This window comes from Helianthus annuus, chromosome 5 (assembly GCF_002127325.2).
Source record: "Helianthus annuus cultivar XRQ/B chromosome 5, HanXRQr2.0-SUNRISE, whole genome shotgun sequence".
NCBI classification, from domain to species: Eukaryota; Viridiplantae; Streptophyta; class Magnoliopsida; order Asterales; family Asteraceae; genus Helianthus; species Helianthus annuus.
Window position 1 is genome coordinate 56,508,463 of NC_035437.2, and position 72,089 is coordinate 56,580,551.

At 37.8% G+C, this 72,089-nt stretch overlaps 1 protein-coding gene and 2 long non-coding RNA genes across 3 annotated transcripts; all 3 read right to left on the reverse strand.

Moving 5' to 3' along the window:
- Positions 1 to 9,573: 9,573 nt before the first annotated feature.
- LOC110938884 lies at positions 9,574 to 10,866 on the reverse strand. The gene is made up of 3 exons (XM_022180891.1): positions 10,771 to 10,866; positions 10,533 to 10,590; positions 9,574 to 10,073 (listed from the first exon to the last, which is right to left on the reverse strand). The coding sequence occupies exons 1-3, from the start codon at positions 10,803 to 10,805 to the stop codon at positions 9,789 to 9,791; spliced, it is 378 nt and encodes a 125-aa protein (XP_022036583.1). The 5' UTR covers positions 10,806 to 10,866; the 3' UTR covers positions 9,574 to 9,788.
- Positions 10,867 to 30,151: 19,285 nt separating this feature from the next.
- LOC110938885 lies at positions 30,152 to 33,043 on the reverse strand. Its single transcript, XR_002591780.2, has 3 exons — positions 32,760 to 33,043; positions 30,815 to 30,872; positions 30,152 to 30,335 (listed from the first exon to the last, which is right to left on the reverse strand). It is a non-coding gene; the product is annotated as an uncharacterized LOC110938885 (long non-coding RNA).
- A 7,591-nt stretch (positions 33,044 to 40,634) lies between these two features.
- On the reverse strand, positions 40,635 to 43,526 carry LOC118492274. The gene is made up of 3 exons (XR_004892930.1): positions 43,243 to 43,526; positions 41,298 to 41,355; positions 40,635 to 40,818 (listed from the first exon to the last, which is right to left on the reverse strand). It is a non-coding gene; the product is annotated as an uncharacterized LOC118492274 (long non-coding RNA).
- Positions 43,527 to 72,089: the final 28,563 nt, after the last annotated feature.

Genomic DNA, 72,089 nt, shown 5'->3' on the forward strand with positions numbered 1-72,089 from the left:
AATCTTCACGCGTCGTAAGCAGAAAGTGTATCAACAAACTCCCCTTTTCATTTAGGAAGTGTGTTAACAAAATCCCCCTTAGAATGAACTCTCCTTTGAGTCATGCTCGTGAATCTTTTGATCGTTAATTCTTGAGATCCTTGTGGTGTTGATGAGTGGTCAACTGCAATCCGATCATCTTTATCTTTTGAGTGCCTTCACGTCGTGTCTTCATTCCGAAGCTTGTCATCGAACATCTTCTCCTCGCCTTTAGCATCTGCACATGCAAGAAATCTAAACGCATAATGAGAACAACCGCTTGGAATATAGTTTCCATAAACAAACGACACATGTGAGATCAAATCTCAATCAAACACCGACCGACAACAGTTTGAAAGTTTAAAAAATTGATCAATTTTAATCCTTTAACTTTCAAAACTTGTTAACTTCGACTATTTATGAAGGTGTAATTGTTTTCCGGCTTACAATCAGGATTTTGGGTAGGATAGACTCGAGTTCCAACATCGGTCTATCAAAAATAAACTAGAAGAAAAATCTTTTTGGATTTATGAAGTTTATATTAAAACACACCTAAAATCTTTTTGGTATTTTTTCATTTTTCAAATGTAAAGACGGAAAACAATAAATAAATATATACAGAGATGCAGAAACGAAAGCAGTAAATAAATATTTACAGACATTCTTTTTGCGAGTTTCGAGGGTAAGAGAATTATATCAGTGTACGGTCATACCAAAACACTCTTGTTGTTCAGTTAGTTAACATTTAGATAAGCATCCTATAACAATTATCGGTATTGTTGTCCACTTAAGCTCAACTTATCAGATGTAATCATGGCGAGGGGATACGTTAAGGTATGATTTATACTTACCTACCGGTGTTCATCCACACATGACACATTCTCGTATCAAGGTATGCACGAGAGTTCATCTTATCGGTGAGTATACCGTTTATCATCTGTTTGACCGTATAAAAGAATGTGAGAAACTCACTTATTTTGATTTGAAAAACAAGCCCTATGTGATAGAATCACTTATTGATGAGGAACTTGATTTTCATTTGCATGAGGGCACAAGAGCAAGTCCGTGAACAGGTCGGTACTTTCGTACAGCAAAGAGACGAACTTGACTCCCGGAGAAATGTGATATTTTATCACTTATTTGTTTGGACATGTGATTGTTGATCACTTATTGAGGTCGAATGCTATATGTACACGTATGTATAGTATCATGGAAGATCTAGACTTGCGTCCCCGTTATTTTTCGGTAAAAGAAACAACCATGATACCGAGATGATACGCAGCATAAAGACCGAATATCTCAGAACCTCGGCAATCTCTCAAACGAAATTTCGGTACCAAGACCATATGCCAATGTGCGGTTCCCACCTTGTCTTCAGTCGATTTAAGTTTATATCACCCTGCACACTTTAAAATGATTGTGAGCCTACCGATACATCTTATATAGAGCTGCTTAACATTTTTCATTTTAAGTTCAGTTCGAAGAGGATTCGACAGACCACTGATTGACTATCATTTCCTCTTTTTCTCGCCAGGAAACTCATTTTTGTTTTTCTATTGTTTTTGTGTTTTGAAATTTTTCGATGTTTTTGGATTTTCAAATTTTGGATTTACTCCCCCTAAAATCAACAAACTAAGATAAATTTAAAAGACACAAAGATATTTACAAAAATGATTTTCCGATGTCGGTTAACTCATGTTTTGCCTCAATGCCGTTTACCAAAATTAATTTTAATCAAAAATGATTTTATCGAATTTTGGAAAAATCAGTTGGCACCTCGGTAAGCGGAGCAGACCAAGACAACATTGACGAGTTTCATAGTGAAACAATCACGTGCGAGGTGATATTCGAGTTCAACGTGTCTGGCCAAAGAGTGCTATACGAGATAATAATAATTCATAATAATTCGTGCATTGCCAGGAATCTGAGCGCTCTCCCAAACTGGATATCCGCCCGGTGTGGATTTCAAAGTCGAATTTTTGTAGCTACTTCAATGAATCCGAGATAGCTCTAAACAACAACAAGATCAGAAGCCTCCAGGTCCGGCTGGTCTTCCACATTGCACCAGCGAAGGTATTTATCTTTCTTTTTGATAAGTAGTGTACGGTTGTTCAATCCACGCCAAGGCATCCGCACACCCGGTTGGTTTGTTCAACAAACACATTTTCTTTAATCACATCGCGAAGAAATGTACACTGCACGTTCATTTTGTTGATTGTGAACTTCAGACGTGCTGCAGGTGCGTACATTTTGATTGAGTCTATCTCGGGGACCCGATCGAAGCCATTAACAATCAAACTTTGAAATGATTTGCATTTTGTCGAAGCTTTTCAATTTCTTTCAGCAGACAACTCTGTTTCCCTTTTCATCTTCTCTCCATCAAAGGCAACAATTTCTTTTGTCGCCTATCTTGTGGAAGGACATTCCACTATCAATAATCCTATAAATATCGATAGTTCCTCCTGGAACTTCCTGCACACTCACTCAGAGATTAGTTGGAGAGGGGGACCCAAGCCTTCATGGACTTGGGTTGCCCCTGAGAATCAAGAAATGTAATTTCAATTTCCTGATGATTTTCAAACACAGCACCTCCCCCTGAACTTTCACCTATTTTAAATCCTTTTCAACAGCTTTGATGTTTTGACGTCGTTGTTTCTTTTCTTGTTCCTTAATAGTTCTTTTATCATGTTTTGGTGAAACAGGACGACGTTGTGGGTGAACCTTTTCAGGTGGTGCTTTCTCAACAAAATTTGGTTTGGGCGAATTTGTGCAGTCCTTAATGATGTGCCCAAACTTCCCGCATTTGAAGCAAGTTCTCATTTCAACAAACATAGGAGAATCTGATCGACGACCTGGCGTAGAAGTTGTAGACCCAGAGGTACTAGCTTCACACCCATTTGTGTGTTGGGTGTGATTGTTATCACTATTACGTTTCAAAATGTTGACTTTTTATACAAAATCGGTATTTGATTTATTTTCAAAAGTCTCCACTTTATCAGTACCTTTGGAGGCCACAAACTTAACGTCTTTTGCTTTCTTCTTGTAACAAGCTCCTTTTAAATCAACCTTAGCCTTTGGCTTTGGAGCTCGTTGTTGTTGTTTTCCCTTAAAAGCAATTGGTTGTTGCTTTATCGGTGATTTCTATTTTTCAAATTGTTTTCTGATTTCAGCCTTTGGAATTGGATCACATTGAGTTACAGTAACTCCCGGGATTCCCAAAAACTTGCTTGTGTTATCTTCAAAAACTTTATCAATCAAAGATCGATTGACATTTTTAATTGGAAAATCTTTATCTGAATAGATTTTAGAATCACGAACCAAAGTGTACAACACATTATTACTCTTAATGGTAGACACAAATTTCTTGTCATCTTTGACATCCTTGACAGGATCTATCACTTGCTTGGCAACAGGTTGCACGGCAGGAGTAGGAGGATCACAAAGAGTATGATTCTCTATTGGAATTTCTACTCCTTTCGTCTCATCAAGTGATTCATCTTGGTCATTCACATCTAATTCATCATCTGAAGAATCATAGTCCTCAATGGTTGGAGGACTTTGATTTGAAGCACATGATGATTTTTCTTTGTTATCAGATGAGCCCTCCGATGAATTGTCCGGTTTGAACCCTAGGCCAGTAGTAACTTCCTCATAATCAAGAGGCACACTTGGTTCATACCGAGGCATATCCTCTTCATCGGGCATTTTGGTATAGTTATGTCTCAAAAGGGGTGGACATGCCTTATACCCTACGCCTTACACGTTCCATTTCAGTTGTTGAACGTCAATTATGTGATCGAGCACAAATCAGGAGTTAGAATAACTCTCCAATTTTTGCTTGATAGCATCATGCTCACATTTGGCAATGGCTAGTTCCCTTTTGGTTTCCTCAACAATGTTAATGTAATCGTCAATACTAACTTGTTTATGATAAACAACTTTGTTCACTTCGGAAACACTTTTCTTTAAGGTTTCAATTACAGATTTAAATTCCTTTTCATTTCGAACTAAAGCCATATTTGCCTCTTTGCACTTTGACAGTTCAACAACCAAACTCTGATTGTGACTATGAATCGTTTCAGATTCACGTTTCAAATCAGCACATTTAAGTTTCATATCAGCACAATCACTATATATGCTAGGAGTTTCAGATTTTACCTGACTCGTAGAGGCTGAGACATTTGCCATAAAAGCAGTTTGACAAGAAAAAGATCCATCTTCAGAATTATAATCTCCAGCATTCGAGCCTTCTTCATCTGAACTCCCGCTATAACCCGAGCTATCATCGCTTTCAGCAAATTTTTCTTTGTGAACATGCTTGATGTGGTTGATGATTTTTGCATAGCAAGCAGTTCCACCTCCTTGATTACCATCTCCGAATTGTACAGACCAATCAAATCCTTCATCAGCTTGAACAACTAATGCTCTGTTGGTGTTTGAAGGTCCAGACTGTTTCTGGTTGTTGTTCACCGCTACTATCCCATTTCCACGGTTATCTTGATTGGCATTGGAAGTACTTGTCTGATTTCTGAATGGATTCTGGTTGCCTTGTCTGCTTGGCCGAGTGCACTCACGTTTGAAGTGTCCCCTTTCGCCACAATTGAAACAAGTAATCGCATTGTTATCAAACCCATACTTCGTATCATTCTTGCCTTCCAATGAAGTTCTTCCTGTTCGAGCCATGAAATCCTTTGCCCGTCTAACAGCACTTGCAACCGCCCACTTGATATCCATTAACTCCATTTCATCATGGTTTATCTGCTGATAATCTTCATTGGTCATATTGATGTTTCCAATGTGACCTGCCACCAATCCACAATATGAACTGAACATTGTGTTGAGAAGTTCCAAATGTTCCTTAGCAACTTCTACACCGACTTTTGAAAGATTGGAAGTATCAACTCTGACAGTGTTGGTGTTTTGGAGTGAAGGATTGTTGATATAATGTGCTTGTTGCTGTTGGGCTTGTGGTTGGGGTATGGATTGCGACATATAAGCACTTTGATTCCACTATGGTTGGGCTTGATTGAACTGTGGAAACGGAGATGAGCTTGTGTTGGACACAAACGCCGTTTGAAGCTTCGATTGCTGAATAGAACTAGCTGAAGGACCAAAACCAGGAAAATACATTTCTGTGTTTTGACGAGGTGCAATCATTTTAGCTTTCCGGATTTCCACTTCGTTCTAGTGCTCCAACTTCTGAATGAATTCATAGAGGGTGCCATTGGTTGTATCCATAGCGCCCGTATGCTTTAGAAGTTCAATGAATGGACTCCACTTAGGAGGTAGAGAATCAACAAACCTTGCAATCATTTCCTGATGAGTTGCAACAACATTATAAGAACACATTTCACTAATCAAATGATAAAAACGAGAAGTCATATCATTTAGAGTTTCATTATCCAAGAATCGAAATGATTCAAACTCTTTCTTCAATAAATCATGGCGTGTCTTTCTAGAAGATGCATTCCCTTCTCCTCTCGCTACCAATGCATCCCATAACTCATTCGTGGTCTTATAATAGGAGAATTGATGATAGATGTCTTTGTGAAGTGCTTGAGTGAGAATAGCATACGCTTTCTTCTCCAGATCATATGCCTTTTTCTCGTTTTCAGGCATATTAGTAAAACCGCTGAAGTTGATGCTGCTACTTTGAGGGCAGGGTTGCATGCATTAATGAAGCATGTCCAAAGTTCGCTGCTTTGCCCTCGAACGTATGTGTGAAGACGACCCTTCCATGATGGACAGTCGTTGACTTGCACTCTTACTAAGCAATAGACTTTGAATGTGTGATTTTGATTTAACTTTGGCGGCCGATTGTTGCTACCCGTCTCACTCTTACTAAGCAATAGACTTTGAATGCTCTGATTTTGATTCGACACCAATGCCCATTGACTTGCACTTATTGACTGTTGTTGTCGAGGTATGGTACTCGCTAAATATTCGGCCATCGAAGTCGATTTTTGAACTGGTTGTGAGTCCGTACTCCAATCCCATGGACTCGTGCAGCTCATATTTGATGTATGTAAGTGAAAACCCGGTCACACACAGCTTATAATTTTAATCAGCCGACAACCTTATAAATTTTGCGAACACCAACTTCTAACAAATTTTGTTGATCTAGACCAATTATCACCAAGCCCCAACTTCTAATTCTTTTGATGCACTCAGGTGGGCTTTAAAGAAAATAATAACCCACTCACTTAGAATTGTTAAATCTTACAAAGCCCAAAACTATGGCCCAATTAAAAATACCCAACTTTCTCAATCAATTTCAGCTTCAAAGAACCAGCCGAAACCTCTTCACTTTCTCTCTCGAAGAACAAATTCAAAGAATCAAAACCTTCAACCCTGTCCTCTTCATTTTGAGATACCCAGCATCAACATCTATAACCTTCAACCTCTACCTTCAATTCAGACTAACCGCTGCACTATTATCTCACTGATTCGCCCAATCCAAAACCCTAACTGAAGAGATGAAACCAGGCGACCAAACTCAGTGATGATGTTGGACTATTATGACGAAACTGAATTTGTATAAAATCAAATGGACGAAGAAACCGATCCTGATTGTGAACGACGAAACTCAATTGAATTACTGATCGACGAAACAGGGAATTGCGACGAAGGTGAATCATGATGTTGTGGTCGACGAACAGGGAATTAAAACTTGGCGACGAAACAGCTTGATGTTTGTTAATGTTCGACGAAACTATTTATGTGCGACGAAACCCAAAATTACATTTGATTCCGACGAAACTGATTGATGTTGAATTGAGTTTGACGAAACAACTCACAATATGACGAAACAGGTATAATGATGGTGTCTTGTGCGACGAAAATGAATTCAGATATATGATGACTTGATGTACGACGAAACAGGAAAACCCTTGATATTTGATGTGCTTCGACGAAACTGATGTGGATAAGGGTGGGAGTTGGTGGGTTGGTGAGTTATTTTCAGAGAAGCCTTATCTTGCTTCTGACATACGACACCAAATTCACACTTACACCATACTTTTTGAACATAAATTTCAAACAACATACAATTTTTAATTCACAAACAGATTGTACAGTGTCTTCTCAAAAGATCAAAAAGTTGATGTCATGAAGAACAGTTATGAACTCTTTGAAGATTCTTTGAAGATATGAAGGTCAATCCCAGAAATTTTGAACTTTCCTGTCACCGAACAATTTTCCGAATCAAGAAATTGCACAAACTTTTAATGAAAACCCAAATCCTATCATGCTAACATGCCATAAAAATAAGATTTTCAATAAAACATAAAGCAAAAACAACGATTTAAACTGAATTTGAAGAAATTTTCAGAAAAATAAGAACTTTTCCAGAATACAAATCTGAAAATCACAAACACTTGATAAACCACTAACAATGTTTGGTTTTAAACAAGGATTAGAGCCAAAGCTCTGATACCAATTGTAGGTCCCATTTTTCCGGTGGATCGATAATGAAAACCTGTCCTTGTTTATCACAAACACGGTAACGGGTGCGGAATCCCCGTGACGATGCAAACCAAACAAAGTTAACAAGAACACGCACGTAACCAAAAGATTCAATATCTATTGATTAGGGATGAGTACAACCACAAACATATACAAACAATGTTTTAACGACTCTCACTATGTCTCTCTGTGCTCATCAGTTTCACACAGAAACTATGAGAGGTATTTATACAAGACAAACACAGACCTTGACGAAACAGAAAAAGGACCCGGCGAAACAACAAAGTCGACGAAACACATTCTATTTCGTCGACATACAAGTGACGAAACAACTTAGTTTCGTCGATGAGGATCTAGCCCAAATTGAAGTCAAAGCCCAATGAGGAGAAACGGCCCATGTGAAGAATTAAGGCCCTGAATGCATGTTTCGTTGACTAATCTTTCAATTTCAATGGCTATGCATCATCATGACATCACAATGGTGATGTGTCATCGGGAAATGTCGCGGCTCTCCGTGCTTCACGTGTCGAACTCTAGGGCGCACGACAGAGGAATTTCGTGACGTCGGGCTTGAGCCGGACCTAACCGTGTCGAACCGCACTGTGTCGAACTGAGCCGAGTCGAACCAAGCCGAGTCGCATGCACACAATGTGTATCAACATTTTCTTCGTGTTTACACAACTTTACATCTTGAAAAAAAAACACCACAAAAATCACTGATCAAGAGCACATGTGACTTAGCAAATGGTTAGATTCACTAAGTCGGGTACCATGGCTCTCATACCAATTGTAAGTTCATAATTCGGACCGAAACCCGTGATTAGTGTGTGGTTATGTTCAAAGACGGAAAAATTAGAGACGGATAAAACAACTTTCATGTATAAATTCGGTAGCATAACATTACAAACCGGCTGGATTACAAGCTAGCCGAACTATACCAAAGAAGCATACATCCGGGGAGAGACCAACTGGTTAGATTCACTAAGTCGGGTACTATGGATCTGATACCAATTGTAAGTTCATAATTCGGACCGAAACCCGTGATTAGTGTGTGATTATGTTCAAAGACGAAAAGATTAGAGACGAATAAAACAACTTTCTTGTATAAATTCGGTAGCATAACATTACAAACCGGCCCGATTACAAGCTAGCCGAACTATACCAAAGGAGCATACATCCGGGGAGAGACCAAGTGGTGATCTCTCCCCCAAGTCTAAAACCTTCAAATGTTGCAAATGACCAAGGTTTGGTATTTATAGCCACACCCCCTTCACTTGCAAACACACACGGTCAAACGAATAACCCTTTCGTTTGACCACTTCAAACGAGGGGTCTATATACGTTCGTTTGACCTCTTCACTAACTATTACACAATCAGCATAAAATGTAGTCTAAACTATTCGAACAGCATCAGACACAAAAACTGCACCTACACACTTACTACTTGAAACCGCATCAGCAAACTTTGTTTACTTACCTTTAATTTCCGTTGCATATAAATTCTGTTAACAATCTGTCACGTGTACCGCAAATAGGGCCCACTGAAAACAAGGTCATAATAGGTTAAATCTTAAATGTTTTCTGAAACTTTATTAAAAAATGAACTACCGAAAATTACTTGAGGCAATAAACAGTGATAGATATAGCAATATATTAATTTAAGTTTGCAAATATATTTTGTTTTAAAGATACTTTTTTTGCTTCTTGATGTTAAATTAATTTAGTTTCAGTCTTTTATAATTATTTTCAGATTAAATTTTTATTTATTATAGGTTTTAAAAACTATTCATTTTTTTCTTTTCAGGTTTATCTAAAAAATAGTTTTCTTAAAGTAGATTAAATTTGATATTTTTAAAATTTAATGTGAACAAAAACTGAAAATGCCATTACAAACTAAACCAAAAGGTAAAAACTAGCATAAAAATAAATAGAATATCAGCACTTTTCTTCATCAATATAAAGATTCATGAATCACTAATAATAAGTTTGAAAGGATTAGATAAATACAATTTTTTCATCATTTATCACAAACATTTATTTATTGATGAAGGATTAGATAAATACAATTTTTCATCATTTATCATAAAAGGATTTAAGATAACTACAACATTTATTTATAATCTTGCAGATTCATTTATGTGTTTGTTAATCAACTAAAGCTTAGAAAAATCGTGGTAACAACAGTTGTGATCAGTTGTGCGTTTCTGCTTAGGAGACTCCTCCAAGAACTGTACAGCAAGGTAGGAGACTCTTGACACGTTTACCAATCACGGTTCCACTAGATATTGTGGCAAAAACTTCATCTGCTACAACAGGTGCAAATTAAACAGCGACTCCACCGTCAACAGCATAAACCACCGCTTTACATGCAGCGTTCCTGCAGATCGATTTAGTTGGGAGTCTAGAACCAGAACATGTCTCTGTGATTTGTGGCAAAAATGAACATGCAGGTTTTCCCCTTTTCTGTTGTTCCTTTTTGATGGCTGGCCTTTAGGACCCACAGGTACTTTCTTGGAATCCTGATTCTTCACAAATTTCTTATCCATCTGTCTTGATGCTTTGTCCGGTTTCAGGTTGGATGAAGTCGATTGCTTTATCAAGAAAAATACACAAGAGTTGAGATATTAATAAAATTAACCCTAACTCTGTATAAAAGTTAGGCATGAAAATAATTGTAAATACATGTAGATCTAAATTTAATTAAACAACGAAAACGGGAATAAAAATCTCGACTCGAATGCAATTGAAGACAGGATTTCATCCCTGTGCTCATCAGTTATCAGAATCTAGAGCCTAGGGAGTATAACAGACAACACGACAATCCAAATGCAGCAACAAATATTCTTATTCAGACAGATCCACAAATTAATTTAGCAATATATGAACTTAAGAACTTTGTCAAAACCTCAAATCAATCCCCGAAGAAATATATAAGAAACTATAGATCCACAAATCGGCTCAAAATTTAAATAAAAACGTTCTTAAATTTAAATATATAAGAAATTGAAGCTTGTTAAAACGAATACAGAATTTAACGGATTAAAAGCTACCTGAGACGACATTGTCTTCTGAAATCCTCTGAACAGCCAACGATCGTTCTTCAACACCCTGCATGATGATACCGATTCTTGGTCATGAAAAAAAAAACACAAAACACTGAAATAAAACTAGAACCAGTTTCTAATCAAACTAAAAACGATATTGATGAAAAGAATTTAAAATCAACCAGTTTCTGATCAAACTAAAAACGATATTGATGAAAAGAATTTAAAATCAAAAACCACTTACAGATGATTTTGCCATATTGAGAGGCCAGATTTCATCAATCAGAGGAGATAAAGCAGTAACCATCGATTATAATCTGACTGCTGCGGCCGCAGTCGATCTGTGGAACATTAAATATCTGACAAACAAATAACAAGTAATAGGGTTTTATAATCAGTTTAACCTAGAAATATTTACAATTCTAACCGAATTCTATTTCATTCCAGCCCCTCCATTTACGCCCATTTGTTTATTTCTTCTAATCTAATTGTTCATATCTTAAAGTAGTAATATTATGTCTTAATTTTTTCACCTAATTCTCTTTATCTAGGTGAATAAACAATTAATATGCGAAGAAGAAGGCCGTTAGCAGTAAAAGAAATGTGCAAAGTAAGAAAAAAAAATCAGATAGTGGTTTGGAATGGAAGTTTCCGCAATGAGTTCATTTTTTTAGAATCAGAAAGCCATGTGGGAAAATATGTAAGTTATTGTTGATACACAAGTTGTGCTCGGAAAATTAGTTATTGTTGATACACAAGTTGTGCTCGGAAAATTAAACAACTATGTCATTTTGTATTAGATCTAAAGACGGAGTGATGTTCGATATTGCATGTGACTTATAACTCAATACATATTGCTACAGGTTGTTGATGCATATTTGTGGATGCGGCTCGGTTCGGTTCGGTTCAAGACCGACGTCGCGACATTCCTCGGTAGCGAGCCCCGAACGACACACGAAGCACGAAGAGCTGCGAGTGATCCGTTTGAAGGATGATGACGTCACGATGACACATCATGATGTCACAAAGACGTCATGATGAAGATATGACTTCAGCATGTGCTTTGGTGATGTGCATGAAATAATGGAAGCCACATGCATTTACTAAACTTGGTGATGTTCATTAAATAATGGAAGCCACCTGCATTTTTGTAACAAAAGGCACACATCATGTAGAATTATTGCATGTCCTCACAAAGAATCATCATGAAGAATAACCAATCATATGAAAACTGACGAAGAACACTTCATATGCGAGTACTTCGTGAGTTGAGCTTGGACGAAAAACATGATATATTTTTCATGGGATCTGGTCTTTAATATACATCAGCTAAGAACCTAGATACTTCACTGAATATGATTCACGAAGAACCCATGTTCTTCGTGAGGTTCACTTCTTCGTAGGCTTCACTTTGGGCCTAATAGGTTCTTCGTTTGGCAGTGGATAAGGTTGTATAAAAAGGGTCTTGTTGCAGCACACAGTTAGAACACAGAGAACACAGTTTGAGTGAACTTGAGTGAGTTTGAGTGAGCATCTTTGTATTTTATTGTAACAACTCTTCTGAAGTAATATACGTTGAGTTTTAACAGTTGAATCTTTCTCTTGTGTGTGTGTTCTTTGCTCGGTTTAACTTACCCTCTTGGATTCCGCACTTGCGGGTTTGTCGCATAACAAGGATACGGTTAACAAGATCCTCCACTAGTTGACCTACAAGTGGTATCAGAGCCTTGGTTCTCATCCTTGTTAAAACCGAGCCGTGTGGCGAACTTTGGAACTTTTTCTTGAATATTTTTCAGAACGTTTGTTTGTATTTTAAAAGAAAAATGGTTTAAAACTTTGAAAAACCTGTTGTTTTGCTTAAAATTTTTACTAAAACCTTGTTCGAGTACATGGAGACATGTTAGTATAGGGTTTTTCTTGAAATTTTTGTGCAAAAATCTTGGTCGGAAAACTTTCCGGTGGGTTGGTTTAACCGGAATTTTCAAGTTTTGAAAAGTTTCTTCACCAACTTCTTTCTCTGATTGTGTGAAAAGGTATGGCCTAATTGGGTTAATGTTCACCAAGTTTTACCAACTTTCAAAGTGTCCGACTCCTACTCCTGCGAAAAAACCCTTTGTCTCATTCAGCTAAATATACTTGTTTTTGTCCTGGACTCACGAAATACTGTCATTATATGTGGGTATTGTTCTTTGGGCCTTACTTCACACAAGTGAAATATTATTAGCCAATTGGTGGGCTGGTTAATTGTTGGGCCTGCCTTTCATATCTCACGAAGAACATAATTTTTCTTCAATCACAATTTAAAAAAAAAATCCCAGTCATATATTTTTCGTTGGTATCGATATTATTCCTCTGATTCATCTTTTAAAGTGAATTGTTTTTGGTGGATGTGGGCTCAGGCAACCTAAATTAATTGCTGGACTTTGTAGAATTGGGCTCCAATATTTCGTGGATTTTTATTGGGCTGGGGTTGTTCGTCAAGAATCAGTTTTCACCAAAAAAAAAAGTATTATTCGTGGGACTTTTATTCAGTTTGGGCCTGGTAACTCAAGTGGGCCATTCATCTTTCATGGCATATTATTCGTTGTCTACCATTTTTTCATGGAAGTTAGTCGTTCACAGTTGTGTCACAGAAGGTTCACCATTGCCTCTTAAGTTGTTTATTTTCACTTCAACATGAATTCAGATTGGTGGGGTTGGAAACCTAATCCTAATGTGGATATGTATACGAGTAAAGGTTCAGGGCGAGTCCCTTCATGGGCTCAGTCTTCCACGTCTTCGTCATCAGCACAATCGAGTTCAATTACAGCAAATCAGTGGGCTTTTGTTACAAACCAAAATCAAAGTACTCAAAGTCTTCTTTTGAGCGTAAATGAAACCGGTAGTAACAACCGCCCAACAAAGCTCATGCATATGAACGAGTATCCCGGATGGCAAGAGAGATTTCATACGTATATTCTTGGGCAAAACATAGAGTTGTGGTTGTCTTTTACCACGGAATTCAATTAAGCACTTGAAGAAGCCGGTTCAAATGCTGGGACATTTGCGGATCTTTCTGTCGATGATAAGAAGATATATGATTTAGAAAAGAAAGCATTCTCAATTCTAACTCAAGCCTTAAACAAAGATACTTATCGTCAGTTTGTGGGATTCAAAATGACAAAAGGTCTATGGGATGCACTAAAGGCAAGAGGTCAAGGAAATGCGTCGTCACGCAAACTGAGACATGATCTGCTCAAAAAGGAGTTCGACTGCTTCATGTGTATGGAAAGGGAGTCGCTAGGAGACATGACAAGTCTATTTTATCATCTGCCGAGTGAGTGAGATGGGTAATTTTAAGGTCACGGTAACTCCGGAAGAGGTTGTCACAAAGTTTGCCGATGCATTGCCAGCTCAATGGAATGGTTTTTTGGAGATTCTGAAATATAATGGCACGTAGCTACTAACAACATCCATGATTTCATTCAACTCTTGGAGAACAAAACTCAAGAGGAAATCAGGAAGGCAAAAAGAGTGCCGGTACCACAAAATCCCGTGATGTACTATGGAAATTGTGGAGGTACCAGCACGGTTGCAAGACCTGCTCAACATGCTCAGCTACAAATGACTTTTGTCTCGAGCACCAATATGTATGGAACACCTCAACCGGCAGCATCTGAGCAAAGCTGTCAGTCTAAGTCTACTGGAGTACCATCATTTCTTGATCCAAACTACAAAGGCTGTTGGGATTGAACCTTGTCAAAGGAACAGATAATTAATGCCAAAACTGGATCAGAGCAATGGATCCAGAATAAGCAAAATTTATGTATTCAAGTCTCTCCCCTTGAAAGTGATTTCAACATCTGCTGACCTCCAATTCTCTGTTCATTAAAAACTGCTGACCTACAACTGCTGCCCAAGTCAAAGACTGATGGAAGACTAAAGCTCTGCTGTTCTATCTACTGATATGGGTCAAGCTCTGCTGAATATATCAAGTACTGCTGGGTTCACATCAGTGGAAGGATGCAGAAGTAGTTTAGTTTATATTGTGAAATGTAATGTATGACAGTAGTTAGCATAGCAGAGGTTGTATAGATCAGATATTAGAGTTTGTTAGGAGGTTAGATGTCACTTTCATGGTGACATCAGCTTAGATGTTTCAGTGGTTTGCTCGTGCCTATAAATAGAACAGTGCTCTGTACTGTTCTATTAGCTCTTCACCATATTTCTCCTGCACGAACAAATCACTGTGAGCTCAGGCCGAGGGGGAGTTTGTTACATACTTGCAATTGTAATTGAATCTGGGAATAAATTCAAGCATTCGGTTCAATGCTAAACTTGTGTGTTGAAAGCAATTCTCCTGTTTGATTGTGTGTAAAGTTTGTTATCATTTATATTCCGCTACATTTCTCATTCACCTTTCATCTTAATTCAAACGTAAAACACAATCAATTCAAACTCAGATCCTAACAATTGGTATCAGAGCTCAGAGCTCGGAGAGTCAAATTTGATTTAACAATCATTTTGACATAAATAGTTCAGCTCAAAATTGTTGATACTGATAGTTTGTTTGTTTTGTTGAAAAACGGTGTAAGGTTTAATCACCATTAAAGTTGATTAATCAGTGCCTGTAAAACAACCAGGATGACGTCACAATCACAAGATGAAAAGAATAACATTGGCTCTCTTTTCAAACCACCTATGCTTAAACGTGATAAATACAACATCTGGGAGAAGGATGGGTCACATCCTTGCTCAACAGAATATTGGATGTTGGAGATCTGTTGTTTTTGGACCACATGTTCCCATGGTGCCAAGTGCTGAGGATTCAAAGAAGTACGAACCTAAAGAACCTGAAAATTATACAGAAACTGATTTTCAAAAGTTCGAACTCGATGCCAAAGCATTTAGCATCATTACATCTGCATTACCCAATGAGATCTATGCTGGATTGTTACATTGCAACAGTGCCAAAGAGCTATGGGTTGCACTGAAGGAAAAGTTTGGGGGAACTGAAGAAGTTATTGAAAATAATAGGGAAATTCTGAATCAGCAGTATGAAACCTTTTGTCACATCAAGGGTGAATCATTGACCCAACAGTTTGAGCGATTTACCTGTCTCATTAGTGAGCTAAGACTTGTTAAAGTTATATTTCCAAACGCAACTCAAAATAGCAGGTTTCTTAGATCACTACCTGAAAAATGGGAAAAAGATGCGGATACTTCGCCTTCATTTGATCTTCGCGTTCCCAAGTAAACTCGGGTCCACGTTTAGATTCCCAGCAAACCTTGACCAAAGGAATGCGCTTGCGTTTAAGCGACTTGACTTCACGTTCCATGATTTCCACCAGTTTCTCAACAAATTTCAGTGTTTTATCAACACGAATTTCGTTAAGCGGTATGTGGAGGTTCTCGTCAGCTAAACACCTCTTGAGATTGGACACGTGAAAGGTTGGATGAACATTTCCATGTTCAGGAGGTAACTCAAGTCTGTAGGCTACCTTACCGATTCTTTCGACGATCTTGAATGGTCCAATGTATCTAGGTGCAAGTTTTCCTTTCTTTCCAAATCTGATCACACCTTTCCAAGGTGAGACCTTAAGTAATACTCGATCACCGACTTGAAAATCCAAGGGCTTGCGTTTTAGGTCCGCGTAACTCTTTTGACGACTTCTAGCTGTCTGAAGGTTATCATGAACTTTCTTAACCTTATCTGTTGTCTCTAAAATGAGGGCAGGTCCAGTAAGCTGATCCTCGCCGATCTCATTCCAGCAGACTGGTGAACGACATTTTCGACCATAGAGAGCCTCGAAATCAGCCATGTTGATGCTGGAGTGATAACTGTTGTTGTAGGAGAATTCAATCAATGGAAGATGTGAATCCCAACTACCACCAAAATCGATCACACAAGCTCTGAGCATATCCTCCAGAGTCTGGATTGTTCTTTCAGACTGACCATCCGATTCGGATGATAAGCTGTGCTCAGATTAAGTTGGGTCCCCATAGCAGATTGCATGATTCTCCAAAAATGAGAAGTGAAACGAGCATCTCTGTCAGAAATGATGTTCAAAGGAACACCATGTCGAGCTATTTTCATCCACACAGATTTGAGCAAGTTTGTTAGTAGAAAAATCCTCACGGATTGTCAAGAAATGCGATGACTTAGTAAGACAATCAACAACTACCCAGATGGCATCGTGACCTTTCTTTGTGCGCGGGAGTTTAGTAATGAGATCCATAGTAATGTTTTCCCATTTCCAAACTGGGATCTCTGGTTGCTCCAATAAACCAGAAGGACGCTGATGTTCAGCCTTAACCTTAAGACAAGTAAGGCATTTTGATACATATAAGGCGATGTCTTTCTTCATACCAGGCCACCAATACTAAATACGAAGATCTTATACATCTTATCCGAGCCAGGATGAATAGAATAACGAGACTTATGGGCTTCATCCATAAGCAAGGTACGATGATTATCTTGGCTTGGGACCCACAAACGGTCCATGAAGTAATACGATCCATTGTCCTTCAGTTCAAGAGCAGGTGTTTTGTGATAAGGAAATTCCTTATCCATCAAACCTTGTGAAACACAAGATTGTTGAGCCTGAGAAATACGGGCTTGGATATCGGTTTGAGCTTGAATATCAGATTGAACATGAACAAAATGAAGCTTAGTACGTTCCTTACGACTCAAAGCATCGGCTATAACATTTGCCTTGCCAGGATGATAGCGAATTTCGCAGTCATAGTCGTTTAGAAGTTCTACCCAACGTCGCTGCCTCATGTTGAGTTCTTTCTGATTGAAGATATGTTGAAGACTTTTGTGGTCAGTGAAAACCACACATTTTGTACCGTACAAATAGTGTCTCCAAATCTTAAGAGCGAAGACAACTGCACCCAACTCAAGATCATGAGTGGTGTAGTTCTTCTCATGTATCTTCAACTGCCTCGATGCGTAGGCTATGACTTTGTTTCTTTGCATCAGGACGCAGCCAAGGCCTTGTTTAGATGCATCGCAATAAACGACCAAATCATCATTGCCCTCGGGCAAAGTTAGAATAGGCGCGTCACAAAGTTTTTGTTTCAAAGTCAGAAACGCTTCCTCTTGCTTGAATCCCCATTCAAAGGGTTTGTTCTTCTGATTTAGAGCAGTTAGAGGAACTGCAATCTTTGAGAAGTTTTTAATGAAGCGGCGGTAATAACCCGCAAGACCAAGAAAAGAACGAATTTCAGTGGGAGTAGTAGGTGTATCCCAATCCTTAATTGCACTGATCTTGGAGGGATCTACATGAATACCTTGTTCGTTGACAATATGCCCTAAGAATTGAACCTCTTTAAGCCAGAATTCACACTTGGAGAATTTGGCGAAAAGTTGCTCTTTCTTTAGGAGTTCCAAAGTAAGACGAAGATGTTGCTCATGCTCAGCTTGCGTCTTAGAATATATCAAAATGTCATCAATGAAAACGATGATGAACTTATCCAAATATGGCTTGCAGACCCTATTCATCAAGTCCATGAAAACAGCAGGAGCATTAGTCAAACCGAATAGCATGACTGTGAACTCATAATGCCCGTAACGAGTGCGGAACGCTGTCTTGGGAATATCTTCTTCATGCACACGAAGTTGAAGATATCCAGATCATAGATCAATCTTTGAAAAATAAGAAGCGCCTTGCAATTGATCAAAGAGATCATCAATGCGAGGTAGGGGGTATCGATTCTTGATGGTAAGCTTGTTAAGCTCACGATAATCGATACACATCCTAAAAGATCCATCCTTCTTCTTGACAAAAAGAACGGGAGCAACCCAAGGTGAAAAGCTAGGACGGATAAAACCTTTGTGAGAGAGTTCCTGAAGCTGCTTAGACAACTCTTGCATCTCAGACGGTGCAAGACGATATGGAGTTTTGGCAATGGGATTTGCACCAGGTACGAGATCAATACGGAACTCGACTTGGCGTGCTGGGGGTTGACCAGGTAGATCTTCAGGGAGCAGGAATATCCTGAATAGACTTACCTTTGCCCTTATCTGCTACAACATGTGCCAAAAATGCCACATAGTTCTTTCGGAGATACTTCCGAGCTTTAAAACAAGACATGAGCTTTAGACCACCAGCAGGTTTCTCACCGCGAACCTGTAGGATCTCACCTGACGAAAGCGGTATACGAACGATCTTCTCAAAACAAACTACTTCTACGCGATGCTTGGCTAACCAATCCATACCCACAATAACGTCGAAGCTTCCAAGTTGCATAGGCGTGAGGTCAATAGGAAAAATATGGTTGTTAAGGTTCAATTGGCAGTTGCGGAGAACAGAATTAAGAACAACGGGTTCACCGCTCGCCACTTCTACTGTCAATGGTTTACCTAGTTTCGTTCTAGAGACGCGAAGCAAGGGTTCAAAAGATAACGACACAAAACTCCTATCGGCACCCAAATCAAAAAGAACAGGTGTCGGCTGATTATTAATAAAGAACGTACCGTTCACCACATTATCATCTGCTTGTGCCTCTTGTGCGTTCATGTTGAAGACTCGACCTCGAGCTTGAGCCTGATTCTGATTCTGGTTGGCTAGCCTTGGGCACCGGTTTCTGTAGTGGGAAATGAGGTCGTGCAGCTTGACCCTGTTGCTGAGTAGGAGGCTGAGCAACCTGTTGAACCGGGTTCTGAACTGCCTGATTCTGAGCAAAACGACAAACACCAACAAGATGACCTGGCTTCCCACAGTTAGTACAGATGCGGCACGGAAATTGGGGCTAATGGTGACCGTTGCATCTAATGCACAAAGGTGCATTCCCTGCATAAGGTTTCTTCGCTGGAGGCTGTGCGGGTTGGTTGGGAGCTGCCTTGTTAACCTGGGCAGTGACCGTAAAATTTGGGAAGCCTTACGCTTCCTTGACCCCCTTGAGGAACCAGAATCCTTTCCCTTTTTGTTTTGACCTTTCTTGCTATCTTCTTTGTCAGCTGCCTGCTTCTTACGCTTGTCACCCTTTTTGTGCAGCTTTCCCTTTCGAATCTGCGACTCAGTCAGTGTCGCTGCTAACTCAATCGCCTGACGTAGTGTGGTAGGGTTACTTCCAGTAATGATGTCTTGTACCGAGTCAGGCAGGCCGTCGGTGTACCTTTTGATGGCCTTGTCGAGTGGGGCAACCATTGTTGGGCAAACCAGACTCAACTCCTCAAACCTATCAGTATATGCCCAGTGCTCGCCACTGTATTGTTTTAAGTCATCAAACTCTTTCTCCAAAGCTCGCTGCTCATGAAGAGGACAGAACTCCCTCATCATTAGTGCCCTAAGTTCAGCCCATGTCTGTGCTAGAGCAACTTCTGTACCACGATCCCTCATAACCCCGTTCCACCACGTAAGAGCCCTCTTTTGAAACACACTCGAAGAAAACTCGACCTTGCGATTGTCAGGACACTGCACGTGACGGAATGTATTCTCAATGCTCTCGAACCATTGAAGAAGCCCAATTGCTCCTTCGGAACCACTAAACTTGAGTGGTTTAGCCGAGTTAAAATTCTTGAAATTGCACGGAGCATTGTAGTTGTTGTTGGCTTGGTTCCATTGAGCAAAGAGATTTGGGAATTGAGCAGCCATTTGCTGTGCAATAATTTCTGCCAGTTCGGCAGTCGCTATCTGGTTTTCACGTAGAGGAGGCATTCTAAAAGAGGAAAACATGAAACAAAACGAGTGAGATGATTGGATGAAGAGAATGAGATGAAACAATTTCAACAAAAGCAAGGATGGTGGTTACGCATCGCAAAGCAACCAAGCGACACACAATGTCTAGTCAAAGTAAATGGGTCAAAAATAATGTATCGCGAAGACATGTTCGCCTATAAGTGAACACTCACCCTAAGAGTTCCCAGGTAAGAGTGACTGGTCCGATTATGTGGATTTGTACGAACACTCTAGCCTTAGACAGAAAACTCAGGGTACAGGCATTCACTCTTCCAGTTCGCACGTGTTCGCACGTGTTCACACTATTAAAACCCGAAAACCTTGACGAGATTTTTGAAAATTCAAAGGGGTTCAAAACCATATAACAGAGGGTTCAAAACCTAGTAATCAATCATCCTAGAACAGATGATTAATTTTCAAAGCGGATTCGGGATCGATGTTCTCGTTGTGGTTATCACCTAAGGATAGGTGAAGTGCAGTTTTAAAATCTAAACACAAGATAACTTGTGTTAGGGTCCTAGAAAGTTATAGTCTAGGTCAAAGCATTACTAATAACCTAATTCCCTATAACCATTGGCTCTGATACCAACTCTTCTGTCACACCCCGACCGCGTATAACATGCAACCGCGACGGAAACGTCGGGGAGTGTTGAGACAGAATTATTTGTTTCACAACCATGGCATACAAAGTTATATCTTATTTATCAAACAAACGTGTTACATTGTCTTCAAACAGGAAATAAAGAGTTTATAACATAATTAAACTAAGTCTATCTTCGTTTTATGTCTCTAAGGCACAGGTCCGCCCTAGTATCAAAATCATCATCCTAAGCGACAGCTCCTGAAAACACATGTGAAAGTAGGTACGTCAGCATAAAAATGCCTATGAGATACATAGGTTTTGTGAAAATAGAATTCATGACTTATGTTTGTGAAAATGTTTAGTCATGAACCTTGTAATTTCCTTTGTCTTATAAATCATATGAAAAACGATAAGATCAGATGATATGTATAAATGAAATGTAAGGTTAAATGAAAGTAAAAATGAGTTTGTATAAGATAAGTTGTTTGTAAAACAATGTCTTGCGAAGAATGTGTTATTTGTGTAAAATGTAATACGTCTATACTGAAATGATTTAAATAATGCAACGATAGGTAATATTATACAAACATTTATATATAGGAAGTACCAGCGACGTATCCACCATGTTTGTATCATATTACATACGCCACGTTACTCAAACCATTTACCCAAACCAACCACCATGTAAATTGTTCGTGTATAAATCAATTGTCAAGTGTTACTGTGTAAACCATATCAAAATGTTCATGTCTAATGTAAACCACCAAATGTGTATATCAATGTCAATTTATTTATGTTTAATGTAAATCATATAATGTGTATCCAAAATATCATGTATGGCATGTGAAATATATCAACTAGGCCATAGGTAAAAATGCACAAAAACAGGGTATTGAATTAAACATAGTTTAAGTCAAAGTTATGTTTTGTGGAACAGTTGCATGCTATACTGATTCAAACATTTATGTGGTATTGTGAAAATGCATACATTCAAGCCTTTGTGACTGTGGTGATAGACCTTTAAACAAGTTAAAGGTTTATATGTGTTATTGTTTATCGAATTCGGTCATTCCTTTCAATCCAAACAAACCCGAGATTTCAGGAATGGGAGTTGTCAAGTCCTATGGTACCATTACCTACTAACGGGCGGCATGATCAGTGTTAATGAATGTACATTGTATAATTTAAACAAACCAAATGTCATACCAAAATGTGAGCATGTATGCACACAATGGGCATACATAGCATAAAATGCAATGTAAAACAATGTACTAAGTACGCATACAATGGGCATACATAGCATAAAATGTAATGTAAAACAATGTACTAAGTACGCACACAATGGGCATACATAGCATAAAATGTAATGTAAAACAATGTACTAAGTACGCACACAATGGGCATACATAGCATAGAATGTATTGAAATTATGTACTATAAATGTACTAATGAACATAGCAAGTATATGATGTGAAAACAGGAAAGCGTGAAAGTAACAAGTAGACGCATGTGTTTCACCCCAAAACAGTTTGGAAAGCAGTAAAAGAGGGGTCTATGTACTCACCTGAGATTGCTTTGAAGTCCTTGTATAACAACCAAATGATGCTAGAGATCACGGATATCAAAAGGCACCTAATATAGGTAACTATGTTAATATACCAGACCTAAATCGGAGGATTTGGATGGAATGAGGGTTTGTAAATCAAAGAGTATGGAGACTCGTGTAATATGGTTTAACAAAGCTTTCATACGAAAATGAAACCTAGCCTAAGTGCTTACGACCCATTACGACCTGTTTAGGTAGCTTATGCTACTTTAACGCATCGTTCGCGGGGAAACGCGTTTGGAACGCCTAACGTCGTGACCATAAGGTATAACCTCGGAAGGTTATTCCCTATACAACTATGGTCACCTAATGTGTTTGGTCGGATCCTAATGATCGACCAAATGGGTCGGGTTCGAAAGTATAAGCGATTGTTTAGATCGCTTACCTTACGACCCTATATAAGCATTATACTAAATGTGACGAGCTAAGCATGTTAGAACATGCTTAACTAAGTTTAGAAAACAGGTTTGGCATCAAAACAAACGGTTTTGATACCCACGAGTAGTTTGGTTACAAAATACGCAAGAATGCGCATTTTGGCCGAAACTACAACTCGTCACTGAGCCTAAATAACGTGGTAATCAGTAGGTATAGTCACCATGGACTATAACCATCGTGATCACGCTCACGTTATGAAGTTCCAATGAACTTCGTGTTGACCATAAGCTGGTCAACGCAGAAAGTCAAACAAAGTTTGACTTTTTCACTCAAAAAGCGATAAAAGAATGAAAGAACACTTACGAAGGGTCACCGAAAGCTAATCTTGATCCAGGAGCTCAGGTATGAAGCAATGGCATCAACTTAGAGCTCTTTGATCAGATTTGTGGGTTTAAACAAGAATGGGGGGGGGGTATTATAGGATATGCAACACCGTAAGGATCGTTTCTTGAATATCGTGCCTTGATCTCATTCGTACACTTGTCAAAATGTTGTGGTATCAAAAAGTGACCCCAACCCCAGAGATTGTGAAGAGGCATTGCCCCTTGGATGCTTGAAAGGCCATTTTCAGCAAGAAAAACGAGTTTCTGCATCTGCAGGGCTGACGCGGGCTGCGTAAAGGTTGCCCCTAGGCTTACGCGGGCCGCCTAGAGGTTCTGATCAGAAGCCAAGTTTCAAAAATGACAGTTTAGGTCCCTGTTATGGCTTAAGGCCATTTCCGACACGTTCAAGGCCCGTTAAGCCATCTTTAAGGCCCTAAAATGATGCCTAAACATTGAGGACATGAAACATGCTCAAAAATATGCCGAATGTTGGTTCGTTTGGCCGTACGATCGCGATGTTCGCTTAATTACGACGGAATGCGCATAAGCGCGAAAAACGATCCAAATTGCGCGACGAATGGATTTTTCTCATGCCTAACACTAAGGCATAATATTAAGATGCTTGCATAAATTTTTGGATGTCCGGATGTATTCAGAACGTAAGTTATGCGCGAAAGTACAAACTTGTGCACTTTTGACACTTTTAGTCCCTGAATGATCCAAAAGTTTATTTTAGCACACCGAACACCTCAAAGCCTATTTCTAAGCTTTGTAAAGGATATTTAAGGTATGTTTAACTTATGGTCATGTTCCGGAATGTTTGTTACAGTTCAAATTGGCATACTTTCGTAGTTTGTCAAGTTTAGTCCCTGTAAGCGAATTAACTTGTTTTTGCCATACCAAAGCCTTCAAAACTTATTTCTAAATTATGTAAAGGTTATTTAAGGTATGTTGAGTATATGTTGATGTTCCGGAGTATTTGTCGCATTAAACTGAGTATGTTTACGCACTAGTTTGCGTATAATTCTCCAGTAAGCGATGTAGAGTTTAAAATCGAACAAAAGTCAAAACATGAAAAATGTAAAACACAACCAAACAAACATTGGGATCAAATAACATTGTTTTATTGATAGTTGAACTGTTCACAATGATTGCGAGCACAAATGTTACACCCCTCTCCAACTAATCTCTGAGTGAGTGTGTGTAGGATGTTCCAGGAGGAACTATCGATAGTCATCGGATTGTTGATAGTGGAGTGTCCATGCACAAGATCGACGACAAAAGAAATTGTTGCCTTTGATGGAGAGAAAAAGAAAATAATACAGAATTGTCTGTCGAAAGAAATTGAAAACCTTCGACAAAATGAAAATCATACCAAAGTTTGATTGTTAAAGGCTTTGATCGGGTCCCCAGATTAGATTCAATCAAAATGTACGCACCTGCAGCACGTCTGATGTTCAAAATCAACAAGATGAACGTGCAGTGTACATTTCTTGGTGGTGTGATTGAAGAAAATGTGTTGGTTGAACATACCAACCGGGAGTGTGGATTCCTTGGCATGGATTGAACAACCGCACACTACTTCTTAAAGAGAAAGACAAAGACCTTCACTGGTGCAATGTGAAAGACCAGCCGGACCCAGAGGTTTCTGATCTTGTTGCTGTGAAGAGATTTCTCAGATTAATCGAAGTAGCTGGAAAATCGTCCTTGAAGTCCACACCGGGTGGATATCCAGTTTGAGAGAGCACTCTGATTCCTGGCAATGCACGAAGCAGTTGCAGGATACGGTTTTGAATTTATAATCTCTCCTTTACTTATCGATATCTAAGCTGCTTTATGAATTATTATCATCTCGTACAGCACTCTTTGGCCAGACACGTTGATCTCGAATATCACCTCACACGTGATTGTATCAAAATGAAACTAGTCAGTGTTGTCATGGTCAACACCGCTTACCGACGTGCCAACTGATTTTTCCAAAATTCGATAAATCATTTCTGATTAACTTATTTTTGGTAAACGGCATTGAGGTAAAACATGAGTTAACCGACATCGGGAAATCCTTTTTGTAAATATCTTTGTGTCTTCTCCGGGTAAACTACTAAAAAGATCAAATTCTTTCTTTAGTAATGCTTTCTTGCTCTTGATCATTTTTTCACTGCCTTCAAACTTAGTACGAAGAGCATCCCAAATAGACTTTGAAGTTTTATCATGCTGAAGCAGTATGAAGATGTCTTCTTTCATAGCTTGTTGAAGCAAACTAATCATCATCTTCTCAGCCCGATACATTTCTCTTTCTTGGGTAGTAAATTAAGATATTTCCTTTTCACCATGCATATCAGTACACGGTAACACATATTTCTTTATTATGCACTCCCACGATCTTAGATGGTTGGCTTGAACCCAGTTTTCAAACCGATCTTTCCATCCATGATATTCTTCGATACTCATCAATTTAGGGGGTTTTTGGGTAGTTCCGGTCTCGTTTTCAAGATTCATGTTCTGAGCAATGACAGCCGGAGTAGATGAAGACGTAGCGAATGCGTTGTAAAAATCGTTGTCCATAATTCTTTTCAAGAAATCACAAACTGTTCTTTAAACAAGTTGGTACACAAATCACCTTGAATCAACTGGATCACCTGAATTAACGGCAACAAACAAAAACACAATCAGTTTAAATCACTTATCAAAGCAACTGAATCAAACTGAAACTCCGTGCGAAACGAATCACTCGAACTGATGAATATTCTGTGCGAACTGAGGATTGACAAACTGTGTATTCCCGGATCAAAATCAAATGACTTTTTCAATGACCTTGTGCGAATGAGACTGACATGACTTGAATTTGGTGCAAATTGACCCAAAACTCACAATCACACTGTTTTGACCAACTCCAATGAGCCGAGATGGGCCTTATCTTTTAAATGAATTAATATGCCGAATAATTCTGATTGGGCCGAGAATGTGGCTGACAAACTCAATGATTCCTTTAAAAAACTTTGATAGGTCCGCATTATAATACTTCAACAATTAAAGTTCAATTGATGTAATTGGACCGCAAGACTCACGTGGGCTGAAATAAAACCTTCTGACAACTATGACTATTAAACACATTGACCAAGATGTATTAATATCAAACTCTTACACTACTTTTTCATTGGGCCGGTATATTTTGGTTGTTCTAAAATGATAGGCCGTACAATTTGAACATTCAACTAGGTCACATCGGCCGATTATAATATGAGAATGATATTGATTGGACCGTTTTTTTTAGTGGAGAGTGAATATGATTGATTGTGATTGGGCCGTTTGTTTATAATGTGGACAAACAACAACACTTACAAGTTCAATTATGGCCGACAACTTTTAGCATTTGATAAGTAATTGGACCTTTAAATGTGTGAATTCTATTTGACCGTTATTTGATTGTTGCAGACACCTTATAAACGAAACACTTGATTGGACCAATATATTGTTGGCGATCAACCGTAATGATATGTCACATGCAATATAACATGCAATATGACTTCCCACTTACTGACACCTCGAAAAATGTTATACACAACTCGATGCACTTTTCAAATTGGCATACTTTCGTAGTTTGTCAAGTTTAGTCCCTGTAAGCGAATTAACTTGTTTTTGCCATACCAAAGCCTTCAAAACTTATTTCTAAGTTATGTAAAGGTTATTTAAGGTATGTTGAGTATATGTTGATGTTCCGGAGTATTTGTCGCATTAAACTGAGTATGTTTACGCACCAGTTTGCGTATAATTCTCCAGTAAGCGATGTAGAGTTTAAAATCGAACAAAAGTCAAAACATGAAATGTAAAACACAACCAAACAAACATTGGGATCAAATAACATTGTTTTATTGATAGTTGAACTGTTCACAATGTTTGCGAGCACAAATGTTACACCCCTCTCCAACTAATCTCTGAGTGAGTATGTGCAGGATGTTCCAGGAGGAACTATCGATAGTCATCGGATTGTTGATAGTGGAGTGTCCATGCACAAGATCGACGACAAAAGAAATTGTTGCCTTTGATGGAGAGAAAAAGAAAATAATACAGAATTGTCTGTCGAAAGAAATTGAAAACCTTCGACAAAATGAAAATCATACCAAAGTTTGATTGTTAAAGGCTTTGATCGGGTCCCCAGATTAGATTCAATCAAAATGTACGCACCTGCAGCACGTCTGATGTTCAAAATCAACAAGATGAACGTGCAGTGTACATTTCTTGGTGGTGTGATTGAAGAAAATGTGTTTGTTGAACATACCAACCGGGAGTGTGGATGCCTTGGCATGGATTGAACAACCGCACACTACTTCTTAAAGAGAAAGACAAAGACCTTCGCTGGTGCAATGTGAAAGACCAGCCGGACCCAGAGGTTTCTGATCTTGTTGATGTGAAGAGATTTCTCGGATTAATCGAAGTAGCTGAAAAATCGTCCTTGAAGTCCACACCGGGTGGATATCCAGTTTGAGAGAGCACTCTGATTCCTGGCAATGCACGAAGCAGTTGCAGGATACGGTTTTGAATTTATAATCTCTCCTTTACTAATCGATATCTAAGCTGCTTTATGAATTATTATCATCTCGTACAGCACTCTTTGGCCAGACACGTTGATCTCGAATATCACCTCACACGTGATTGTATCAAAATGAAACTAGTCAGTGTTGTCATGGTCAACACCGCTTACCGACGTGCCAACTGATTTTTACAAAATTCGATAAATCATTTCTGATTATCTTATTTTTGGTAAACGGCATTGAGGTAAAACATGAGTTAACCGACATCGGGAAATCCTTTTTGTAAATATCTTTGTGTCTTCTCCGGGTAAACTACTAAAAAGATCAAATTCTTTCTTTAGTAATGCTTTCTTGCTCTTGATCATTTTTTCACTGCCTTCAAACTTAGTACGAAGAGCATCCCAAATAGACTTTGAAGTTTTATCATGCTGAAGCAGTATGAAGATGTCTTCTTTCATAGCTTGTTGAAGCAAACTAATCATCATCTTCTCAGCCCGATACATTTCTCTTTCTTGGGTAGTAAATTCAGATATTTCCTTTTCACCATGCATATCAGTACACGGTAACACATATTTCTTTATTATGCACTCCCACGATCTTAGATGGTTGGCTTGAACCCAGTTTTCAAACCGATCTTTCCATCCATGATATTCTTCGATACTCATCAATTTAGGGGGTTTTTGGGTAGTTCCGGTCTCGTTTTCAAGATTCATGTTCTGAGCAATGACAGCCGGAGTAGATGAAGACGTAGCGAATGCGTTGTAAAAATCGTTGTCCATAATTCTTTTCAAGAAATCACAAACTATTCTTTAAACAAGTTGGTACACAAATCACCTTGAATCAACTGGATCACCTGAATTAACGGCAACAAACAAAAACACAATCAGTTTAAATCACTTATCAAAGCAACTGAATCAAACTGAAACTCCGTGCGAAACGAATCACTCGAACTGATGAATATTCTGTGCGAACTGAGGATTGACAAACTGTGTAGACCCGGATCAAAATCAAATGACTTTTTCAATGACCTTGTGCGAATGAGACTGACATGACTTGAATTTGGTGCAAATTGACCCAAAACTCACAATCACACTGTTTTGACCAACTCCAATGAGCCGAGATGGGCCTTATCTTTTAAATGAATTAATATGCCGAATAATTCTGATTGGGCCGAGAATGTGGCTGACAAACTCAATGATTCCTTTAAAAAACTTTGATAGGTCCGCATTATAATACTTCAACAATTAAAGTTCAATTGATGTAATTGGACCGCAAGACTCACGTGGGCTGAAATAAAACCTTCTGACAACTATGACTATTAAACACATTGACCAAGATGTATTAATATCAAACTCTTACACTACTTTTTCATTGGGCCGGTATATTTTGGTTGTTCTAAAATGATAGGGCCGTACAATTTGAACATTCAACTAGGTCACATCGGCCGATTATAATATGAGAATGATATTGATTGGACCGTTTTTTTTTAGTGGAGAGTGAATATGATTGATTGTGATTGGGCCGTTTGTTTATAATGTGGACAAACGACAACACTTACAAGTTCAATTATGGCAGACAACTTTTAGCATTTGATAAGTAATTGGACCTTTAAATGTGTGAATTCTATTTGACCGTTAGCTGATTGTTGCAGACACCTTATAAACGAAACACTTGATTGGATCAATATATTGTTGGCGATCAACCGTAATGATACGTCACATGCAATATAACATGCAATATGACTTCCCACTTACTGACACCTCGAAAAATGTTATACACAACTCGATGCACTTTTCAAACGATTCCCAATTTTCAAACGGAAGATGCCTTTTCAAACTATATTTCAAACGGAGTGATGCCTTTTCAAACGGTCACATGCATTTTCAAACGGACTTGACTCTTTCAAACGATCATTCAAACTGAATAGGCATTTTCAAACGAAATCCATAGCATTTTCAAACGATAGGACAGTTTTCAAACGGTAAGGTAGCAGTTTCAAACGGTCAGGCACTTGGCACGTTCAAACGGACACCAGTTTTCAGTCAAATTTCACCACTTTTACTTCGAGTTTTAAGCTGAAACTTTCAAGTGTTTGTTAAAACATCATTACGCACACATTGTGAAAGTTTCAACAGATTTTAACCGTGAAAACTTGTGATTTTTGAAAAAGAAAGATGTAGAAGCAAAAATTGCAGCTGAATTGTATAGAACTCTTCTTCCTGAGCTCTGATACCACTTGTAGGATCGATTTCGACCCGAATGAGTCGGTCAGAAGAGCTCTAGTTCGTTTCAGAGGCGGAACCTAAGAAACGAATGTGAAAAACAGCTAGAATTACACTTTAAACCTCTTGTATATTGAAATGACTGTCACACCCCGATTTTCGGTTTATGCGGAAGCGTATGGCGAGGTGTGACGAGAGCGGCAATCGTTACAATCAATCGAGTAAACAACATATTTGAAACATAAAAGATGTTCATCCATACATTTGATTCGAAACCATAATTTACATTACATATGTCTTGTTTGAAACATGAAACAACAACAACTTTAACTACATTATTCAAAGTTCAAAACATAACAACCAAAAATGGATGACATCACAAAAGCTTGTGTTCTTGATAACCACTTGAACATATTTTTCCAAAGCCGTCCACTAATCTCCTGTAATACATGTTAATTTTGAAAACATCAACAAAAGTTGAGTGAATTCATGTTATTTTGTTTTCGCATCAAATGAGTCTCCAAAACATTTGAAGTAATAAAATTCGTTTTTGTATAGTATGATAAAAAAAATTGTATGATCATTAGTGTGTTGCAAGGACACTAATATGTATGCCGAATAGGAGGCAACCAAACCTTGACAATTTATCGTGTGTGTCAACGACACTAGTTTGGACACAAAGGCACTCTTGACGATCGTGGTTATCGTTGTCGTTAAGAGTGGGGCTTGCCAAAACCCAAATAGATCTATCCGTTTGTTCCTCGGTACTTGTTTATTCATTAATGGCCCCTTTATTTTAACACCTATCCGCATGTGATCAAAATAGTTTCATTGTATTATCATACTATTTGTAACATGTATACATCCCCGAAGTTTAAAACTATAAACATTTAAAGTAAAAGGGGAAACATGAACTCACAGATTTGCGTTCCGTGCAAATCTCTATTCGATTCCTTGTTCGCGGTTCGTTTCTTAACCTACAAGTGTTCTAATCAAGTTAGACACTTAGGTTTGTTTTTGTGTATCGTACAAATATTCTATCTTGTATTTTGTTTTTGTGTTTTCGTATATATATATAACTTCCTTGTATATATACATTTATTTTATTTTATTTGTGTTTGAATGGGCTTAATTTATGTTTTAGAATTTAAGTCCATTTTAGGTATTTGGTGCTTATGGGCCTAGTCCAAATAACTTTGTTTGAAAATATGGGTCAAGTCCAAATTAATTTGTAGGGGTGGGCCTTAGCCCAAAACATTTTATAAAGGTAGACCTAGCCCAATTTAGTATATAGTTGTGGACTTAGCCCAAATAACTTGTGTAAGAATGAGCCTAGCCTAAATTGTTTTCTAAAATATATCTAGTCCATAATAATTTATAAATATTGGGTTTTTAGCCCAAGTATTTTGTAAAGTGGGTTTTAGCCCAATTTTGACTAAAAATACATTTTAGTCCATTGTTTTGTAAAAGTGGGCCTAGCCCAAATTTTATTTATGAGAAATGGGCATTAGCCCAATTTTTAATTTATGGACTAGTTTTCAAAATGCAAAACTTTGGGCTAGTGAAAAATAATAATAGTAATACTTGTATTTTTATAAAAATCTAGTTTTTCTAAAAATCATTATTTATGCCAAAGTTGAACATTTTAGTGCATAAACTTGTGTGACGGTTCATATTTTATTCTAGTCGTTTACTACTTGTCGGTTTTATTTATTCATATCGTTTGTCCCGTTGTGTCGTCCGTCACATTTTACCATTTGCTTTGTTTGTGCCATTTTTGTTTGTCCAAAAGTCCATATAGTCAAATAGTGTCCGAATTTGTCCATTTGTGTTTTCGTGTCCAAGGATGGACTTTTTATTTCGTTTTTCATGTTCATATATATATATTTGTAATTTTTATGGATGTGTATCAATTGTGCATTTGTTCCTATTTGAACTAACATATGATGTACACATCAAAAATATATATACTTATGATACTTGATGAATATTTTTGTAAGTACACATTTTATCCAAAAATATATACTTGTCATTTTTATTTAGAAATCTTTTTATAAAATATGGATTTATGTCTTTGTCCAAAATTTGTTTGACCATGTTCAAAGACCTCAAGTAGTTGTTTTAGTTACATAATTCTTTGTTTAACAACTTTTAGAACATAACAAAATTTATAAAAATTTTGCCATAGTTTTGTTTGAAATATGGAACTTTACCCAAGTTTATACAAAACTTGTTTTCAATTTATTTCAATACAAAACATCAAGTATCAATATCTATCCAAATTTGTCAACAAAAGTAGCATGAACATGATATTGTTCTTAACTTTCCTAAAAAGGAAACTTTATTCCTTATTTTTACCAAAAATTTGTAGAACAAGATTTTATCAACGACTCTTGTTTTAGATGTCTTACAAGGTCATTTAAAGCATAAATGTGTATTCAAAACGTTTACTACCAACACATTTGTTGTTCTTGATTCTTTCCAGAAATGGAAACTTTATTCAAGTAATTTATCAAAAATTTAGTTTCTTGGATTTAAATAATTTCTCATGCTTCTCTAGCATGCATGTTAACTATTTAAATCATAAAAACCCATGTTCATCATTTTTGTTGATGAATCTTGGTAGATCTAACATGCATGTGTTTAGATCATGTTTTTATACAAGAATAACCAAGATTCATTTTCACTAGCATAAGCTTCTTCAAGTTCATCCAAAATCATAGAAAAATCATAAGATAAAAATAATGATTTTTGGTTTTTCTTAGTGTTTTTCATATGGGTTTTGTTTTGGTTTGATTCAAGATGAACTTGTATTCTTTAAAAACTCAAGAATAATAAAATAGAAACTAGTGAAGGATTCTTACAATTTTGCTAGAAAAATAAAGATGATGATATGAAAATGTTGATGATTCAAGAACTCCTAGTGCTACCAAAGTGCTTCTAGTGTATCTTCAAGTCTTGGAAATGCTTTGAATCAACCATGCACCTCCATGTATGTACGAATTTCTAGCTGTTTAGATTTTTGGAAGTGAAGATGGGAATTGTTTGGCTTGGCCGATTTCAACAAAGAAGGGAAAAGGAAAGATGAAAGTTTTGGTGTTGTAAATTATGAAAGTGAAATGAGGAGTGTTTGCATGTAGTCTTGGATCTCAAAGTGATTCATAATTGAATTGAATAAAAAGTTAGACATCACAAATGACTAAGCACTCCTCCATGTCTTACAACACATCAAATTTGAAAAGTGAGTGGGCATGGGGACCCACACATGTGGTGAGCTAGCATGGGGGGAAGGTTTTTTTTTTATTTTTTTTTAAAGTTAGCTATATTTTATAAACTTTATAAACTTTGATAATTCATATAAATTTTTTTATAAAGTTTCAAGGTTCCACATTTTAAAGTAATGTGACACTAGGTAAAACTAGTCCACCAAAATTTTTAGTTTGTTGTTCGGGTGAAAAAGTCGGTTCGGGTCCTGTACCGGGTTAAATACTGACACCGTGTTTTGTTTAGATAAATACATAACAAAAATTATTTTTGTACATGTTTTATTATCCAAATAATTAATCCAACTTTTTGGACTGAAATTTTATTATTTTTGACACGGTTCCGGTACCGGCTTTTCTGACTGGCAGTTTACTGAACTAGCCGTGCAGCTTAACGCAATAAAATTCGATTGCGGATTTTGTGTCGTTTTTAATACCTATAATATTTATATTATTTATGTCAAATAATATTTATTTTTGGGTTTTCGGACTGTTACTGTTTCGTTCTGCGGAATGCTGTAAATTTCCATAGGATTGCTGTATTATTCTGCTGACTTGGACAATTTGGTTTTTAATTGGAATTTTGTAAATAATAAGGCACATGTTATTTTTGGACAAAGCTTTTTATAGAATATTTGTGTAGACATATCCGTATGTCTTGTTTTTATCGTGTCAGACTGTACCGCGACTAGTACTGACAAGTATTGTTTAATCGCGTTCCTATTGTTAGTCTAGGATATTGTTTCCAATCGCAACGTATTTGTTATCATAATTTACTATGATTTTTGTAATTCCTAGACTCTCAAGACTTTAATTAATTAAAATCAAGTCGTATACGCGAAAATAAAAATTTAACTAGTTGTTCAGGTTGTACGGAATTACCGGAATTTTGCCGATTGTCACATTCTCCCCCTGTTAAAGAAAATTTCGTCCCAAAATTTTAGGTTGCGTTACTCTTCGTTGGGACTTTCTTAAACAAATGAGGGTACTTCTTTTTGAATTTGTCTTCTCGTTCCCATGTGAACTCGAGTCCTCGTTTCGAGTTCCATCGGACTTTGAATAGTTTGATACGACTTCTCCTCGTTTTGTGAATCCTTGAAACCAGAACCTCAACAGGTTCTTCAATGAAACGGAGTTTGTCGTCTACATGGATTTCGTCCGGGGGAATAATAAGTGTTTCATCCGAAAGACACCTTTTCAAATTCGACACATGAAAAGTGTCGTGAACGCTACTGAGTGTTTCTGGCAGTTTTAACTTGTAGACGACGTTTCCAATCTTTTCCAAGATTTCGTATGGTCTTATGTATCTCGGGCTAAGCTTCCCTTGCTTACCGAATCTAGCTACGCCTTTCCACGGCGAGACTTTTAGCAACACCTTGTCTCCAACCTCAAAAGACAATGGTTTACAACGTCTATCCGCGTAGCTTTTCTGTTTGTCTCGAGCCGCCTTGATACGGTCTCGAATCCTGAATATCAGTAGTTTCTTGAACTAACTCAGGACCTAACATTTGTTTGTCGCCTAGTTCCGCCCAACATAGTGGAGATCGACACTTACGGCCATAACGCTTCGAATGGTGTGGCTTTAATACTCGTGTGATAACTGTTATTGTATGAGAACTCCACTAACGGCAAGGGAGTATCACAATTTCGACCTAAGTCCATCACACAAGCACACAACATATCTTCTAAAGTTTGAATCGTGCGTTCACTTTGACCGTCAGTTTGGGGATGAAAGGCCGTACTCAAATTTAATTGGGAATCCAAAGGCCTTTTGAAAAGACTGCCAAATCCTTGATATAAAACGACCGTCTCGGTCAGAGATTATTGACAAAGTTACACCATGTCTTGCTGAAATTTCTCTGAGATAGATTTCAGCTAACTTCTCAGTACTATCTTTCTCACGAATAGGCAAGAAGTGAGCTGACTTGATTAATCGGTCAATGATTACCCAAATCATGTCGTGACCACGGGAAGTTCTGGGTAATTTAGTTAAGAAATCCATAGAAATATGTTTCCATTTTCAATTAGGGATTTCGGGTTGTTGTAGCATTCCAAAAGGTTTTTTTTTTTTTTTTTGGTACTCGGCCTTAATTTTAGCACATGTTAGACATTTTCCAACATATGTCGCAATATCACCATTGATATTAGGCCACCAATAAAATTCCTTGAGATCGTGGTACATCTTATCTGCTCTAGGATGTAACGAACATTTGGATTTATGAGCCTCGTCAAGATTTAGGTCTCGAAGACCACCAAAACGAGGAATCCAAATTATATTCATGAAATATAAGGCTCCATTCTCTTTTGGCTGTAGTTGTTTTTCCATACCTCTAAGCATTTCTGCTTTGACATTTTCTGATTTTAATGCTTCTTGCTGAGCATCTCATTCGAGAGGTAAGTTTGTTATGAATTGTGAGTCTTAAAGATCGCACACGCAAAGGTTTAACTCGTTCCTTTCGACTTAATGCATCCGCGACAACGTTCGCTTTGCCCGGATGATATTTGATCTCACAATCGTAGTCATTCAACAATTCGACCCATCGTCTTTGGCGCATATTTAACTCTTTCTAGTTAAATATATGTTGAAGACTCTTGTGATCCGTGAATATCGTGCATTTGGTACCATAAAGGTAATGACGCCAAATTTTTAGTTCAAATACGACTGCACCTAACTCTAGGTCATGGGTGGTATAGTTCCTTTCGTGTATCTTTAGTTGGTGTGATGCGTATGCAATAACTTTTTCCCTTTGCATTAACACGCATCCTAACCCTTGTCGTGAGGCATCACAATAGACTACGAAATCATCCGTACCGTCTAGGAGTGACAGAATTGGTGCATTATAGAGTTTGTCTTTAAGCAGTTGAAAAGCTGCTTCTTGTTTCTCTCCCCATTCAAAGTTCTTATCTTTTAAGTGAGAGAAGTAAGGGATTGTGCAATCTTCGAGAAGTTCTCAATGAATCTTTGATAATAACCGGCCAATCCTAGGAATTGACGTATTTCAGTCGGTGTCTTTGGTGCACTCCAATTCTTTATGGCCTTAATTTTCGATGGATCAACATGTATGCCTTTCTCGTTGACTACATGTCCGAGAAATTGAACTTCGCGAAGCCAAAATTCGCATTTAGAAAATTTCGCATACAGTTTCTCCTTTTTCAACAACTCAATGATAGTTCTAAGATGGTGCTCGTGTTCGTCCTTGTTTCGTGAGTATATCAATATATCACCGACAAGCACTATCACGAATTTGTCAAAGTAAGGCTTGCACACGCGGTTCATTAAGTCCATGAACACCGCTGGTGCATTTGTTAAGCCAAAAGGCATAACAAGGAACTCGTAATGTCCGTAGCGAGTTCGGATTGCCGTTTTTGGAACACTTTCTTCTTGAACTCTGAGTTGATGGTATCCTGATCTCAAATCAATCTTCGAATAATAGCTCAATCCTTGTAGTTGATCAACTAGATTGTCAATCCTCGGTAATGGATACCAATTCTTGATTGTGAGTATATTCAACTCCCGATAGTCTATGCACATCCTAAAACTTCCGTCCTTCTTCTTCACGATTAACACTGGAGCTCCCCAGGGTGAGTAGCTTGGTCTAATTAAAACCTTTGTCCAACAACTCTTGAAGTTGTGTGGACAATTCTTGCATTTCCAAAGGAGCAGACTGGTATGGAGACTTTGCCACAGGTACGACACCTGGAATTAAGTCTATTCGGAATTCGACTTGTCGTTGTGGAGGTATTCCCGACAAATCTTCAGGAAAAACTTCAGGGAATTCCTTAACAACCGGGATTTCCTCAAGTTTTAGCTCCATGGCCTTTTTGTCAACTATGTGCGCTAAGAATGCTATACATCCTTTTCGTAGGCACTTTCGGGTTTTCATACAGGAAATAATTCATAACAGCATTTTGTTTGTCTCATCAAGAACAAGAAGTGTTTCGTTATTAGGAAGGGGAATTCGAATGATCTTGTCGTAACATACGATTTCAGATTGATTGATGGATAGCCAATCCATTCCAATTACAATATCAAAACTACCTAGTTGAATAGGTATTAGGTCAATTTTGAATTTTCTTGCTCCTAGTTCTAAGGAACATCCTTTAACAATTTTATCAGATTCAGTCACCTTTCCATTCGCTAATTCGATAGTGAACGGAATATCTAGTTTAATTGACTTTAGTCCAAGTATATCTTTAAATTCTAAAGATATAAAACTAAAATCTGCACCGATATCAAACAAAATAGAAGCAAAATGATCGTTGACAGGGAACGTACCGGGATCATGTTTGGATCCTGTCGTGCCTCTTGAGGTCCAATTACAAAGGCTCTTCTGCGGCCTTTGTTCTCTTTGGGACAGTCCTTCCTGAAGTGTCCCATATCACCATAATTAAAACAGCCTTGGGTTCTCCCTCGTTCTTTATCGTTACCACTGCCTCCTTCTTTGTTAACCACCTCGTTGTTACCCCAACATTTTTCTGTGCGGTGACTCATTTTCCCGCATTTATCACACTTGGTGGCTTGGCATCCACCATAGTGGTGATAACCACACTGTTTACACTTAGGTGCATTTCCATTATATTTCTTACCACTCTTTTCCGTTGTGGCAACGAATGCCTTGGTTTTTCTTACTCGTAGGGGTTTTCTTATGTTTGTTGTTCGACATAGAACCTTTCTTGAAATATGAATACTTTCTCTTATTGTTACTCGAAGTAGACTCCACATGCGTCTCCTTTTTCACCGCACCTTTATTCAGTTTTCCCATCCTTACTACATCCTCATAAGACTTAAGGCAAGAGTTATAGCCTGAGCAATTCTCAATATGGTTCCTCCAGTTCCACCATTGTTTGCAGTATGGTTTGCTTCATGTTGTACGACTGCTTCTGCAACTCACTGGTTCAGTAGAGCAGCAAGCTCAGCTCGTGTTATAGGTAAGGGTTCCGTTTGGGCTTAAAAAGTGTTATTTCGTTCTGGTGCCATGATCTTCATATATATATAAAATATATATCGAAGAGATTAGACATGATCGAAAATAAAAACATGTCGTCACGCACTATGATCATAAGGTCAAGATAGATCATAATGATACTTATGCAAATCTTTCGCACCATATTCATCACATCCTTGCAGGGATGTAAAATAAATTACAACAGTGTGTCAATAAGAAAATACCAACTTATATATGCCATGTCACCTTTTTACAATTATTTTAGTGAAGAAAACAAAAATAATCTCGGAGTTACATCACTTCGGTCGATACACGACATATCGTAATATATAAAATAAGGTGAAGTCTTTTCTTCACATTGTTCCTGATTGATATTTAGTCTCCAAGTCTTCAACAGTCTTTAGTCTTTCACAAAATAGGGTATACTTCCCAAAAGTTAGTAATTGAACATAACTACCGTGGTGTGGGATGTGTAAGTGAAGACTTAGAAATTAGACCATGAAGGCACGTAACCTCCTCCTCGAGACCAAAAATGTGCCTAATGGTGGCAGTCGAGTGGTTCTCAAGGGTATGAATGTGTTCCTCAAATGATAGAGGCGCTTTGTGGAATGTAGAGTGTGGAGGTACTGATAGCGGAAAAATGATAGTAATGGGCCATTCCAGGGGAGGTCGAGTAGCAGAAATCTGAGTCTTAAGATCATGGACTCATCGAAAGGGAAAACTAAGATGAATCTTGGAAGATAAAATTCATAGTTTATAATAATAAGCGGAAAATGGCATGGAAGATAAGGATTAGATGGGCTTATGTCTGGTAGTGGAGGTTGAGAATGTGCATCGGAATAGTAAGGTGGAGAGTCGTGGGTGATAGGATGTATGTGTTGTCCATATGCCTTAGCAGAACAACCATCTGTTCAGGAGGGGAAAACCAAGCAGTTACCTCTATCCTTACAGTATGTATTCCATACTCTATGGACCTTGGTCGTCCAAAGTAAGGAAAGTCCTTCGTCGCATTAACTCATGTGACGAATACATTAGTATTGTTTGAGCTCAACGAATTCCAACAAAGTTGTTATGATTTCTATAGATGTCGAATGGAATATGGTAAGAGACTTGCGCCATGGCTCGTGCCATATTACCCTTTGAGACCAAACGAATGTCAAATAACGTATTTTATCGCAATAACTCCAATAAATATGATAAGGTGTTATAGGCATCGTGAGATTAACCCAAATGTTGGAGTTTTAGAATGTTTGAGGAAAATCCTTCCTGGATGGTTTTCCTAATTTGTTTGCTTAGATGACTTGTCTCAACTGACTTGTGATATAGATCGGATGCTAGGCACGAAATCAATACGTGTAGTTTTTAATGTATTATGGGGAATCATAGTAATCACCTTAGTTAGCGTTCTAAGAAATGGAAAAATTGAATTCTTAAGTAACAACTCATGAATTTTGAACAGGTAGTGATCATTAGTCTGACCCGCAGGGCCCACCAGGATTCCCATCCACTGCAACTTATTATTACGTGGGCCCCCGTAATAATAAATTGCCTTGTATGGTCACCCTAGCGTTCCCTCGTTCAAAACAGACGATCAGTCGGAGAGGGGGACATGATTGTCTAATTACCTTTAACATAGAATGGACCTTCATGATGGTCCACGCGTTAATACTTGTAGCCATCGCTCGCGGAATGGCACGAAGTTAAGAAATAGAAGTAAGAGGATTCATAACAATAATGGCTGAATGGGTACCTTCAAGATGAGTGTTTCATCTACCTTATCTTGGCAAGAATGTCACCAATCATGCTTAATATGAACCATAGGGGCCTCGTTCCTACTAATAGAGTGTTCGTCCAAGGCTACTACCTCCGCCTCATTGTCATCATTGAAGTCAGGCGTTTTCCGTGTCCGAGGGAAAACAACCATCTTTTATGAAATGTCGAGCTCAAGGTTTCACTTAGGGACTACGCCCTACCATAAGCTCATCAACAGATGCGAGGTCAGTACGCTTGTTATGAGAATCCAGAATAATAATAGAATTTGAATACTAAGATATTATGGTCGTGGCAAAATAATCCGTACAACGTCTAGATGTGAACAACTTATAAATAATAGATTTTTGGGCAATTGTACTTTTGTTTTCATCGTTTTTTTATATCGTGTATCGTTTCAAGTTCGACTTATTGTTATTGTGTCTAAACCCCATAGACTTGTACCAAATAAACTAGTCTTTGGTATCATCGTTTCGAACTATCGTTTAATACTATCACATAGTATCCTTGCATTATCGTTTTGTATTTGTGGACGCTTTGTAAAAATATAATGTAGAACGCTTGTTGTAAACAACATCGTTTTGAAATTGTAGACTAGACTCAAAAAGAATCTTAGTTCATTACAATTGATGCTCTGATACCAGGTCTGTCACACCCCGATTTTCGGTTTATGCGGAAGCGTATGGCGAGGTGTGACGAGAGCGGCAATCGTTACAATCAATCGAGTAAACAACATATTTGAAACATAAAAGATGTTCATCCATACATTTGATTCGAAACCATAATTTACATTACATATGTCTTGTTTGAAACATGAAACAACAACAACTTTAACTACATTATTCAAAGTTCAAAACATAACAACCAAAAATGGATGACATCACAAAAGCTTGTGTTCTTGATAACCACTTGAACATATTTTTCCAAAGCCGTCCACTAATCTCCTGTAATACATGTTAATTTTGAAAACATCAACAAAAGTTGAGTGAATTCATGTTATTTTGTTTTCGCATCAAATGAGTCTCCAAAACATTTGAAGTAATAAAATTCGTTTTTGTATAGTATGATAAAAAAAATTGTATGATCATTAGTGTGTTGCAAGGACACTAATATGTATGCCGAATAGGAGGCAACCAAACCTTGACAATTTATCGTGTGTGTCAACGACACTAGTTTGGACACAAAGGCACTCTTGACGATCGTGGTTATCGTTGTCGTTAAGAGTGGGGCTTGCCAAAACCCAAATAGATCTATCCGTTTGTTCCTCGGTACTTGTTTATTCATTAATGGCCCCTTTATTTTAACACCTATCCGCATGTGATCAAAATAGTTTCATTGTATTATCATACTATTTGTAACATGTATACATCCCCGAAGTTTAAAACTATAAACATTTAAAGTAAAAGGGGAAACATGAACTCACAGATTTGCGTTCCGTGCAAATCTCTATTCGATTCCTTGTTCGCGGTTCGTTTCTTAACCTACAAGTGTTCTAATCAAGTTAGACACTTAGGTTTGTTTTTGTGTATCGTACAAATATTCTATCTTGTATTTTGTTTTTGTGTTTTCGTATATATATATAACTTCCTTGTATATATACATTTATTTTATTTTATTTGTGTTTGAATGGGCTTAATTTATGTTTTAGAATTTAAGTCCATTTTAGGTATTTGGTGCTTATGGGCCTAGTCCAAATAACTTTGTTTGAAAATATGGGTCAAGTCCAAATTAATTTGTAGGGGTGGGCCTTAGCCCAAAACATTTTATAAAGGTAGACCTAGCCCAATTTAGTATATAGTTGTGGACTTAGCCCAAATAACTTGTGTAAGAATGAGCCTAGCCTAAATTGTTTTCTAAAATATATCTAGTCCATAATAATTTATAAATATTGGGTTTTTAGCCCAAGTATTTTGTAAAGTGGGTTTTAGCCCAATTTTGACTAAAAATACATTTTAGTCCATTGTTTTGTAAAAGTGGGCCTAGCCCAAATTTTATTTATGAGAAATGGGCATTAGCCCAATTTTTAATTTATGGACTAGTTTTCAAAATGCAAAACTTTGGGCTAGTGAAAAATAATAATAGTAATACTTGTATTTTTATAAAAATCTAGTTTTTCTAAAAATCATTATTTATGCCAAAGTTGAACATTTTAGTGCATAAACTTGTGTGACGGTTCATATTTTATTCTAGTCGTTTACTACTTGTCGGTTTTATTTATTCATATCGTTTGTCCCGTTGTGTCGTCCGTCACATTTTACCATTTGCTTTGTTTGTGCCATTTTTGTTTGTCCAAAAGTCCATATAGTCAAATAGTGTCCGAATTTGTCCATTTGTGTTTTCGTGTCCAAGGATGGACTTTTTATTTCGTTTTTCATGTTCATATATATATATTTGTAATTTTTATGGATGTGTATCAATTGTGCATTTGTTCCTATTTGAACTAACATATGATGTACACATCAAAAATATATATACTTATGATACTTGATGAATATTTTTGTAAGTACACATTTTATCCAAAAATATATACTTGTCATTTTTATTTAGAAATCTTTTTATAAAATATGGATTTATGTCTTTGTCCAAAATTTGTTTGACCATGTTCAAAGACCTCAAGTAGTTGTTTTAGTTACATAATTCTTTGTTTAACAACTTTTAGAACATAACAAAATTTATAAAAATTTTGCCATAGTTTTGTTTGAAATATGGAACTTTACCCAAGTTTATACAAAACTTGTTTTCAATTTATTTCAATACAAAACATCAAGTATCAATATCTATCCAAATTTGTCAACAAAAGTAGCATGAACATGATATTGTTCTTAACTTTCCTAAAAAGGAAACTTTATTCCTTATTTTTACCAAAAATTTGTAGAACAAGATTTTATCAAAGACTCTTGTTTTAGATGTCTTACAAGGTCATTTAAAGCATAAATGTGTATTCAAAACGTTTACTACCAACACATTTGTTGTTCTTGATTCTTTCCAGAAATGGAAACTTTATTCAAGTAATTTATCAAAAATTTAGTTTCTTGGATTTAAATAATTTCTCATGCTTCTCTAGCATGCATGTTAACTATTTAAATCATAAAAACCCATGTTCATCATTTTTGTTGATGAATCTTGGTAGATCTAACATGCATGTGTTTAGATCATGTTTTTATACAAGAATAACCAAGATTCATTTTCACTAGCATAAGCTTCTTCAAGTTCATCCAAAATCATAGAAAAATCATAAGATAAAAATAATGATTTTTGGTTTTTCTTAGTGTTTTTCATATGGGTTTTGTTTTGGTTTGATTCAAGATGAACTTGTATTCTTTAAAAACTCAAGAATAATAAAATAGAAACTAGTGAAGGATTCTTACAATTTTGCTAGAAAAATAAAGATGATGATATGAAAATGTTGATGATTCAAGAACTCCTAGTGCTACCAAAGTGCTTCTAGTGTATCTTCAAGTCTTGGAAATGCTTTGAATCAACCATGCACCTCCATGTATGTACGAATTTCTAGCTGTTTAGATTTTTGGAAGTGAAGATGGGAATTGTTTGGCTTGGCCGATTTCAACAAAGAAGGGAAAAGGAAAGATGAAAGTTTTGGTGTTGTAAATTATGAAAGTGAAATGAGGAGTGTTTGCATGTAGTCTTGGATCTCAAAGTGATTCATAATTGAATTGAATAAAAAGTTAGACATCACAAATGACTAAGCACTCCTCCATGTCTTACAACACATCAAATTTGAAAAGTGAGTGGGCATGGGGACCCACACATGTGGTGAGCTAGCATGGGGGGAAGGTTTTTTTTTTATTTTTTTTTAAAGTTAGCTATATTTTATAAACTTTATAAACTTTGATAATTCATATAAATTTTTTTATAAAGTTTCAAGGTTCCACATTTTAAAGTAATGTGACACTAGGTAAAACTAGTCCACCAAAATTTTTAGTTTGTTGTTCGGGTGAAAAAGTCGGTTCGGGTCCTGTACCGGGTTAAATACTGACACCGTGTTTTGTTTAGATAAATACATAACAAAAATTATTTTTGTACATGTTTTATTATCCAAATAATTAATCCAACTTTTTGGACTGAAATTTTATTATTTTTGACACGGTTCCGGTACCGGCTTTTCTGACTGGCAGTTTACTGAACTAGCCGTGCAGCTTAACGCAATAAAATTCGATTGCGGATTTTGTGTCGTTTTTAATACCTATAATATTTATATTATTTATGTCAAATAATATTTATTTTTGGGTTTTCGGACTGTTACTGTTTGGTTCTGCGGAATGCTGTAAATTTCCATAGGATTGCTGTATTATTCTGCTGACTTGGACAATTTGGTTTTTAATTGGAATTTTGTAAATAATAAGGCACATGTTATTTTTGGACAAAGCTTTTTATAGAATATTTGTGTAGACATATCCGTATGTCTTGTTTTTATCGTGTCAGACTGTACCGCGACTAGTACTGACAAGTATTGTTTAATCGCGTTCCTATTGTTAGTCTAGGATATTGTTTCCAATCGCAACGGATTTGTTATCATAATTTACTATGATTTTTGTAATTCCTAGACTCTCAAGACTTTAATTAATTAAAATCAAGTCGTATACGCGAAAATAAAAATTTAACTAGTTGTTCAGGTTGTACGGAATTACCGGAATTTTGCCGATTGTCACAATGACAGTGTTTACAATAAGAGGAAATACCGGCAGCACCTCGGTATCACTTTACCCGTTCGTTACAAATGATGACAGTTTGAACCCTATTTATACTAGAAGACCCAACCGTTTGAACATGCTCAAACGGTTAACACTTTCAAACAAAAGGCCTCAAACGGCCACACCCTTTCAAACGGATAAAAATTACAAACGGTCACCTTACATATGATTCAAACGGTCATGTCTTCATTTCTAATTGGACCATCAAATGGACATGTCTTATTGGACCAAAATATCTTTTGTCTTCATTCATCTTGACTTTCACGTGAATGTTGAATTGATGAGCATGTTTAACTAGTGACATCATATATGTGATGTCACTCGTCATGTCACATATATGATGTCACGCTTGTTGAGATCCACACCGAAACCGAGACTTGACATAAGACGAAGACGACAGATGAATGCACCAACAAAAGGAGAACGTGTTTTAAGTGTGGGGAGTTTGGACATATCATTAAAAATTGTACAAATACTCCAAAAGAGAAATTTGTTGAAAGAGCACCACCTGAAAAGGTTCACCCACAACGTCGTCCTTTTTCACCAAAACATGATAAAAGAACTGTTAAGGAACAAGAAACGAAACAACGACGTCAAAACATCAAAGCTGTTGAAAAGGCTTTAAAATCTGAAGTCAAAAGGGAACCAAGTTCTTCACAATCATTAATACCAGAAGTTTCAAAATCTGTTTATAAGAATCAAACTGGTAAACAAAAACAAACTTGGAAACCTAAAACGGGTGAAAGTTCAGGGGGGAGGTGCAGGGTTTGAAAATCATCAAGAAATTGAAATTACATTTCTTGATTCTCAGGGGCAACCCAAGTCTATGAAGGCTTGGGTCCCCCTCTCCAACTAATCTTTGAGTGAGTGTGTAGGATGTTCCAGGAGGAACTTTCGATAGTTGTAAGGTTGATAGTGGAGCGTCCTTGCACAAGATAGGCGACAAAAGAAATTGTTGCCTTTGATGGAGAAAAAAAAGTGAAAGAAATGTCTGAGAAAGAAATTGAAAAGCTTCGACAAAATGAGAATCATTCAAAAGTTTTATTGTTAAAGGCCTTGATCGGGTCCCAGGATAGATTCAATCAAAATGTACGCACCTGCAGCACGCCTGAAGTTCAAAAATTCACAAGATGAACGTGCAATGTACATTTCTTCGCAGTGTGATTGAAGACAATGTGTTTGTTGAACAAACCAACCGGGTGTGCGGATGCCCATGCGTGGATTGTACAACCGCACACTACTTCTCAAGAGAAAGACAAAGACCTTCGCTGGTGCAATATGGAAAACCAGCCGGACCCAGAGGTTTATGATCTTGTTGCTGGGAAGAGATTTCTCGATTAATTGAAGTAGCTACAAAGAATCGACTTTGAAATTCACACCGAGTGGATGTCCAGTTTGGGAGAGCACTTAGATTCCTTGCAATGCACGAAGCAGTTGCAGGATACGGTTTTAAATTTCTAATCTCTCCTATACTTGTCGATATTTAAGCTGCTTTTTGAATTATCATCTCGTACAGCACTCTTTAGCCTCACACGTTGAACTCGAATATGACCTCACACGTGATTGTTTCACTATGAAACTCGTCAATGTTGTCATGGTCCGCACCGCTTACCGACGTGCCAACTCATTTTCTCCAAAATTCGATTGAATCTTTGTATATATTTATTTATTGCTTTCCGTCTTTACAATTGAAAAATGAAAAATACCAAAAAGATTTTAGGTGTGTTTTAATTTAAACTTTATAAAAGCCAAAAAGATTTTGCTTCTAGTTTATTTTTGATTGACCGATGTTGGAACTCGAGTCTATCCTAACCAAAATCCTGATTTTAAGCCGGAAAACAATTGCATCTTCATAAACAGTCGAAGTTAACAAGTTTTGAAAGTTAAAGGATTAAAATTGATCAATGTTTTAAACTTTCAAACTGTTATCGGTCGGTGTTTGATTGAGATATGGTCACATAGGTGTCATTTGTTTAAATGTTAACTATATTCCAAGTAGTTGTTCTCATTATGTGTTTAGATTTCTTGCAGGTGCAGATGCTAAAAGCGAGGAGAACATGTTCGATGGTAAGCTTTGGAATGAAGACACGACGTGAAGGCACTCAAAAGATAAATATGATCGAGTTGCCGATGACCCTTCATCAACACCACAAGGATCTAAAGAATTAACGATCAAAAGATTCACGAGCATGACTCAATGGAGAGTTCATTCTAAGGGGGAGTTTGTTAACACACTTCCTAAATGAAAAGGGAGTTTGTTGATACACTTTCTACTTACGACATGTGAAGACTTTGAAGATTCTTCGACATAGAAGACACAGAAGACGAACCATCACGAGTAGCGTCCAAGGGGGAGTTTGTTGATACACTTTATGTGGACGCGACTCGACTCGGTTCGGTTCAACTTGGTTTCGACACGGTTAGGTCCGGCTGAAGCCCGACGTCACGACATTCCTCCGTCGTGCGCCCCATTCGACACGCGAGGCACGGAGCGCTGCGAACCAAGTCCCGATGACACATCACACTGACATCATTATTGTGATGTCATGATGATGTCATGGTTGACTAATCTTTACAAATTGAATATTTGTTGAATCTGTTTCGTAAGGAATGCATGTTTTGGCCGAAATCTTCAGTTGGGCTTTGACTTTTCAATTTGGGCCATAACAAACGACAAAACATATGGATTAAAATGTATGTCGACGAAACAGAAAGTGTTTCGTCGACTTTGTTGTTTCGTCGTGCCATCTTTGCGTTTCGTCTTGGTCTGTGTCTGTCTAGTATAAATACCCCCTCATAGTTTCTGTGTGAGATAGAGAACAAAGGGGAGAGCTGTGAGACTTTGAGAGAGTCTGTAAAACATTGTTTGTATATGTTTTTATCGGTTCTCATCCCGTTTAATCAATAAATTGTGTTTCATTGGTTAAACCGTGTTCTTATTAACTGTGTTTGGTTTGGCATCGTTACGGGGATTCCGCACCCGTGACCGTGTTTGTGATAAACAAGGATTTGGTTTTGTTATCGATCCTCCGATCTCGGGACCTACAAATGCCCACTTCGCCCAGACTATATTGTCTTAATCGGGCCCAGGCTGGTTTAAGAGTTTGGCTTGGGGTTCCTCCTGAAACCATACCATTTGCTGCCAATTTACAAGCGTTGTGCCACCACAAGACCAGTACTCTCTGGCGTAACACACGGTGGGACAAAAACCTGGGTGAGCTCAGGATAGATAGGATAGATATGGCACCTCTGCAGGGAGGCTAGGCTCTACCCATCATTGCCTAATCCACCAACGTGACATAAGTGGCGATTGAACTTGGATCTCCATTGGAGAATCCAAGCCTCTCTACAACTAGGCCACAAGTGGTGGATTCTAAATTTATCTTCTAATATATTTAATCTTTATCTTTATCCTTATTTTATCTTATTCTTATGTCTTATTTATTTAATATTTTTTTCTTAATTATTTCTTTTATTTTTTGCTTATTAGTAATAACTATTTAAAATTTTATTGATCTAACCACATGCGACATACACGTTTCTAACCTTTTAATAAATATATTAAAAGACAAAGTAAAATGTCATTTTATTTAAATAGTACATCAAAGTTCATTTTTTCCCAATAACTTGACGACTGTGTGTTAGCTAATTATATTATAATTATTCAAGGCGTGTAATACACTTGTTTATTCAACTTGTACAATACACGGGTTTTTAAAGAAGTAACTTTTTTATAACTTAGTATATAAAAATATATTTAATCAACGTGTAGAGGTTCTTACCTAGTTTACTTATAAAATTAAAATCAGAAGAAGAGATTTGATGCTCACATGTGACATTCGTTGAAATCCTTTATTAGATAAGGATATGTAACTAGTTTTTTTATAATTTAATTATATTAAAATTATTCAAGGCGTGTAATACGCTTGTTTATTCAACTCGTACAATACACCAGTTTTTGAAGGAGTAACTTTTTTATTACTTAGTACATAAAAATATATTTAATCAACATGTAGAGGTTCTTACCTAGTTTACTTATAAAATTAAAATTGGTAGAAGAGATTTGATGCGACATGTGAGATTAGTTGAAATCCTTTATTAGATAAGGATATGTAATTAGTTTTTTTTATAATTTATATAGTGGTACAATATACAATGTAATATAATGTAATAACATACAAGGTGATTAGTAATGTAATATGATTCAATAGATAGTGCAATATGATATAATTCTCTTTCCTCTAATAAATCTAGTTGTTCATGTCTACAATAGTATATTTAATAACAATAGTATATTTAATATCATCCATTTTTTTATCCAGTTATTCTTATATAGGTTAACAAACACATGTACAAGAGTTAGGTTGGGGTCACGCCACTTCTACAAAGCCTATGTAATGTGTTTACTCTCTCTCCATTTTCTATATAGTTTGTAATGGTCTCACTAGACATATTAATTGTTTAACACTTACCTAATTTCGCTATATATTTAAATACATTTTTCAACAAATACAAATCTTAACTATTAATAGAAAAAATACAATTATATATAATTAATTGCAAATTGCTCATTTCTTATGTTGAAGTTAATACTGTGCCTTAACCATTTTCACATGCTTTGCCATAGTTATAAAATATGAGATCTTACACTTTTAAAGTATTTCTTTTTACCGAATTGGCCTTCTCATTTTATATGTAATTCTGTTCACTATTAGGGCAATTCCGCCATATAAAATGACCGAATTGGCCTTCTCATTAACAGAAAAAATGGATGAAATTAACCTTATGTACTAAAATGTCAATGGTGATACCTTTTTGGATCCACAGATGGAAAAATGAAATCTTTGGACTAAACCGACAAAATGTCCCATACCACAAGGATTAAAATGGCATTCAACTCTTACATATATTTAGGATATACAATTTAGAAAAAAATAATCAGGGGTATAATCCTATATAATCTTAAAATTTTCAGACAAAAAATCAGAACTTATACACTTATAACCGAAACATTGGGGTGGGCGAGTGTACCCCGGGCACCCATAATACTTCGCCCATGCTTGTTATCATTTGTTATTAGAAGCCCCTATATGCCACAATCTCGGACATCATAGATCGCAAATTCAAGTACAAATAACTACGGTGTATTCTGCAACACCTCCTTCCAACGATGATATATCTGATGGTAAAACAACCATTGGTACAATGTCGAAAGAGAAATACTTGCTTCAGTTTAGAAAACACTACACTCATATTGAAAGCGAAAAACATTAGAAAGACTAAAAACTTTCATCTTATGACAATATTGCAGAAGATGTTATGGCGTCAGCATTTTCGAGTTATGATTCTTCAATTACATTTCCTAAATTGTCTACGTGGAACATAAAGACAACAATTAGGTCATGATAAACATTTGTTGCAACTGAACTTGAATGCTTTGTGTATCAACTGAATTCCTGTTTGGTTGCGTCCATATGCACATACAGCTTGGGCTTGTGCGTTTTTTTCAAGTACGCAATAGAGACCTTATTTTCGTACTTATTTAATTTTTTTTTGAAGCAAGCAAAATTAATTGTAAGAGCAAATCCTGGTTTGTTTGTTATTATCTTTTTTATTTTATTTCAACTTTTAGACCTGAAAGAGCTGGGCAATTGCATTTGAATTATTCATCAGTTAAAGATTTAATTCTTCACTATTTAAAAGAAGGTTGCAGGCCCAGCTGCTGTATATCTTCATTATTTACTTATGTTTAAATTTTAAATTTCTTGTTTAGTTGTTTCACATATAGAGGTCGTAAAAAGGGTGGGTTAGGCAGTTCACATATTGGGTCAAAACGAGCCATATTAACATATTAATAAGTTGACTCAGTGTAACCCGCAAACATTGTTTTTTCCTTAAGAAAACCAGTTATAAATAGTTACGAGCGTTAGTTGTTAAATACCAAAGTATTTTTTTTCTAAACGCAATTAAAAACCAGCTCAAAAGCTCTCGAGTTCAATCTGATGAGTTCCGGGAAAGTAATAAATACCGGAGGTAACAGTTAATATAGTAGGTTTATATATTGTTAGTTATTGTTTACAAATTGTGTAACTTGGCTGTTGTTTGATATTCAAATTGAATATTTAACATGGAGATTTGTTCACTTTTTGTTTGTCACTTTTTCTTCACTTCGGCGGGTGGAAATATGTTTAGTTGAGACGCACCCGCAGCAACGCGCGGGCTTTCCCCTTAGTATTAGAATGTAATAATTTCTATAATTAATATTAGACTACTGTAGGTCCCTTCTCGGAAGATGACGAACCTAAACCTTGTTATACTAACCCACTAGCAAGTGCGGAATCCAAGCTAGTGAGCAAACCGGGATGAAACAAGCACAAATACAAACACACAAAGATTCACCGATTAACACCACTGTATTAATACGTATGAAAGGTTTCGGTTACAAGCACTATGTTCACAAATCTGTTCTGCGAACTCTCAAGTGTGTGTGTGTGTGTTCGGACAGAATGCTCTCAAACTCTCTATCTTTCTATCTGTGTGCATCTATATGTCTTGAACACACTGCATGGGTATTTATACCCATACACTGCAAGTCTGTCCGAAGGATCAAGGGGACTACTCGATAGATGATCTATCGAGCATCCAGCATTCGAAGGATAGGCATATACCTCGAAGGATGGTGTATCCTTCGAGGTCCAACAGCATCCATCGAATGTTCATCTTTCGAGCACATCGAAGGATCTAAATCAACCTTCGATGTCTCATCCTTCGAGACAGACAAATTACAACTAATTTACTAACTGTTGTGTTGGTGCACTTGTGTCTGTACTTTGTCTGTATTCGGTCTATATGTAAACGATGTCCTTGGTAGTCTGTAAGTTGACCAAGTCAACCATCCTCCGGATTGACTTGGCCAACAGTTGGAATATGTTTGATATGTTTGTCTGAATCGAAGGATAGCCTCGAAGGATAATGTTGATCCTTCGAGGTGCTCGAAAGATATGCTTCGAATGATTAGACCTCGAAAGATGATCTTTCGAGGTCCCTGCTTATCCTTCGAATACTTTGTCCTCGATAGATGATCCTTCGGACCATCTATCGGATCCTTCGACCAGACCTGCTGTGTATGGGTATAAATACCCATGTAGTGTGTTGTTTCAAGAGGACTTGAGAGGCTTGTGAGATAGATGCACACATAGAGAGAGTTTGAGAGCATTCTATCAAAACACACACACACACTAGAGAGTTTGCAAGTTAGATTTGTAAACATTGTGCTTGTAACCGAAACCTTCATTTGCATTAATACAAGTTGTGTTAATCGGTGAATCTTTGTGTGTTTGTGTTTGTTCTTGCTTCATCCCGGTTTGCCTACTAGCTTGGATTCCGCACTTGCTAGTGGGTTAGTATAACAAGGTTTAGGTTTGTTCTCGATCCTCCGTCGAGGGACCTACAAGTGGTATCAGAGCTAAGGCTCTTTACCTTGTTTAAAACCGGGTTTTTGTTCAAGTCTTGGGTTAGTTTTCGTCAGATCTGGAAAACTTACAGTCGCCGTGTTCTTGCTGTGTTCTTGAAGTTCTTGATATCTTCATACTTCGAAAGATATCTTCATACTTCGAAGGATCAGTTAACTGTTCGAAGGGTCAAACAAAAGTTTCGAAAGGTCATCTCTTATTACGAAGGGTCATCTTGATATTCTTGAAAGATCAACCTTGGCTTCGAAGGGTCATCAAGCAATAGTTCGAAGGATCAACATCATACAAGACTTCGAAAGATCAACTGTGTGTGTATCAAAGGATCATCATAACAGAATCGAAAGATCAGATATTACATTCGAAGGATCCAACTTTGTTGTTGAGATATAATATTCGAAGGATCAGATATTAATATCGAAGGATCCTGTTGATTGTGCACCGCCCAAATTGACCACCGATTATGGTGCACCGCCCAAGACAAGGCAATAAACAGTTTGTTTGTGGGATCAAGTAAATAAAAAAAAAAAAAAGGAGTATTTGTTGTTTATTGGTCACCGCCCCAAGTGTCCAATAAGCTTGACTGTTTGTTGTTGGTTCACAGCACAAGGCACCGCCCACAAGAAAATAAGTTTGTTTGTTTTGTTGTTGGTACTCACCGCCCAAGAAAACAATTAAAAAAAAATTGTGTTCACTTTTCAAAGAACTACCATTTGTTGTTTGTTGGCTGTTGACCACCGCCCAAGGCACCAATCAAGTGTCCAATAAACTTGCTTGTTTGCTGTTGATATTCAAGGCCCAAGGCACCGCCCACTAAGAGGATAAAGTTAACACATGGGCTTTTGTTGGTTGTTGTACACCGTTTAAGGGACCAAAGCCCAAAGAAGGACCTACCAAGTGACAAACACATGGGCTTTTGATATCTATAGTCCAAAATCTACAAACGTTCATCTTTCGTTTGTATCAAATTACGAAAGATAATCTTTCGAGACCGGTTGGGTGTTTGTCTTTCGTGTGATCCTTCGGTTGATCCTTCGATAATTTAATCCTTTGTCAATCATCTTTCGAAATATTCATATAAAATTCATTTTTCTGATCAAAAATGAATCCGGCATGGGGTAATCCGTCAACTGAAGAGAGCAGTACGTTTTCTGCAAGATCCAGTGTGCCATGCAATTCTGATATGTATTTTGGAACTTCCAGTACTTCGTTTGCAAGACCCGTTCCACACGCTCCATTAAAAACGGAGTACGTCACAATCACAGATTGTTTTGGCAATCCAAAACAAGTTCCTGTAAAGCCAGCTCCCACCACAGACATGTATGGAAATCCATTACCCCCAGTTGCCGTGCAACACCATTATTCTACTATAGAATCGTCATTTCTTAATCCCAAGAACAGTAGTCAGACAAAAACGGCGTTGTATGCTGAAATTGTCAAAGATGTCAGCAAGGGTGGATCCTCGGGGAATGATAACAGTTCTGAACATGTTAGAAGTTCAGATGAAGATGTTTCAACTTCAGTTGAGGGTGATACAACTTCAAGTTCAAGTGAGGATGGATCTGAATGTGAATCATCAAGGGAGATTGTTGATTCTGATACAGAAAGGCCAACACCTGAGAGTAATTCCAGTCAGGTATGTGTTGATGAACCAACTGCTGTAGATTGTGATAATTGTGCTAGATTAAAGGCAAACATGTCTGAGTTGCAAGGCAAACATGATGCTTTACAAGCTAGTTTGTTTGACTTGCAAGACAAACATGTTTCATTGAATGCCAAGTGGTGTGAATTGCAAAGCAAACACGAAGCTTTGCAAGAGAAATATGATGTGACATTTATCCACAACCAGAAGTTGACCGTGGATCTTTCAAAATGCACAGAAGCCAACATGTTTTATGAAAACCATGAAAAAGAATTTAAGTCAATGATTGAGACATTAAAGAAAGATAAAACTGAATTGACTAAAATGGTTTCCAGAAAACAAACGGACATTAATTTGTATATCTCACGTCTTGAGACAATGCAAAAAGAAATGGTCTGTGTAAAAACGGAAAGTGAGGCAATCCAACTCAAGCTAGATAGCTATTTGAGTTCTAGCTATGTGTTGGATCACATCATTGACGTTCAGAAAGAAAAACGGGATGTCACATGTATAGGATATAAGAAATGTCCACCACCTGTGAGACACAATTATGATGCGATGCCTGACGAGGAGGATAGAGTGTTCTTTGAACCATCTGTTCCTCTAGATGTAAAGGAGTTTGCAGCAGGACTCGGATACAAGAAAGATGTATCACCAGACTCAGATACTTCAGCGGATGCATGTGTGTCATCATTGAGGATGCTGATTCTTCTGATGATGAATCTGATGATACCATCCCAGCAAAGTCTGATGCGGAAGTCAAAGATGGGGACATACCTCTCGAGAATTACATTCTATGTGATCCTCCTGCAAAACCCGCTAAGACTGTTGCAATCGAGTCCTCGTCTGCAAAAGAGTCAGAGGGTGTGAACTTGCTGTACACTCTCGTTGGTGATGATAAAATCTACTCTGACAAAGATTTTCCTATTAAAAATGTTAATCAATCTTTAATAAGTAAAGTCTTTGAAGATTCGACAAGTAATTTTTTGGGAAAGACAGGACCACGTGTTACAGTTACACAGTGTCCTCCTATTCCAAAGGCCGAAATTCGGAAACAGTTTGGAAATAAGAAATTACCAACAGAGAAGAGGCAGCCAAATCATATCGAACCTAAAGGAAAGGCACCGACTCAGGGTCAGAAGAAACAGACCCAAAAGAAAAACAAGAATGTGAACTTTGTGAAATCTAAGGGAACAGACAAAATTGAAACTTATGAGAACAAATCTAACTTAGATTTTGTTAAACAAGCAACAGTTTTGAAAAGAAATGATCCAAACTGTTCAAAACCTAGTACCTCGGGATCACAAAGTTCATCATCATCGGTAAGACAAACGCATGATGCTTCGGGGATTGTTGAACGAAGATATTGTTTTGAATGTGGTACACTTGGACACATAATTCGAAATTGTCCATATCTTCATAAGTTGAAAGCAAAGATTGATGATCCTCGTGAACCAAATCATGCCGCCCAAGAGAATAGAAAAGGCAAACAGGGCGAAAATCGGAAGATAAACCTTGTGAAATCAAGAGGGACTGATAAAATTGATACTTTCAAAAACAAATCCAAAAAGGATTCTGTTAAACAAAGTAAAATTTTGAAAAGAAACAGTCAAAACAACTATACACAACAAACAAACGGTTGTGATGTAGGACCAAGTACCTCTAGATCACGAAGTTCGTCATCCAGCTATTACAGTTATGATGCTCCGAGGTTTGTTGAGCGGAGATCATGCTTTGAATGCTGTGAGTATGGGCACATCATTAAGAATTGTCCATATCTCATCAAGAGAAAGACAAAAATTGATGCCCCCCATGGTAACAATTACCATAAAAGATCTGTTTCACAAGAACAGGACCCTCGTCTTGTTAAACAACGAGCAAAGAAACAGAAAAAGAAACAAAGAAAAGAAGTTGAAAAGTTTTTAAAACCGGAGATTATTCAAATAAAATCTGTTAAATCGGATGTTAAACATGAAAAACAGAAAGAGATTTGGATACCAAAACCGGTAACTGTTTCAGGGGGAGCTACATCAATTCCGAATCATCGGGAAATGGATGTTACAATTCTCGATGATGACGGACGACCCAAGTCTGTGAAGGCTTGGGTCCCACTCTCCAACTAATCTCTAAGTGAGTGTGCAGGAAGTTCCAGGAGGAACTATTGATAGTCTTAGGATTGTTGATAGTGGAATGTCCTTGCACAAGATAGGCGACAGAAGAAATTGTTGCCTTTGATAGAGAGAGAGGAAAGAAAAAGAAAATGTGGCTGAATGAAGTTGCAAAATTCGACCAAATGAAGAACGTGCCGAAAATTTGGTCATTCTGGTTTTGATCGGGTCCTCAGGAACGAATGAAGTGAAATGTGTGCCGATGCCTTTGCATGGATTGAACATCCGCACACCATTTCTGAGAGAGAAAGTCAAAGACCTTCGCTGGTACAATGTGGAAGACCAGCCGGAACCGGAGGTTTATGATCTTATTGCTGTCAAGAGACTTTTCAATAGTTGCAAATTCGACTTTGAAGTCCACACCGGGTGGATATCCAGTTGGGAGAGTGCTTAGATTCCTTGCAATGCACGGAACAGTTGCAGGATACGCCTTTAAATTCTTAATCTCTCCCATACTTGTCGATTTTTAAGCTACTTTGTGAATTATTATTATCTCGAACAGCACTCTTTGACCTGACACGTTGATCTCGGATATCACCTCACATGTGATTGTTTCAATATGAAACTCATCAATGTTGTCATGGTCCGCACCGCTTACCGACATGCCAACTCACTTTTCCAAAATTTGTTAAATCTTTTCTCATAAAACTTAATTTTGGTAAACGGCATTAAGGTCAAGCACAAGAGTAAAACCAACATCGGAAAATCATTTTTGTAAATATCTTTGTGTGTTTTAAATTTATCTTAGTTTATTGATTTTAGGGGGAGTAAATCCAAAAATCTGAAAATCCAAAAACATCGAAAAATTTCAAAAACACAATAACAATAGAAAATCAAAAATGAGTTTCCTGGCGAGAAAAAGAGAAAGTGATAGTAAATCAGTGGTCTATACAAACCTCTTTAAACCTTAAATGAAAAACGATAAGCAACTCTATATAAGATGTATCGGTAGGCTCACAATCATTTTAAAGTGTGCAGGGTGATATAAATCTTAATCGACTGAAGATCAGGTGGGAACCATTCATTGGCATATGGTCTTAGTACCGAAATTTCGTTTGATAGATTGCCGAGGTTCTGAGATATTCGGTCTTTATGCTGCTTATCATCTGGGTATCATGGTTGTATCTTTTACCGAAAAATAACGGGGACGCAAGTCTAGATCTTCCATGATACTATACATACGTGTACATATTACATACTGCATTCGACCTCAATAAGTGATAAACAATCACATGTCCAAATCAAATAAGTGATAATATATCACATTTATCCGGGTGTCAAGTTCGTCTCTCTGCTGTACGAAAGTACTGACCTGTTCACGGACTTGCACCTGTGCCCTCATGCATACGAAAATCAAGCTCCTCATCAATAAGTGATTATATCACATAGGGCTTGTTTTCAAATCAAAATAAGTGAGTATCTCACATCTTATACGGTCAAACAGATGATAATCGGTATACTCACCGGTAAGATGAACCCTCGTGCATACCTTGATACGGGAATGTGTCATGATGTGGATGAACATCGGTCGGTAAGTATAAAACATACCTTAACGTATCCCCTCGCCATGATTACATCTGATAAGTTGAGCTTAAGTGGACAACAATACCGATAATTGTTATAGGATGTTTATCTTAATGTTAACTAATTGAACAACAAGAGTGTTTTGGCATGACCGTACACTGATATGATTCTCTTACCCTCGAAACTCGCAAAAAGAATGTCTGTAAATATTTATTTACTGCTTAACTTTTATTGTTTTCTGTTAAACAGTTTCGTCGTTTGGTGCATATCAGTACGACATTAGCGGTGATGTTGTTTTGATAACACTCAAAGGATTTTAAATTGTTGTCTTTTAACTTCAAAAATACCAAAAAGATTCTAGGCGTGTTTTAATATAAACTTTATAAAGGCCAAAAAGATTTTCTTTCTACTTTATTTTCGATCGTACGATGTTGGAACTCGAGTCTTCGTTGCCTGAAATCTGAACGAAAACCGAATTGACTAAATCTTCATAAACGGTCAAAATTTGCATGTTTGAAAGTTAAAGACTAAAATTTGACAAATTTATTAAACTTTCAAACTGTCGGACGATGTTTGATTATGACATGGTCATTCGTGTGTCATTTGTTTATGTTTATACTATATTCCAAGCAGTTGTTCTCATTACGCGTTTAGATTTCTTGCATGTGCAGATTCTAAAGGCTAGGAGAACATGGTCGATGACAAGCTTTGGAATGAAGACACGACGAGAAGGCGCTCAAAAGATGAAGATGATCGAGTTGCCGCTGGCCATCATCAACACCACAAGGATCTCATTTCATAAAGATAAAGTCTTTTCACGAGCATAACTCAAGGGGGAGCTTATGTTAAGGGGGAGTTTGTCAACACACTTCCTACATGATACGGGTAGTTTGTTGATACACTCTCAGCTTTCAAGACTTGAAGACTTTGAAGATCCTCCGACAATGAAGACTTGAAAGGATATCAGAGTTTTGGTAACTCGAAGACCAAAGACCGTCGAAGTTCGAGACGAGTCTACAACTATAGAAGATAAAGACAAAGCTACAGCCAAGGGGGAGTTTGTTGGTGCACTTGTGTCTGTACTTTGTCTGTATTCGGTCTATATGTAAACGATGTCCTTGGTAGTCTGTAAGTTGACCAAGTCAACCATCCTCCGGATTGACTTGGCCAACAGTTGGAATATGTTTGATATGTTTGTCTGAATCGAAGGATAGCCTCGAAGGATAATGTTGATCCTTCGAGGTGCTCGAAAGATATGCTTCGAATGATTAGACCTCGAAAGATGATCTTTCGAGGTCCCTGCTTATCCTTCGAATACTTAGTCCTCGATAGATGATCCTTCGGACCATCTATCGGATCCTTCGACCAGACCTGCTGTGTATGGGTATAAATACCCATGTAGTGTGTTGTTTCAAGAGGACTTGAGAGGCTTGTGAGATAGATGCACACATAGAGAGAGTTTGAGAGCATTCTATCAAAACACACACACACACTAGAGAGTTTGCAAGTTAGATTTGTAAACATTGTGCTTGTAACCGAAACCTTCATTTGCATTAATACAAGTTGTGTTAATCGGTGAATCTTTGTGTGTTTGTGTTTGTTCTTGCTTCATCCCGGTTTGCCTACTAGCTTGGATTCCGCACTTGCTAGTGGGTTAGTATAACAAGGTTTAGGTTTGTTCTCGATCCTCCGTCGAGGGACCTACATGTTGGCCAAGTCAAACCAGGAGGACGGTTGACTTGGTCAACTTACAGGACTGACAAGGACATCGTTTACATCGAGACTGAATACAGACAAAGTACAGACACAAGTGCACCAACAAACTCCCCCTTGGCTGTAGCTTTGTCTCGAACTTCGATGGTTGTGAATTTGTCTCGATATTGATCATCTTTGATCTTCATGTCTTCAAGACTCTGATGTCCTTTCAAGTCTTCAATGTCGGAGGATCTTCAAAGTCTTCACGTCTTGAAAGCAGAGAGTGTATCAACAAACTACCCGTATCATGTAGGAAGTGTGTTGACAAACTCCCCCTTAACATAAACTCCCCCTTGAGTTATGCTCGTGAAATACTTGAACTTTATGAAGTGAGATCCTTGTGGTGTTGATGATGGTCAGCGGCTACTCGATCATTTTCATCACTTGAGTGCCTTCACGTCGTGTCTTCGTTCCAAAGCTTTGTCATCGACCATGTTCCCCCAGCCTTTAGAATCTGCACATGCAAGAAATCTAAACGCATAATGAGAACATTGCTTGGAATATAGTTAACATAAACAAATGACACACTGATGACCATGTCACTATCAAACACCGTCCGACATTTTGAAAGTTTAATAAATTTATCAATTTTAAATTCTAACTTTCAAAATCTGCAAATTTTGACCGTTTATGAAGATTTAGTCAATTCGGTTTTCAGTCAGGTTTCAGGTAACGAAGACTGGAGCTCCAACATCGTACGATCGAAAATAAAGTAGAAATAAAATCTTTTTGGTATTTTTGAATTTTTCAAATGTAAAGACTGAAAGCAGTAAATAAATATATACAGACACTCTTTTTGCGAGTTTCGAGGGTAAGAGAATCATATCAGTGTACGGTCATGTCAAAACACTCTTGTTGTTCAATTAGTTAACATTAAGATAAGCATCCTATAACAATTATCGGTATTGTTGTCCACTTAAGCTCAACTTATCAGATGTAATCATGTTTAGAGGATACGTTAAGGTATAATTTATAATTACCGACCGGTGTTCATCCACATCACGACACATTCCCGTATCAAGGTATGCACGAGGGTTCATCTTACCGGTGAGTATACCGATTATCATCTGTTTGACCGTATATGATGTGAGATTCTCACTTATTTTGATTTGAAAACAAGCCCTATGTGATATAATCACTTATTGATGAGGAACTTGATTTTCATATGCATGAGGGCACAGGTGCAAGTCCGTGAACAGGTCAGTACTTCCGTACAGCAGAGAGACGAACTTGACACCCGGATAAATGTGATATTTTATCACTTATTTGATTTGGACATGTGATTGTTTATCACTTATTGAGGTCGAATGCAGTATGTATTATGTACACGTATGTATAGTATCATGGAAGATCTAGACTTGCGTCCCCGTTATTTTTCGGTAAAAGATACAACCATGATACCCAGATGATAAGCAGCATAAAGACCGAATATCTCAGAACCTCGGCAATCTATCAAACGAAATTTCGGTACTAAGACCATATGCCAATGAATGGTTCCCACCTGGTCTTCAGTCGATTAAGATTTATATCACCCTGCACACTTTAAAATGATTGTGAGCCTACCGATACATCTTATATAGAGCTGCTTATCGTTTTTCATTTAAGGTTTAAAGAGGTTTGGATAGACCACTGATGTACTATCATTTTCTCTTTTGCTTGCCAGGAAACTCATTTTTGTTTTTCTATTGTTTTTGTGTTTTTGAAATTTTTCGATGTTTTTGGATTTTCAGATTTTGGATTTACTCCCCCTAAAATCAATAAACTAAGACAAATTGAAAACACAAAGATATTTACAAAAATGATTTTCCGATGTTGATTTTACTCTTGCTTGACCTTAATGCCGTTTACCAATAATAAAAAGTCAAATCTTGATTTGTCAAATGCTTTGGTAAATAAGTCGGCACGTTGGTCATCGGTGTGGACCTTAACAACATCGATTAGCCTTTTCTCAAAGCAATCACGTATGAAGTGATATTTGATTTCGATGTGCTTGGTCTTTGAGTGCTGCACAGGATTTCTAGTGATATCTAAAGCAGCAGAATTATCAACGTAAATAGGAGTAGTTAGGAATTCAAAACCGTAGTCCCGCATTTGTTGTTGGATCCAAAGAACTTGGGAGCAACAACTTGAGGCAGCAATGTATTCAGCTTCGCATGTTGATGTAGCGACGCATGTCTGCTTCTTGCACTGCCATGTGACTAGGCGATTTCCTAAAAACTGACATCAGCCGTTGTGGATTGCCGTCGATTTTACATCCGCCAAAATCAAAATCACTGAAAGCTACCAATTCAAAGTTATTATCCCTAGGGTACCACAGACCGGTGTCAGGGTACGCCTTCAAATAACGAAAAATCCTTTTTACAGCTGCAAGATGTGAGGCCTTCGGGTTAACTTGATATCTGGCAAGCAGGAACGTTGGGTACATTATGTCTGGCCTTGATGCTGTGAGGTACATAAGAGATCCGATCATTGCGCGATAGTTTGAGGGGCTAACAGCTTCTCCCTTCAAGTCAGGAGTAATTCCGTGATTTGTTGGCAATGGGGTACCAATGGGCGTTGCATCAGACATCTGGAACCGGCTCAAGATGTCACCAACATATTTAGTCTGATGGATGAATATCCCAGACTCTGTTTGTTGTACTTGTAGGCCCAAGAAGAAGGTCATTTCCCCCATAGCACTCATCTCGAATTTATCCTGCATTATCCGCTCGAAATTCCTACACAAGACATCATTAGTAGAACCAAAAATAATATCATCAACGTATACCTGTACCAGAAGAAGATCCCCATCTTGTTCTTTGATGAAAAGAGTACAGTCGATAAGACCTCTGCGAAAACCGTTCTCCAGCAGATAGTGAGATAAGGTTGCATACCAAGCTCGTGGTGCTTGATGAAGACCATAGAGAGCTTTGTTGAGCAACCAAACCCGATCGGGATGGATAGGATCTTCAAAACCTGGAGGCTGTTCGACGTACACCTCTTCTTCAACCACACCATGTAAGAATGCACTTTTCACGTCCATCTGATAAACCTTGAATCCTTTGAAGGACGCATAGGCTAGAAAGATTCGAATTGCTTCGAGACGTGCAACAGGTGCATAGACTTCGTTGTAGTCGATCCCTTCAATCTGACGAAAACCCTGAACGACTAAACGTGCTTTGTTTCGGATAACAACTCCGCGGTCATCCTTTTTGCATTTAAACACCCAACGGGTACCAATCTTCTTGTATCCAGCAGGTTTCTCTACGAGTTTCCAGACACCCAGCTTCTGGAATTGTTGCAGTTCTTCCTGCATTGCTTCAACCCAAGCGTTGTCTTTCAAGGCTTCTTTCCACGTTCTTGGTTCTTCCTGTGAGACATAACACGCGAAGGACCAATCGTTTTGTTGCCCGGATTCTCGAATAGCTGCATACAAGCCTGCATTGTTGTTATTTCGCAACATGTTTCTTGTTTGAACACCACTTTGCACATTTCCAATGATGTTTTGTTGATGATGCAGTAGCCTCAGCTGTTCTATGGGCATCCACTGGAGGAGTACCCTCTGAAGTACCATGAACTGCTGTTGTTGGGGCTTCTTGATCTGCATCTAGAAATTCATCATCCTGTGAAGATTCGTTCAATTCGTTTGCATCATGAAAATCCTCATTGTTGAGAGTATTATTGTTCACCGAAGAAGATGGTTCTTGATTAACAAGAATTGGACGAACCACCGGTGAAACTGTTGCATTGTCACTCTCGAAAAACATCCTAGCCGCAGCATTTTCTTCAACGGCTTCAACATTGATCGAATTGAAGAAGTCATCGTACTCAAACATCCAAGGTTGACCCGGATTTTTGACTGGCAAAGTGTGCCTTTGTACTCTGACCTCAGACCATTCCTCGACCCTTTTAGTCTCTAGAATCCAGACTCATAAGTTAGGGGTGGCATACCCAAGAAAGTATCCATCAATTGCTTTTGCCCCAAACTTTCCATTAGGATCGATGATTGTGCATGGAGCTCCAAACGGTTCAAGATAAGACAAATCTGGTTTCCGTTTTTGGAGAAGCTCAAAGCAGGTCATGTTGTGCCTTTTGACTGTAAGGACTCGGTTCAATGTGTAACATGCAGAGGCCACAGCTTCAGTCCAGAATGGAATGGGCAACTGCGACTCTACCAACATTGTCCTAGCAGTCTCGATCAATGTGCGGTTCTTACGTTCAGCGACACCATTTTGTTGAGGAGTATAAGCTGCACTAAACTCATGAAGAATACCCTTTGAAGTGCAGAACTCCGCCATGGAATGATTTTTAAATTCAGTACCATTGTCGCTACGTATCCGCCTAACCTTCAACTTATACAAATTCTCAATCTGAATGATCAAGTTTTTGATAATGCCAAAGGTTTCACTCTTGTGTGCCTTGAACGCCACCCAAGAAAATCTCGAATAATCATCAGTTATCACGAGGCAGTATTGATCACCCCGAATACTCTTGTGCTTGACAGGACCGAACAAATCCATGTGCAAACGTTCAAGAGGAACTGCCACCGTGTTGATCTTCTTTGTAGGGTGCTTCTTCTTTGTTTGCTTTCCCTTCTGGCACGAAACACAGACGTCTTGAAGATGGAAATTTTTGAGGGGAACACCATTCACCAATTCATTTGAAACCAAATGATTCATTTTGCGTAAGTGAATGTGACCCATTCGTCTGTGCCAAGAGATAGTGTCTTTTTCTGTGGCTTTGGAAACGAAACAAGGTGCTTGTGCAGACGTAGTAATAGCTTGGCTCATGTCAAGGACGTACAAATCATTTATCCTTGGAGCCGACAAGAGAATCCATTCTTTTGGAATTTTGAAGCCCGGCTTCAGCACATAACATCCATTAGCATCAAAGTGTACTGAGAACTGCTTGTCACAGATTTGAGAAACACTAAGAAGATTGTGATCAAGTTGTTGCACAAAGTTGATCTTGTCAAAGCTGACAATCCCGTTGGATATCATTCCTTCACCCGTTATATATCCACCTTTATCTCCAGTAAAAGCAACATAACCTCCTCTAATAGATTTGACGTCGTAGAGAAGCTTCATGTCGCCTGTCATGTGCCTGGATGCCCCACTATCAACAATCCAATGACTACTGACAGTTCCTCCTGGAACACCCTGCACATGAACTCAAATGAATTAGTTGGAGATGGGGACCCAAGCCATTGTGGTCTTGGGTCTTCCATTTTCATCAATGACAATAACTTCTTGTCTTTGATGGTTGGTGAATTGTGATGGTCCCCCTGATTCAGTAACCGATTTAGGTTTACAGGTCTGTTTTGTTTTACCAGTGTCTTTTTTTTAAAATTTTAACTTCTGAATTGTTTGAAGTTGTAGAATTGTCTGGTTTTACAGCAACAGATTGTTTTTGAACCACATCGGTTTTAATTGCTTTTTCAATCTTCTTGACCTGTTAGCGTTTCTGTTTCTTTTCCCTTTCTTTTGCAAGGCGGGGATCTTGTTTTACAGAAACAGATCGCTTACGGTCATTGTGGTCACGGGGAACATCAACCTTTTCTTTTTGCTTATGAAGATATGGACAATTTCGAATGATATGTCCAATTGTTCCACATTCAAAACATGATCTTCGTTCAACAAACCCCGAAGTATCATGTGATCGATTAGCCGATGATGTTGAACTTTGTGAACCCGAGGTACTAGGTTTTGAACTGCTTGGTTCATTCCTTTTCTGTATAATAGCTTTCTTGACAAAATCTAGGTTAGATTTGTTTTCAAAAGTCTCAATTTTATCCGTTCCCGTCGATTTCACAAAGTTAACGTTTTTCTTCTTCTTTTGATTCGGCTTCTTTTGGACTTGAGCCAGTGATTTTCCTTTGGGCTTGGTGTGATTTTGCTGTCTTGGCACTGTTGGTAATTTCTTGTTGCCAAGTTGTTTTCGAATTTCAGCCTTTGGAATAGGAGGACACTGTGTAACTGTAACACGTGGTCCTGTCTTTCCCAAAAACTTACTTGTCAAATTTTCAAAGACTTTACAGATTAAGGATTGATTAACATTCTTAATGGGAAAATCTTTGTCTGAGTAAATTTTATCATCACCAACTAGAGTGTACAGCAAATTCACACTTTCCGACTCATTTTCAGACGAGGACTCGATTGCAACAGTCTTAGCGGGTTCTGCAGGGGGATCACATAGAATGTGATTCTCGAGAGGTATGTCCTCATTTTTGGCTACCGCATCAGACTTTGCTGGGACAGTATCATCAGATTCATCATCAGAAGAATCAGCATCCTCAATCACAACTGGAGAATCTTGATTCTGTTCAGCACTTACAAATGTATCTGCTGACACATCTGAATCTGAGGATACTTCCTTTTGGTATCCGAGTCCTGCAGCAAACTCTTTCACATCTAGAGGCACAGATGGTTCAAAGAACACCCTGTCCTCTTCATCAGGCATGGCATCATAATTGTGTCTAACTGGTGGTGGACATTTCTTGTAGCCAATGCATGTGACATCCTTCTTTTCCTTCTGAACATCAATGATGTGATCCAACACATAGCTAGAGCTCAAATAACTGTCTAGCTTAAGCTGGATTGCATCGCTTTCTGTTTTCACACAAGCCATCTCTTTTTGCATAATCTCCAGGCGAGATATATACAAATTAATATCAGTTTGTTTTCTTGAAACCATTTTTGTCAGTTCAGTTTTATCTTTCTTTAAGGTCTCAATTACTGACTTAAATTCTTTTTCATGGTTTTCATAAAACATGTTGGCTTCTGTGCATTTTGAGAGATCCACAGTCAATTTCTGATTGTGAATGAATGTCACATCATATTTCTCTTGCAAAGCCTCACGCTTGCTTTGCAAGTCACACCACTCAGCACTCAAGGAACTATGTTTGTCTTGCAAGTCAAACAAACTAGCTTGTAAAGCATCATGTTTGGCTTGCAACTCAGACATGTTTCCTTCTAAGTCAGCACACCTAGCATGCAATCTATCACATTCATCACAGTTAATAGCAGTGGGTTCATCGACACATACCTGACTTGATGAACCGTCGACATTAGCCATAAAGGCTGAATGGAGAGAAGACGAAGTATAAGCAGCTTGATCCACCAGAATAGATCTTCTTTGAGCTTCTGCTGCAGCTTCCTCCAAAAGTTCATCAATATCTGCATCGATTGTTGCATTTGATGTCTCTCCCACATGATCATCACCAGAATTGGATGATTCTTCATCAACACTCCTGCTGTACCCAGACGAGTCCTCATCTTCAGACGATTCACCACCACTGGCAGAAGATTCTCCACCACTGGTGTGAACTAACTCCTTCACAACCTGAGCAAAACATGCTGTTCCATCGGGAGCATCACCACCCAACTGGATTGACCAGTCACAACCTTCATCCACCTGAACTGCAAGTGCCCGGTTGGTTTGGTTGTTGACAGGCACCAATGTACGCTCATTGTTTCTGTTCTGCTGGTTGCCTTGATTTCTGAAGGGGTTTTGGTTCCCGTGCTGAGCTGGCTTTGTACATTCCCTCTTAAAGTGACCCCGTTCACCACAGTTAAAGCACTTCACTGCCTGTTTATCGAACCCATACTTGGTGTCTCTCTTACTTTCCAAGCTGGTTCTGCCAGTACTTTCCATTCAATCCTTTGCTCTTCTCACAGCACTCGCAAAGGCCCACTTGATATCCATCAAGTCCATCTCTTCTTTATCAATCTGCCTATAATCTTCTTGTGTCAGATTAATGTTGCCAATCTGACCTTCAATTAACCCACAGTATGCGCTCACTACAGTGTTAAGCAGCTCCATGTGTTCCTTAGCTACTTCTACACTGACTTTAGAGAAGCTGGAAGTGTCGAGTTGTACTGTACTTGGCTTTGATTGTTGACCAGCAGATGATGTTCCTCCATAACATGCACGTTGTTGTTGAGCAGGAGGAGGAAGAGGTGGTTGTATTGGATTTCCATACATATCTGTGGTGGGAGGTGGCTTAACAGGAACTTGCACAGGATTGCCATACATATCCGTGCTTGTGACAAAAGCCGTCTGTAGTGGAGCATGTGGACCGGTTCTTGCAGACGAAGTACTGGACGTTCCATAATACATTTCTGGATTTTGTGGCAATGGAACTCTCTTTGCCTTCAATGTTTCCTCCTGATCCTTGTTTTCCAAAAGCTGCACAAAGTCGTTGATATTTGTAGTTTTCAACTCTCCGTTATACTTCAGGATTTCCAAGAAATTGCTCCATTGGGGAGGCAAGGCATCAGCAAACTTCTTCACCACTTCTGCTTGAGTTGTCGCTACTCCAAAATTTCCCAACTCTGTAAGCAAATGATAGAACCGACTTGTCATGTCTCCCAAGGACTCCTTATCCATGCATGTGAAACAGTCGAATTCTTTCTTGAGCAGATCATGACGCAATTGACGTGTTGCTTCATTCCCTACTCCTCTGGTTTTCAAACCGTCCCACAACTTCTTCGTAGTCTTGAAGCTGACAAACTGATGATAGATGTCTTTGCTTAACGCCTGAGTGAGAATGGCGTAGGCTTTCTTCTCCAGATCATATATTTTCTTCTGATCCTCTGGAAGATCGGCAAAACTAGCAGTTGATGAAGCAGCAACCTCGATAGCTTGATCAAAATCTGTGGTGAAACGTATCCACAGCTCTGTATTTTGACCCAGAACATATGTACGGAATCTATCAGCCCAACCCGGATACTCGTTTAAATGCATCAGCTTTGGAGGTCGATTCAAACTTCCTGTTTCGCTTTCGCTCAGTAAGATACTTTGGATACTCGGAGTTTGATTCGATACCAATGCCCATTGATTTCCCTGAGAAGATGTCGATACCGGAGACTCGGCCCATGAAGGCGATAGACTTGTAGACGTGTATTTTCCACTGTCTGGCGCCGGTGTACCCCACCATGAGGGAGTGACACCAGAACTGGTATATTTTCCACTGTCTGGGGCAGGATTCCACCAATTCGGATTCATGATTGATAAGCAAAATAAATGCTAAGTTAATATTCCGAAAGATCACACAGTCGAAGGATCCTGTTTGAAAGATTTGAAATCACAGAAACTTGTTAATAATAGAAAGACCACAATCGAAAGATCAAATCTTGTTCGAAGGATCAACAGTGCTCGAAAGATCACTGTTGAATTTCGAACAATGATTTCGAAAGATTCACAAACTCGAAGGATTCACTATTTGAAAGATCCCTATCTTTCGAGTATTTATCCTTATCTTTCGAATAACTGTCTTTCGAATAGATTCCCTGATCGAAAGATATGTTTCGGACTTCGAAGGATGGGTCGAAAGATGATGATCTATCGAGCCTTCCTTGATCGAAAGATGGTCTTTCGATGTCGAAAGATATCCGAAAGACCATCTTTCGAGATCCACTGACACACTGACACTGATGTGACTGGTTGGTGAAAAGGTGATGGGTTGATAAGTCAACTTTCGGCAAAAGGGATGTGCAGGTTGTACTTTCCCACCAACTTTGAAAATGTTACCCAAAATAGACACCCCTTATCCAGAACCAGTCACTGGAATACTTACCAGAGATATGGCCGGAAATTACCAAGTCACTTAAAAACAAGTTTTCAAGTTACCCAACCCAACCTAGAACACTCCCGAAGGTTTAGAACTCGTTTTTCAGTTTAAAAGTGCAATAAAAACTCCAAAAACGGGTGCAAAACCAAATGTCCAAACACACCAAGAACTTGAATAAAACCCGGTTTTAAACAAGGTAAAGAGCCTTGGCTCTGATACCACTTGTAGGTCCCTTCTCGGAAGATGACGAACCTAAACCTTGTTATACTAACCCACTAGCAAGTGCGGAATCCAAGCTAGTGAGCAAACCGGGATGAAACAAGCACAGATACAAACACACAAAGATTCACCGATTAACACCACTGTATTAATACGTATGAAAGGTTTCGGTTACAAGCACTATGTTCACAAATCTGTTCTGCGAACTCTCAAGTGTGTGTGTGTGTGTGTTCGGACAGAATGCTCTCAAACTCTCTATCTTTCTATCTGTGTGCATCTATATGTCTTGAACACACTGCATGGGTATTTATACCCATACACTGCAAGTCTGTCCGAAGGATCAAGGGGACTGCTCGATAGATGATCTATCGAGCATCCAGCATTCGAAGGATAGGCATATACCTCGAAGGATGGTGTATCCTTCGAGGTCCAACAGCATCCATCGAATGTTCATCTTTCGAGCACATCGAAGGATCTAAATCAACCTTCGATGTCTCATCCTTCGAGACAGACAAATTACAACTAATTTACTAACTGTTGGCCAAGTCAAACCAGGAGGACGGTTGACTTGGTCAACTTACAGGACTGACAAGGACATCGTTTACATCGAGACTGAATACAGACAAAGTACAGACACAAGTGCACCAACAACTACAGATATATTTTGTGTAAAACAAAAGGTAAAAAACTATCATAAAAGAAAACAGATAATCAACACTTTTCATTATCAACACATTTTTCATGATTAAACCACAAAGATTTAGAAATTTATCATTAAAAAAGTAAAGATAACCACAACTAATTAATAATCTTCAAGATTCATTATGCACTTGTTATTCAACTAAAGCTTAGAAAATACGTCGTTGTAACCATTGTGATTCATTTATGTAAAGTTTGAACCACACTTTCCTTGGATGATCTATGTGCTTTGCAAATCAAAATGGTTGCTAAAAAACCATTTCTTCACCATAGAACGGACCTTCTGTGAAAAAACCATACCAACCGCAGACCACCCCAGCTCAGGCCACCACCAACTTCTGCTGCTGCTAGGCTGAGACCTACGGTTCCTCTAGCTCTGGCGTTGCTTCCTATGTTTGAAGGCCCGGATAACTGAATTTGCTGGGATTCGAGGAAGACCGAGGACCCTGTTTTTCTTAATTGGTCCCTGGGCTTCGATTAATGCGGAATTCCAGATTTCCAACCATGAGATGCTTCTCCTGTGGCTTGTTTTGTTGCTAATATCTCTCGCCTCTGATTCTGATGAACAAAAAAACAACCCGTGACCCAGAATTGACACCACATCGCATTTCACCATATAAGCATCAGGGTTGTAGGGCATATCACACTTGGAGTACCTTCAGATATCATAAAACAATAAGCCTAATATGAACGTTGAACCTCATAAAATACCAAATTACATCATTTGCTAGCTAATTAATTAGATCAAAATCTAAATTTTTATCTTGGTTAAAATTCATCTTACACAGTGAGTGATATGAAAAAACAGCAACAAGCCCCCAAAAAATATATAGTAAATTGTAAATCCGCAAATCAAATCGGCTCAAAATTTAAACAAAAACGTCCTTAAATAGTGATAGATCTAGAAGGTTTTGTGAAAATAAATACAGCATTTAATCGATTAACAGTTACCTGAAACAAAAGGCTGATATAAAACCAGAACCGGTTTCTGATCATAACAAGAATTTAAAATATAAATACCACTCACCGATGATTTTGCCATATCGGGAGGCCAAATTTCATCAATCTCAGACGCTAAAGCAGTGGCCATCTGGTATAGTCTGCGGCGATCTGTTGAATTATAAATTTGACAAACGAAGAACAAGGGGTAGGGTTTTATAATCTTTTTCACCTAGAAATATTTACAATTCCAGCCCATTTAATTAGTTTTCATTCTTGTCCCCCCTTTATCCCCATTTGTTTATTTTCACAAATCTAATGGTCCATGTAGGTGAATAAAACATCCCACAAATATATATGTTTTTTACATGGATGACGATTCGGGGTTGAAGATCACAGATATGAAGTTCGAATCCCATTAAGTGGGCCCTTTGGGCATCTGGTTTTCCTTGAAACCACAGATGGTGGGCTTGCCAGCGTTGTCTACCATTGCGGGTGTATGAGTCATCTTTTGTCATTGGGTACCGGTAGCCAAGTTTTTTTTGGTTGTTGGTGGGTATATAAGCACCCATGAATTTAGACACGACTCAGTAAACACAAAACAAGACTTTCAATACTTTTGGCAAATTAAGGTTTTAATTATTTCATAAATAAGTTGCCCATTCCTAAGGGATAACTATTTCAGCAACGATAGCAATATAATGTTAACTAAAATTATATAAAATTATGCAATACATTTTCTATGAGCGTTCTTTGAATAGCTAGCAGTGAAGAATGAATGATGACTCTATGTTGTAAGCCAGGATGTCATCACCATAAAAACATAAAGACAAAAAAAACCAAATGGATGCTATTGTAAGCTAGCATGCCATCACCATATAATATCGAACATGAAATAGCTATTTACCAAGTGATATGTAAAACCTACTATGCTAGGTATGTAAAAATAAATGAGATAAACCTTGTAGATCTTCGTAGAATAAGCAATTCTAACATCCTTATAAGCCATATCGTCCTTTCATACCGGAGATGTCAATAATCCAATCTCATATGATTATGGAGTTTAGAGAAGATTACCTTTTATTAATGATAATTCAATTGCAAGAAATTATCCTTTGACGTGGAGTGCACAAATGAGCCTCTAACTTATGAAAGTTCTAGCAAGAAGAAATATCAGAAATTAGTTTAGAATAGAAGCTTCCACAATGGATTCATTTTTTTAGAATTGGAAAGCCATGTGGGAAAATATGTAAGTTATTGTAGATACACAAATTGTGCAATGCATATTAAACAATGATCTCATTTGTATTAGGTCTAAAGTGGGAGTGAAGTTCGATATTTCAAGACGTGTGGTTAGTAATTGTTGGAAATCAAAGGAATTGTATAATCCTATTTGAGAGATTTGTACAGAAGTAATTTGGTATAATTGGATGAATAAATAGGAACACACTAATGGACATGAAAAAACAAATCTTATTGATGGTGGTCTATGATTACGTATAAGCCACACACACAATTGAACTACAAATATTGATATA

Bases quoted from the DNA above. Each gene is read 5' to 3' on its own strand.
- LOC110938884 (XM_022180891.1), bottom strand. From the start codon at position 10,805: ATGAAATCTGGCCTCTCAATATGGCAAAATCATCT. The intron at 10,591-10,770 runs GTAAGTGGTTTT...ATCATCATGCAG, and splicing joins TCAATATGGCAAAATCATCT to GGTGTTGAAGAACGATCGTT. The intron at 10,074-10,532 runs GTAGCTTTTAAT...TTCTTGATAAAG, and splicing joins AGAAGACAATGTCGTCTCAG to CAATCGACTTCATCCAACCT.